The 65,782-nt window shown below is 37.4% G+C and overlaps 4 protein-coding genes and 1 long non-coding RNA gene across 30 annotated transcripts; 3 read left to right on the top strand and 2 right to left on the bottom strand.

Moving 5' to 3' along the window:
- Positions 1–10,580: 10,580 nt before the first annotated feature.
- Positions 10,581–15,224, top strand: LOC103408591 (uncharacterized). Its single transcript, XM_008347432.4, has 4 exons — positions 10,581–11,926; positions 12,030–13,301; positions 14,009–14,123; positions 14,610–15,224. The coding sequence occupies exons 1-4, from the start codon at positions 11,255–11,257 to the stop codon at positions 14,843–14,845; spliced, it is 2,295 nt and encodes a 764-aa protein (XP_008345654.2). The 5' UTR covers positions 10,581–11,254; the 3' UTR covers positions 14,846–15,224.
- An 11,223-nt stretch (positions 15,225–26,447) lies between these two features.
- On the top strand, positions 26,448–34,133 carry LOC103408565 (pleiotropic drug resistance protein 2-like). Its single transcript, XM_008347407.4, has 20 exons — positions 26,448–27,292; positions 27,405–27,525; positions 27,946–28,034; positions 28,242–28,326; positions 28,587–28,877; positions 28,961–29,051; positions 29,152–30,052; positions 30,175–30,335; positions 30,445–30,548; positions 30,639–30,804; positions 30,891–31,016; positions 31,113–31,219; positions 31,322–31,654; positions 31,787–32,077; positions 32,184–32,267; positions 32,362–32,495; positions 32,612–32,839; positions 32,947–33,118; positions 33,231–33,485; positions 33,622–34,133. The coding sequence occupies exons 1-20, from the start codon at positions 26,907–26,909 to the stop codon at positions 33,889–33,891; spliced, it is 4,395 nt and encodes a 1,464-aa protein (XP_008345629.2). The 5' UTR covers positions 26,448–26,906; the 3' UTR covers positions 33,892–34,133.
- A 413-nt stretch (positions 34,134–34,546) lies between these two features.
- Positions 34,547–51,583, top strand: LOC103418473 (long chain base biosynthesis protein 1-like). 26 transcript variants are annotated; one of them, XM_070809351.1, is made up of 26 exons: positions 34,547–35,121; positions 35,272–35,485; positions 38,032–38,101; positions 38,374–38,429; positions 38,537–38,722; positions 38,913–38,942; positions 39,383–39,458; positions 39,776–39,883; positions 40,115–40,158; positions 40,653–40,760; positions 40,908–41,043; positions 41,142–41,184; positions 41,358–41,404; positions 43,402–43,438; positions 43,631–43,693; positions 43,826–43,910; positions 44,037–44,120; positions 44,774–44,912; positions 45,000–45,095; positions 45,302–45,568; positions 45,646–45,770; positions 45,865–45,991; positions 46,338–46,415; positions 48,238–48,388; positions 50,011–50,062; positions 50,918–51,273. In XM_070809351.1, exons 18-21 carry the CDS (start codon positions 44,835–44,837, stop codon positions 45,730–45,732), a joined length of 528 nt encoding a protein of 175 aa, XP_070665452.1. In that variant the 5' UTR covers positions 34,547–35,121; positions 35,272–35,485; positions 38,032–38,101; positions 38,374–38,429; positions 38,537–38,722; positions 38,913–38,942; positions 39,383–39,458; positions 39,776–39,883; positions 40,115–40,158; positions 40,653–40,760; positions 40,908–41,043; positions 41,142–41,184; positions 41,358–41,404; positions 43,402–43,438; positions 43,631–43,693; positions 43,826–43,910; positions 44,037–44,120; positions 44,774–44,834; the 3' UTR covers positions 45,733–45,770; positions 45,865–45,991; positions 46,338–46,415; positions 48,238–48,388; positions 50,011–50,062; positions 50,918–51,273. The 26 variants fall into 26 exon arrangements, with proteins under 26 accessions (XP_070665452.1, XP_070665480.1, XP_070665476.1 ...); XM_070809379.1 differs by adding an exon at positions 35,698–35,784 and having other exon boundaries at positions 44,037–44,097; positions 44,774–44,888; positions 45,302–45,443; positions 45,646–45,991; XM_070809375.1 differs by adding an exon at positions 35,698–35,784 and having other exon boundaries at positions 44,774–44,888; positions 45,302–45,443; positions 45,646–45,991.
- Positions 51,584–52,780: 1,197 nt separating this feature from the next.
- On the bottom strand, positions 52,781–58,657 carry LOC103418471 (uncharacterized). Its single transcript, XM_008347416.4, has 3 exons — positions 55,840–58,657; positions 53,685–53,995; positions 52,781–53,475 (listed from the first exon to the last, which is right to left on the bottom strand). The coding sequence occupies exons 1-3, from the start codon at positions 58,122–58,124 to the stop codon at positions 53,114–53,116; spliced, it is 2,958 nt and encodes a 985-aa protein (XP_008345638.2). The 5' UTR covers positions 58,125–58,657; the 3' UTR covers positions 52,781–53,113.
- Positions 58,658–59,711: 1,054 nt separating this feature from the next.
- LOC139189962 (uncharacterized) lies at positions 59,712–62,112 on the bottom strand. The gene is made up of 5 exons (XR_011573814.1): positions 61,874–62,112; positions 61,631–61,790; positions 61,458–61,526; positions 60,709–60,767; positions 59,712–59,835 (listed from the first exon to the last, which is right to left on the bottom strand). It is a non-coding gene; the product is annotated as an uncharacterized lncRNA (long non-coding RNA).
- Positions 62,113–65,782: the final 3,670 nt, after the last annotated feature.

Here is a 65,782-nt window from a genome sequence, read left to right as displayed (position 1 = left end):
ATAAACCAGGCTCACTTGAGGAATGTCGCCTACAAGCAGCGCATCTCCAACTACTATGACTCAAGGGTCAAACCTCGTTCTTTCAAAGTGGGGGACTGGGTATTGAAGAAAAGATTACTCTGCGACAGAGTCCCGAGTGAAGGAACACTTAGTCCAAACTGGGATGGACCGTTTGAAGTTGTTGGCATCAGTCGTCCTGGCTCCTACAAGCTTAGAATCTCTGATGGCAAGACCCTTAGCCATCCATGGAACATTGATCACTCAAAGTACTATTACAAATAAACTCACATTGTACAAGTGTTAAGCTTCAGCCGTTCGACATCCTATGTAACGAAGACTATTTGGCATGAATTCAATAAAGAGGTGATTTAGACAACTCGGTCCTAATCCTCTTACATTCTTAGCAATGAAACACTCAGGTTTAAAGCTTCAACATGAATGCTTCCAATATGAAACAAAGTCTAAGTATATGTCAATAAGACTACAAATAAACGAACAGTTTCACAGTATATTCGTTCAATCATACATTCCAACACATTTATACATAAGCCAACTGTGCTTCGAAAGGGTTCAACATACTTTGTGTCATTCGACATTTGCTACAATGTGCCTCGACACCTTGCCCATATTCTCACCAACCAGGTGATGAAATGTGAAGAAGGAACGCATCTTCATGCCACCAACCAGGTGATGAAATGTACAACCCGTACTCTAATATCATTTGGCAACTTGCCATTCATGCCATCAACCAGGTGAAGAATGAACTCATCTTCGTGCCACCAACCAGGTGATGAAAAGTGATGAAAGGTGATGAAGGAACTCACCTTTGCACCACCAACCAAGTGATGAAAGCAACTCACCATTCATTCCACCTACTAGAAGATGAGTGGTACAACTTGTACATGTGAACTCCTAGCATTCACAAATAATCAAAAACCATCAAGCTTGATAACTCAACTAGGGGAGCACTTATGCCCAACAAAAGTTATAGTCATCAACAAAGTCTTATTGTAAGTCAACAACAACTTCAGTGCATGACATACGAAGATCAAGCTATTAACCCTCTTGTATCTGCTTCAGACATTTCTCCTCTGTAACAGTGCAAACTCTATAACTCGTAAAAAGCTTCACACACTTTTGATCAAGACAGTGTGAAGCAAAACCAATTTATATTGCCAACAAGAGCTTCATCAATGGAGGGCAACTACAATTCTCAAAAACTTCACACACTCTTGATCAAGACAGTGTGAAGCAAAACCAATTTATGGTGCCAACAAGAGCTTTATCAAAGGACTTCAACCACAATTCTCAAAAGCTTCACACACTCTTAATCAAGACAGTGTGAAGCAAAACCAATTTATGGTGACAACAAGAGCTTTATCAAAAGAGTCCCCAACGGTAAAATGACTAGTAGGGGATAAGAACGATGAGCGCCATATATTGTCTTCAGAAGGCATAGCTGCCTCTTCACCAAAGGTCAAGTCATAACGACGGTCGGATGAGCCAGACATTCTCAGAAATGATGAAGGAGAAATGAGGTGCAATAAATCTTTGAAGTACAAAAATAAGGGGAAAATTCATGCAAGTAATAACTCTCTGAACGTACTTCTTGCACACAATTGGTGCCTCTATAAAAGAAAGGGCAACATGGCCATTGGTTCACAAATCGAAGAGGTACCACTCTCCGGATTTCGAGAAGCAGATTTTCCTGAGTAAAATATGTCAACAATTTCCACACGCAACATCAACTCATCGGGTACCACAGATAACTTTACAAAAGATCTCTGACAAAGTTTAGACACATATATTTTGAAGGTCCAGCTACCCTACCATTACCCACAAAGGTAAAGGAACAGCACCACTGCTTGATAACTGGAAAGTCCATGTGTGTGTCAACCTCCATGCTTCGTGGCAAGGCAGACTGGCAAAAATGCCCAACCTTTACTCACATTCGAGAAAACATTCCCAACAAGATTGCTTGATCAAAAATCGAAGAGGCATCGCTCTTCGAATCTCGAGAGCCAGACTCCCAACATGATTACTTGCTCAAAAATCGAAGAGGCACCGCCCTCCGAATCTCGAGAGCCAGATTCCCAACATGATTACTTTCTCAAAAATCGAAGAGGCATCGCTATCCGAATCTCAAGAGTCAAACTCCCAACATGATTGCTTTCTCAAAAATTGAAGAGGCACCGTTCTCCAAATCTTAAGAGCCAGATCCCCGACAGGATTGCTTGTTCGAAAACCGAAGAGGCACACTTTCCGAACGTTGAGAGCCAGATTTCCTTGGATAAAGCTTGTCCACAATCTTCACACGTAACATCAGCTTTCCAGATACCACAGACCACTTTTTCAAAGTGCTTTGACAAAGTTAAAACACGTGAAACTTGCAGCTCCCACTACATTGCTATGACCAAGAAGGGTAAAGAAATAGCATTACTACTTGTTGTTAAGGAAACTCCTATATATGTCTACCTCTACCCTCCACGGACAGGCATATCTGCAAAAATGCTCAGCCATTCTTCACATCTGAGATGGCACTCCTAACGAAGCCTCTCGAAATACTTAGCTTCCTTTCCCCCAATAATACCTCTGCAAACAAGCCACACCAGAGCAAGAGTATCTCATATCATTAGGGTTAAAAGCAAGAGTATCCCATATCATGTTTTTCCCTGTCTTTTCCTTTGGGCTTTTTCTTACCTGCAAGATAAGGAGAAAGAGAGCAATCAATCAGCACTTGGAATTAAGTCAGGAACTGACTACCTGGAACTCATTGCCTGATTACTTAGCTGTCATTGCTCTCGAGTACTCATCTTCAACATCTTATGCTTCCAGAAAAAATACCACATCTGCCTGAGGAACAGATAGGGCAAGTGAGAAGGATACAAGGAAGCATGTGGAGACAAGCGCAGCATAACATGTGCCAATTCATTTATTACTCTGTCAACATAATAAATATCTCATATCATCAAGGTCGAACGCACTCTTGATTTGATGGACTTATTTTGACCCTCAAATTCTTGAGTCAGCCTTATACTCTAGAGGAAACCAGAAAACCCTCAAGTCCAGTTCAAGAATAAGCCTGTGGAAAGTTACTTCTTCAAAAGCAAAAGTATCTCATACCATCACTTCTTATTTTTCTTCTCTATATCCTTCCTGCTGCCTACGAGATAGGGAGAATGAAAACAATCAGCCGGAACTCAAAATCAAACTTTTGATCTGGGACTGATTGCTGGGAGCTCTGATTACTTACCTTATCTGTCACCTCTTTCGGCATATCTCCTAGCTCGGCGACTTGAGGGACTCCTACTACATGGTTTGTATCGCGCTTGACAAAGCTTGAAACTACAAGTAAGCTTCAAGTGAAATTGATACATTACTTCGTGCATCTCCACCGGTTAAAGATACCACCCATGGATGGAAGAAAAGTACTTCCAGAGAAGATGCCACATCTACCTATGAGACATATAAGGCAAGTGAAAACGATATCACAGTTCGGTACTTAGAAGTTTCGTGATTACTCAACGACTTGGATCTTGCAAGTCCCCAACCAAGGAGTTTCCCTCACTCGGGGAACTTAGGGGAGCACTATTTGTACCATACTTGACAAATCCCGAAACTACCGAGCACCAGTCAACATTATACCATCAAGGACCCATAAGAGTTTCTCTCCAACCAGGAGGCCAATCACAGCGCAACATGTGTCGACATCAGAAGCCAATCATAGCGCGACACATGTCAACATCAGAAGCCAATCACAACACGACATGTGTCAATGTCAAAACAAAGCTAGAAACTTTCTTATATAAAAGGAGATCATTCTCCCACAATATTTCCTAATGTCATTTGTACTAAATCATTCACTAGTACTCACTAAAGGAGAGCTTGAACCTATGTACTTGTGTAAACCCTTCACAATTAATGATAACTCCTCTACTCCGTGGACGTAGCCAATCTGGGTGAACCACGTACATCTTGTGTTTGCTTCCCTGTCCCTATCCATTTACAGATTTATCCACACTAGTGACTGGAGCAATCTAGCGAAGGTCACAAACTTAACACTTTCTATTGTACCAAAGTCCTCACTGATTTTGTGCATCAACAATATGAAATGTCTAGAGTACCCTTGGATGTTGAGTACGTTGAGTGTGATGTTGTGGTTTGAGTTGGGTTTTAGACTAACATAATTAGTTCCTAAGTTTTTGGAACTTAAAATTTATGGTTGTTATTTGTTGTGATTGGCTGCAAATTGGACCACACACACACACCAACCCATTCACTTACCTGTTGACATTCCTCTCTCATCCCTTTCTCAGTTTTTTCTCCATTTTTCGTACACTCGTACCGATAACACCCAAACCAGCCCCTATCTTCACGGATCGACATCGAAGAGGGTGTTTTTGTGTTCCTCGTGAGTCCAAGTGGTCATTTGTACCTTTAGTTTGGCGTGAAGACCCTGTTTTCCCGAGAACCAGAAATCTTAGTTTTAATGCACTGTTCATGTGATCGTGAATGTGAGGTTTTTAGGAGATTTTAAGCTGCTATGAAGCTGTTGAGCTATATATTTTGACAAACAAAATATATTAGCAATTCTTACTAAAAATGGGGAGACTTCAAGATAATAATAAATAAAGTCCAAAATGTGGACTGACCAGAAATAAGGCTCACATTATGTGTATGTGTGTATATATTCTTATATATACTATATTTATATAATATATATAAGAAATAAAGAGAGGAAAAGATAACTCTACACCCGCACACGTCGACCTCAACGTATGCCAAGTCTGAAGGAGTTTGTCATCCACATGGCAACTGAGTATAGAGAACGTGTGTATCTAGAACCCTCTAAAACTCCCACGTTCTCCACTCAAGAGAAAGTTTTCTCTCGGCATCTCCACACCCCAGGAAAATTGCATCCCACTAAACTTCAACTGCCATGTCCATTGTTCGCCTATAAAAAGCATCGAACCAAAGCAAAAGGGAGGACGGAAACAAGAGGAGAGACTCTGCAGAAATTGAGAGACGATGTTGAAGAACAAACGACAAAGAAGAACAAAGCAAGAAATCAAGGGGAAAACCAACAAAGCATTCAAAAGGTAAAAATCCAGTTTTCTTAAAAAAAATTCTTCGTTTGGTATCTCTCAGTCTCGCAGGGAATAAAGAAGCAATTTGCTTCTCCAACCTATCTCATTCCCCAACGTCTTCCCAAATTGTAGCCTAACAAACCGCAACGAAACCACCACATCTCTCTTCCGCTGCGGCGATATACAATGGAGATTTCAGCAAAATGCACTGATTGGATTCAACCCAATTTCAAAAAGAAAGAAACCAGTTGCATGGGTGCCCAAAGAAGTTTTTTTTACATGGAAGGATATCACTTACTCATCGTCCCCAGTGATGGTTCGAGGTTTGTCGATAATGCGAGGATGATTACAAATAAAGCAACAACATGGGTGCCCAAAGAAGTTTTTGCATGGAAAGACATCACCTCTTCCTCTCTGCCCAACGAGAGCGCCACTAAGAATCCCTGCTCAACTTGCCGTTACGACCCCGCCGGACACCACCACTTCAATAACACCGATGGCCATAGCGATCACGCCGTCCTCAAGCCTAGCGTTGCTGCTGCTCCGTTTCAGGAACGCAGTCCAAAGTTGAAACCGTTGTTGCTGCTCCATTTTAGAAGTGCAGTCCGAAGTTAAAATGATTGCTGCTACTCTGTTTTAAGAGCTCAGTTCGAAGAAACCGGTGTGCTGCTGTTGCTCTGTTTTAAGAGCTCAGTTCGAACAAAAAACTGGCATGTTGCTGCTGCTCCGTTTTAGGGGCGCAGTTTGAAGACATTGACGGTTGCTGCTGTTCCGTTTTAGGGACGCAGTTCAAAGACATTAGCAGATTGATGCTGCTTAGTTTTAGGGGCACAGTTTGAAGACATTAATGGTTGCTGCTGTTTCATTTTAGGGGCGCAGTTCAAAGACTTTAGCATTTTTGTTGCTGCTCCGTTTTAAGAGCACTCAAGGGATTTGGTAGAAAGTCGGGGAAAGAAGTTGTATAAAAAAGAATTATACTTCCAGCAAGGAAAAAGAAACAACAACAAACCCGCGTCGTCATCTTGAAGTTAAGAAGAAGAGGGATTGCTGACCAAGTTTCTTTTAAAATCTGTTTAAATTAGGAAGTGAAGGAAATGGTCTCCAGCAAGTAAATAAAAGGTGAAGAGGTGAAGTTTGTCGTAACACATCCCTCCAAGTTTGTCGTGAAGTTTGTCAAAACAATATGAAAGCAATGATATGGACACCACCAAGTTTTAAAGTTAAGAGAAGATCACGTGAAGAACAAAAGAAAGCCACCACTTCCCATTTAATTATGGTCTTTGTAAATTTTGCATTCAATCAAAAGCATGGAGACAAAATGACAAAAGTACAAAACCAAATTTTCCTCTTATGGAATACCCCTCACGTGGACATTATGAGCATGGCCCAATTGATCAAATATGGTGCATAAAACAAGCAAATGTGGAGACAAAATGATAGAAGTTGCAAGTCAGAAGTAAAGGAAAAGAGTTCAGAAGTGAAGGAAAAGAAAAGTGCCATAAGTATTTCTTTTTCACAATAATAAAAAAGGGAGGTAGGCTTTCATTCGTACAAAATCCTATTTCAAATAGGATGGAATTGCTATGAAACCGTATGAAAAAGTCAAGCAAAGATGAAGTCCCATTTCACAAGGATCTATTGGATATTACCAAAGGTCATGTATGGGTTTCAAACAAATCCAATTGACTACTTAAATGCCTTTTCAGTCCATATGGCATGAATCCCACCTTCTACCCAAGGAAAGGACAAAGTCCTATTTACTTTGTACTGTGCATCCCACGTGGGTTACTACTTGAAGAAAAATGTGAAGTCCCATTTCACAAGGATCTATTGGATATTACCAAAGGTCATGTATGGGTTTCAAACAAATCCAATTGACTACTCATTTTACCAAGACTGGACACAATTAGGCAAATCCCAAATAAAAAATATGAACTACGCCGGTTTGATTCCGTTAAGGATACGTAGGCAGTCTGATATCAAGTTTTAGACGCAACCGTGAAATAGAAACGAATCCCTGATTTATATAAACTAAATTCACTCCTACTACCAAATACCAAAATGGCATGAAGCCGAAGAAAAGTTTCGAAGGGCACGAAGCCACAACAAAACTCAAAGGCACGAAGCCGTATCAAGTATCAAAGAGGGCATGAAGCCATAATAAATTTCAATAGCATGAAGCCGTATCAAGTATCAAAAGGGCACGAAGCCGTAACAAGACTTAAATAGCATAAAGCCACATTATGCTCCTCGCCCGCATGAGCTAAAATTGCATAAGGCATCAAATCCAAATAAGTACCAAATACATGAACTACGAGTGACTTGATCCCTCAAGAGGGTACGTAGGCAATCTAGGATTCAACCTAGGTACAGTCACAAATCAAACAAATACCAAAATCCTCAAGTTACATTTTATTCGAATTGGAATCAAATGGTATTCCTTTCCCAAAAGAAGGGTTGTAATTAATAGGCGCGTAGCCTAGAATGGGTCGAACTCAAATTAATAAAACCCTCTTCGGAAAAATGAATGAGGGTGAAATTGTGTCGAGTGAATTATTTGTTTACATATTGTGTACAATTTTTGCTCAACAGAAGCTTTAGGACGTCTTCATGAAGCTTGGAGAAGAAAAATGAAATGTTTTGGACGTCGGGAAGCCCAGGTTTTGCGAGTTGCAGGTTTGGCCGGAATATCGAAGGTTTTTCAGGCGACTTTCCGTTGGTTTTAGGTCTCCAAAGTGAAACCAACGAGTGCAATGGCGACCGGCGCCGGACTCCTTTGAACCAAGAGATGAGAAATGAATATTCTGTCAAGTTTGACGGAATATTCTAACGGCGTCAGGTAACGCCGGTACATTCTATTAAGGTTTTAACGGAATATTCCTAACGGCAGTTAAGTTTCAATTAGGGTTTGGCTGTGCGTGGGGGCGTGTCTGGCCGTGCCTTGACCGGGGCATGAGTGGTCGGAAAATTTTTCTAAAAATATGGGGATGTTCATGAGGTTGTGTAGGTCATGGTGGTATATTCAAATACCTCATTTGAGCATTGTATGAGAAGTTAATCCCTAGTTTTGTGTATGTGCTTTAAATAACGTTTATTTAGTTATTTCGCATATATGTGAGATCTATCCTGAGGACGAGCGCCATCAATCGAAGCTCGGGGGCTACGACCCTTCGACATATCAGTGAATGGGTTTTTGGTTTTTCGTATATACATATTTACTTGATATTTTTCCCAAAAAATGAATTTGAATGATTATATGTTTTGAAATGCCATGCAAAGTATATGCCTATTTTATCTATGCATTAGTAGTTGCATATATTTATGATTGGTGTTGCGGACGCACAGGTAAGTGCTAGGTATGTTCATAAATTAAAGATATGAGATTGCTTCAGTTATGTGAGATATGATGTGATGTATTGAAAGCTTATAAGCCTGCACACCCCGGTGTTAGTGCTCCCGCCCAGAGTTAGGGCACAGTCCTTCACGTGATGTTCACCTCCCGCACCATATGCTCACCTTGGATACAAGTTAGGTGCACAGGCTTGTCGTACCTATCACTTTAGGTGGTTCCGACTCGTGGGTGACCCGCGATTATTCGCACAGCCTTCATATGATCGTAGCACTAGAGCATATTTATTTTACACCTAGTCTTGTCATAATGACCATTTTAGGTGGTTCCGACTCGTGTGTAGGATTTGATTTGATATGATTGAGATTGGTTATGAGCTTTAGACTCAGTCATGCAGGTCATGTTAGGTGGAGCCAGTTGTTATAATATCGGGCATTGATATATCTTAACTGGGTTACTTATGACATTTCATTAAGATACTTTGGCATGATATATTTTCTATGGATTTTCATCCCGAGCATGATTCTGAGATAGCATATATTATTATTTTTCTGGGAAATTATACAGGTTTTACGGTGGGGGGTTTGAACTTTTGAGAAATGAATTGATTTTGAAAAACTTTTGTTTTTGACCACTCACACTTTCTGTTTTGCACCCCTCCAGGTTTTAGGTAGAAGTGCTTGGGTGGCTCGCGGGGATTTCGTCGGTGGTTCTGACAGAACATCATAAATGTAGGATCACCCTCGAGTGTTGTATAATTAGTACTTATCTTGCTTGACTACACTTAGACTATTTATCCTCTAATTGTGTATTTCACACTTAATCTCGCACTCGTACCTTATCTTATCTAGTACACTAGTTGATTTGGTTTTTGTTTATTCGTAATTCTTTATATTGCTTCTGCACTGTGCACATGGCTACGTCACCCTCACGTGACGGCCAACATACCTCGATCTGGGTCGGGGTGTGTCAATTTAAATTTTCTAGTTCAATTCAGTTATTATTTTCATATGGGTTTTTCCCATAAATAGTCCTTGAAATTGACCCCTCCCATCAAGATGGTTCCTGAAATTGAAAATCGATAAATGCAGTCCCTTGAAAATGGGTGTCGTAAATCAATGTGGTCCTTCCATAATAATTTCGTTAAAAATTTAGTTAAGTACTGATGTGGTATATAAATGGATCCCACAAATCTATTAAATATTACCACGTGAATTAAAAAATATTTGAATAATAAAAAAAACCTTTTATTTTTACAAAAAAAAAAAAACAAAAGACTGTTCACCATCTTATTTCCTCTCCCACCAAGCAACCACTACAGCCCCACACCACCCTGTCGACTACACCTCCGGGTCGAGCAACACCGGAGAGGTTTCAGTTTGATTATTAGCGTTGGAGAGCATGATGACAGCGAGAATAAGGGTGCGACCAATTAGACTGGTTAGAGCTAACGACATCGGTACGAACGCATGATGAGAAATGTAGGTTGGGGAGGGCATGTGGTTGGGCTTGTAGTGATTAGACGGGTGAGGGTGGAGGTGGTGGTGGTTTCACTGGATGGCGGGGAGAGGTTGGGAGTGAAAGAGGTGGAAGAGGAAGACATTGGTGGTGAGAGGTGGTGGTTTGGTGGTCAATGCTGGGTGGGTGTGGGGGTATATATGCATATGGCAATTACATTGTGTGTTTTAAAAAAAAAACTTATTTAAATATTTTCTAATTCACATGGCAATATTTAATAAGATTTGTAGGACTCAATTATCTGTCATATCAGCACATAACAATTTTTTTAACACAATTGTGATGGAAGGATCATATTGATTTGTGACACCTATTTTCAACAATTACATTGATCGATTTTCAATTTTGAAAATCATCTTAATGTGATGAGTCAATTTTAAAGACTATTAATGATAAAAAGCGGAACTTTCAACATTAAAAAATTGTAAAATTTCCTCAAATTCTTTACCCGTTTAAGATTGATAACCGTAGCAAAATTTAAATCACGAACGGCGAAATCCCTACCGCCTCAAAAGGACCAAACCCACAAATATTTAAATTCCCCCACTATACCCACGTCACTTCAAAGCCCCTTTCAGTAATTCTCCACCCTCTTGACGTTAAAATATCAACCAACTCTCTCTCTCTCTCTCTACACATGACACACCCACTCTCCCTTTTTCTCATGGGAGCCATCGAATCCCTATAAAATCAACACGCAATCTCAACCGTTGATCTACCATCCAAAGGTTAACTCGAGTAGGCGATTGGTTCCTCCCCTCTTGCCCTTTGTGGTTTTTATCATAAACCCTAGCCGTCGTAGTCGATATCAGTCCCCCTCCCACTCTCTCTCTCTCCCCTCCTCAAAAACCCAATCGATCTCTCTTTACTTTCTCTCTCTAAGTTTTGGATCTGGTTTGTGAGTGTCTCCTGTAAATTACTCTCTCTCTCTCTCTCTCTGTGTATTTCTGTATTGTACTCTGTTAATTTTCTGTACTTGTTAATCTCTCTGGTTTTTCTCAACCGCCAAACACATTTTTTCTTTTTCTTTTTATTTTTTGTTATCAGTAACTTTCTCAAGAAAAATCTGTAAATTTTTTTTAATGAGTTGAATCCCAAGTCAGACTGACTGTATAGAATTCCGAGTTTTCCACAGCTCTGAGAGAATGGCGCCCCACCATGAGACCTCCGTCGCCGTCCCATTCTTTGGTTGAGAGGCCCCTCCCCGAGTTTGGGACTGAGTCAACTCGGAGATCGACTCAGCGAGTCGAGTAGGGGGAGTGCGCCAAGAGTGGTGCTGCTCCGGAATCTGAGCACGGAAATGCCATCGGTGGAGATGAGGCGGACCACGAGGGTTTTCGGGATGGCGATGGCCAAGGGCGGTGTGGACGGGGCTCGGGTTTTGCGGTCCGGCCGCCGCCTCTGGCCCGAATCGTCCGAGTCCAAGATGGTGAGGGCCCACCGTGGCGATGAGGACTGGCTTAAAGTCATGAAAAGCCATGCCAGTGATTCTGTTGTTTCTTTAAAGAACAAGAGATGGCCCGGGAACAACCACATTCGGAGTCCCAAGCAACACGCCGTGGTTTTGGAAGTTCCATTGGTGAAGAAGCTTGAAAGTAATGAGCTTTTGGCTGATGAAGTTAAAGAGAAGACGATGTATGGGATTGTGTATACCCGAAAGAGGAAGCGCGCCACCGCCAATGTGGAGAACGATGGTGGTTCCGATGATAGAATGTATGGGCGGAGATTTGTTCGGAGGCAGAGGAGGAAGGTGAACGGGGAGTTGGATTCCCATGTGGGTTTTGTGTCCCGGGAAGTGTTTTGTGTTTCGATTGAGTCTTTGTGCAGTAGGAGATACTGGGCTGCCCCTTTTTTGTATTCGGTTTTGGTGTACATGACGAGGGCCAGTCTGGGATTGACTGAGCTTTCTGATTTCCTTGCATCAGAGCCAATTGGTAGCTTTTTTTCATCCTGTGGCATTCAGTTCTCGCGGGTAAGTGACGGTTCTCTACCACATTTAAATTTGGTTGAGAAGATGTAGTATCTGGTTGGTCATTAGTTTGATCTAGTTTTCGATTTCTTAAAATGTGTTTCAGGTTCGATCTTGTACTAGGAGCTCTGGAATTTGCAAGTTATTTGGGTTGAAACAGTTTATCCCATTGTTTTCTGTGGACTTTTCTGCAGTTCCGTTTTGTTTTATGGACATGCATACAATCATCCATCTCAGATATAAATGTCAGCCAGCTATAAATAATCGGATTGATGGGCATGAAAGGGATGATGACTGTGACGAACAAGTTGATTGTATTGAGTGCACGCCGGTTTCGCATTCTAGTGCAAGAGTTCCCAATTTAGCTTATAGAAACACACAGTATAGGAATGGTTTAAATTCACGTGGTGTTCAGAAGAGGAGGAGTTCGTTGAGGGGAAGGCGATCTAGAAGTCCGTTGCTGGTTTCTTTACGAAAGCCCAATGGAACCTTAGTTTCTGAGCTAACCGATATTAGGAAGAACGGCCTCCCTTTTTCCTCTGTAGCAACTATTAATAAGCGTAGGAAGACATTTCCAACTTCTCCTGTAGGAAACCTGAAAGAAGACAGTTCAACCATGGAGAGATTTACACGGGATTTAGATTCTGCAAGCTGCTCGGCGAATATACTGATCACTGAAGGGGACAAATGTTTTAAAGAAGATGGAGCAACTGTCATGTTAGAAATCTCTTCATCTGGAGAATGGCTTCTTGTGGTCAAGAAAGAAGGATTAACCCGATACACCCACAAGGCAGAGAAGGTAATGAGGCCCTGCTCTAAAAACCGTCTTACGAATGTTATAATGTGGTCTGCGGATAATGGGGATAATTGGAAGCTAGAATTTCCCAATCGATGTGATTGGTATATATTCAAGGACCTTTACAAGGAGTGTTCTGATCGGTTTGTGCCATCTCCAGCTCTCAAGTTCATCCCTGTGCCCGGTGTGTATGAAGTCCCAGGATATGCGGATAGTCACTGCACTTCTTTCCACAGACCAGATTCATACATATCTCTGAATGATGACGAGTTGTCTAGAGCCATGGCAAAGAGAAATGCAAATTATGACATGGACTCTGATGATGAGGGGTGGCTGAAGAAGTTCAACAATGACCTTGCTGAGGATAAACTTGATGACCTAGTTTCCGAGGATAAGTTTGAATTAATTGTTGATGCGATTGAGAAGGCCTTTTATTGTAGACCATATGATTTCTCTGATGAGAATCCAGCTGCTAATCTTTGTCTGGATATGGGGAGGAGGGAAGTAATAGAGGCTGTATATAGTTATTGGATGGATAAACGGAAGCAGAAGCAATTATCATCGCTGCTTAGGGTGTTCCAGGTACATGTCACATTATGGTTCGGATTACGTGTTGTATTTTGGCAATACATCTATCTCAAGTTATGGTGTATATATGATAGGAATCTTAATGCCTTGCCAAATTCTTGTAGTTGAACTTGTTTCTTTGTTAGATAAGGGAATATTTCTGTTATTAGAATAACTAATCTGTGTTTCTGATTGTGCCAATTTATTGTCGTAGATAATTTTATTTGATGATTATTGCAAGCAAGATAAACCAATTTTTTACCATTGTTTTCAATGATAAGAAGTTTGGTGTGCTGAGTATCATCATTTTAATTCTCTATGCGATTTGCCATTAATGAGAAAAGTGGGAATGCAATTCTATTCAACTGGCTGTGAGTTTTAGATGGAACATGTGGTTCTTGAATTTTGATCTGCAAAATTGTATTTGAATGAACTCGGATATACTTTCTGACTTCTTTCATTGATATACAACCCCTTAAGTGCACTTAAATGTGACTAAGAACCTGGAATCAATAGAACACTTATCACAGTGCACTTAAATGTGATTTCTTTCATTGGAAGCATTGGTTCCTGTGTTCTGTAATCAGATCACTGTTTATGTCTGGAACTTGCAGATGAATGGTTTTCTTTTGCTAGAATAGTTTTCGGCGTAAATCTGGTCTGCATATGTAAGTTCTGATAATTAGGTTGGTTGTTCGTGTTAATGACCCCTTTTTTAACAGGCGAATCAATCGAAGAGATCTCTACTAGACCCAAAGCCTATTCTACGCAAGAGAAGATCATTCAAGAGGCAACCAAGTCAATCTGGTAGAGGAAAACAACCAATTTTCTTCCAAGGTAATTTAAATATCTTATTGCCCAATCCTAGTGGTACAGTGAATTTTACTATCCTTATTAATATAAAGTTACAGGGTAGCCTACTTGGCATTTGAATTTTAATTAATTTATCAGCATCCCAGTACCTGCAACAAACACTTGATATCATGTGAGGGCTCAAACTTCTGAAACCATTTGAAGTTTTTATACGTACGCACATAAACTTTTGTTGAGTGTTGCTCGGAGAATCCATCATTATGCGAAACCTGATGTCTGCTTGTTGTGCTGTTATTCTATATACCCGTGAATCAGAAGGTTTTTTTTATTTTTTTTTATTTTTTTGGGGAACCTGTTGAGTTTGTCTTATTAAAGGGCAATTGCAGAATGCATCTGTTGTGTTTCTGTAAAAGATCTGATTTCTCAGCTTGGCTTTTAATTATATGAGAACTGTATGTCTGAGCTTGTGCAATAAGAGAACTAGATATCTGAGCTTGTATTGATATACAGCTATGGCTGTGGAACAAGATGCGATGCAAGAGCAGAATGATGTGGTTAGAGTTGAAGAAGCGAAAGATGCAGCCGAGAGATCTGTGGAATTTGCTATCCGCAAACGGCAACGGGCTCAGTTAGTCATGCAGAACGCAGATCTAGTAACTTATAAAGCGACGATGGCATTCAGAATCGCTGAAGCTGCCCTGGTTCTCGGATCACCGGATGCCGCTGCTGATTATGTACTGGATTGACCAAATTAGGTGGGTTCTGAATCCTGATGATGACAGTTGGAAATAACCGTTTTCTAATCCATGGATGGTGGTTTAAGCCCTTGGAAGACAGGTGATGGATTAAAAGTGCTACAAGTTTGTATAGGTATTGATTGGATGTACATTTGTATTATTAGAACCTCACATGATCATCAAATTATCAAATCAAATAGTGTAGGAGTCGAAATGGTCGATTTTTTTTTTTTGTGGGGGGGGGGGGGGGGAGGGGTGGGGAGAAGAAGATATAGAAACAAAAATTTAACCAAGTTTTACTATTGCCCTGCGTGTTTGTTTAACTTGCTCTCTTCTGGAAATATAAAATTAGCGTCGTGGGGATCAGCTACATGCTCGTTCCAATCTCTTTGCTGTGGGTACACAATTATTTTGACGGTGGAAAATTAAGAGGTGTGTGTTAGAGGTAAAAATGTGAATGCGTACCATCGTCCTGTTTTTATTTTTATTTGCAGATATTTTGTTTTGTGGAGAAAAGGTTGCAAGCTTAGCCCAGGGTAGCTTTGCTGCTCTGCTAGCTCCATTAGAGCAGCTCCATCGTATTCAATAGCCCGGTGGACTGGCTGCTGCTCCAACCCAATTGCCCCAGCTAGCAGCTCCAGCCCATGCAGGTGATGGGGCTCGGGGGAGGCTTGAGCAAGAGGCCAGGTGGGAATCGATAGCCCAAGAGCCTGAGGGTTGTGTGACGTGTGGCTGATGTGCGGCATCGGTGCATGCGCTGACCTTGACATCTCCTCGTCCTCCTTTGACATGTTCATGTTGAAGCTGAGGCTTCCGGCGGAGTTCTGCACCACCAGCTGCTGCTGTGGCTGAGCTCACGAGAGCTTGATTTGTTGAAATTTGTGGTGGAGGTGCTCTGTTGAAATTTGTGGTGGAAGTGCTCTGTTGAAAATTTTGAGCTTGATTTGTTGAAGGTTTGGGGAGAGAGAGAGAGAGAGAGAGAGAGGGGAAAAAGGGAAATGGTGATGGGGATGTTTAATGGATTGGGGGAGGAAAAAATATTAATATTTTATTACCTAATGCTAAGATTTTTTAATTTTAGAGGTGAAGAGAGAGAGAGAGAGAGAGAGAACTGGTCAAATGAGATGGAAAAGGGAAAGGGTGATGGAGATGTCTAATGGATTGGGTGAGGAAAAAATACTAATATTTTATTACTTATTGTCATGGTTATTCAATTTTAGGGATGAAGATGAAAAAGAAAGTTACTGTTCATTGGGTGGATTAAATAGTTAATAGCCCTAGAGGGCCTTTGCAACAGTGGAATTGCTCTTAGTGTTTTTTTTTTAATTTTTATTTATTTTTATAACGTTACATTCTAGATAAAAGCATTTCAAATCCGATAATTTAGAAGAAAACAAAATTTTATTTTAGATAAAAGAAAATAAAACTGGTACTTGGGAACAAAACGTAGGTGAGACTGTAATACGAGAAAGACTAGACGGGTATGTTTGGGTCAAGAACTTTATTAGTCACACGTTTGGGTTTGGTGGTCCAGACGTGGTTGAAGCGGATATGTTAGGACTCTTGTCAACAGTTAGTTTATGCACAACACCTGGATCAGGATTGAAATGTGAACCACAAAAAATGTAATGGTAGGGAGAGTAAATTTTGGATTAAATATTGTAAAAAAATATTCGGATTAAATTTGTGTAAACACTTCTGAATTCAAATTGTGCAAATAGTTCGATATTGGAGTTGTAGAAACTGATTCATATTAAAGTGTTACAAATACAAAATTAATGAATATGTCCAGGTCCGTACCAACCTCTTTTCTTTCTGTCCAACCACTAATATTTCATTTGTATTTTTTTTACTGTTTTTTTTATAGTTTTCTTGTGAGATTTTCGAGCTATTTGATTTGAGTGTGTTATTGTTTGAGTTTTTCTTGCTTTTATTTTATCAATTTGTTAATTATTTGGTGTAAAAGAGGAGCATTATTATAGATAATACAATTTAGAGATTTTAGGTTTTGGCATCTTAGGTTTGCCAATTGGCCGCCGTCAATGGATATCGGTGGAATTTAGGATGTTTTTTCTTCATTATTATTTTATTGGTCATTTTATAGAAAATGGTTTCTGTCATCTGAAAATAGAAATTTATATGGAATTTAGGGAACTCTTATACATGAGGTTTTAGTTTGATGCCTCTACTTGCATTAGTACTTTGAATCTGTGTGTAGGAATCATATATGTTTTGTTGATTCTAGCTTTATATGTTGCTTAGTTTTGGTTTAAAAAGCGTTATGACCCTAGTTAGTCATACTGGAATTGGATCCTCTCCTGAGCACAAGCTTAGGATCTTGCTAACCAGCCCACGTGAGCTGTTGAATTTTGATCCAATAGCTACAATTATTATAATTTTTAGAGAGACCCATATTTGTAGTTGTTGGATCAAAATCCAACGGCTCACGTGTGCTGGTCAGGAGGATCCTAAGCTTGTGCTCAGGAGAGGATCCAATTCCAGTCATACTGATTGTGTCATATGTGATATAGGTAGTAATCTTATAAGTTGGGTTGATCGTGTAATAGATATTAATTACCCTAACTAATTATTTGTTAATAATTTTGTTAGTTTTGCAGTACCCAAATTTGGCATGCACTCAAAATGTTAACATTCAATTCCAGAGTGGTATCTAAAGTCATAATTTTGGGACACTTTCATACATCCGTTAAGGTTGCTGTTAAATAAGCCGTTAACTGATGATGCGGCGTTCCTGTGGACAATGACGAGGCACCACGTGTCAATATGGGTCCACATAAATATTAAAAAAAATTTGGTCGTCTTCTACCTCCCCCGACCTTCCTTTCCTCCATTACCCCTCAATTATCTCCTCTGCACCAACCCACCAAACCCTCATTTCCTATCCTTTTCGACTCGTCATACATCCACCATTCCCCCTCCACCTTCGACTCCACCCATCCACCCACCCAACCATCCTCTTCTCTTTAACGGCCTTCATGAGCTCGAACCTTCGATCCCCATCTACCTGATTTGACAACGGTGGAGAGCCATAGGGTGCTAACCAAAACTACAACCCCTTCGCCGCCGATCTTCTGGATCCTGGAGCTCATTCGATTGCAACTAGTTCTGGTGTCGCCTTCGATTCGGACCATGACATCAGTGCTTTGTCAACGATCTCTTCGACTGCCGCTGCTCGGAGCAGTAGCCCAAGATAGGCTACGTCATCTACCGGATCTGGTAGGAGGGTTTGGTGGGTTTGTGCAAATGAGAGAAGGGAGGGAGAAGAAGGGAGGGGCAGATGGACGAGGGAGGTAGAAGACAACAAATTTTTTTTTTTAATTTTTTTTAATTTTTTAATATTTATGTGGACCCATAATGATATGTGGTGCCTCGTCATTGTCCACATGGACGTTACGTCATCAGTTAACGGCTGATTTAACAGCAACTTTAACGGATGTATGAAAGTGTCCCAAAATTATGACTTTAGGTACCACTCTGGAATGAAAAAAACTTCATGTACCAAATGTTGAAAACCAAGAAACTTCATGGTAGTAAACTGAGATTAATCCTAAAATATAATTTGATGGGATATTGCTGCTATGTAATTTTAATTTCATGTGCAATTTTTGTTTTGTTGTTGAACTGTAAGATTTTAAAAATTTTGATTTTTATTCATGATGTCATATTATTAAGATGCATTAATATTTGATACATAGATAATAGGTAATATGATAATAATAGCTTGTTTTTGTATTTATTTAAAGTCAATTATGCTACAAACACATGGCCAGCGTAATAGAATTAATGGAAATATATATATATATATATATATATATATATTTTTTTTTTTTTCATTTCATATGATATTTAGGCTTTAATGAGGAAGTGGCATAGCTGTAAATAAAAGGAAGTTTACTTCTAACGGAATGCGTTTCTGTCAGGGGCATGGGTTGGAAAGATATTTTATTGCGTGTTGGACTTTTTATTCAGCCCATGTCTTTTTATGTTTGTAGGGCCTAGTGTATGTTAGGCTTCCATATAAACATGGAAGAACCAAAGAGACCCAATGACAACTGACAAGGGCATGCGCGCTAGGGTTTACGTGACATAAATTTTTAGAAAACAAAACCAGTCATCCCTTTCAGTAACTTGAAAATTGAAAGGAGAAAATGTCCAATCGAGAAAGTTGCTCTCAATACAAGGAAGTTGTGGGAGTAGGAGTGTATAAGAAAATGTCCTACAACTAATTTTTATTTTTATAAAAATAATAGAAATTCTTCCTTAAAGGCATGTCTACCATTAGACAATCTCAAACCTTAAAACTTAAAATTTTTAACCCAAACAATTTAGGTTTTAATCCAATAACAGTTTTTCTCCTCCAACTTTTATGGGTTAAATTTAGCTCAAGATTACTAAAGAATGAATTTAGGATTTTTTTTTCTTAAAGTAACTTAAAAAAAATTATATAGACTATCATAATTTAATTTTATGAATATTTTAACCTAAAAATATTTAGATTCCGATAAATATTGAAAAATTGCTAAAGCGACACCAAGAAACTCGTGAAATACTACGAAAGAATATGAAATACATAAAATAATTTTTTTAATTACTTTAGCCGTTAGATTTAAATTTAGACCGTTAGATCTTTTATTTTTCTACCATTGGATTTGATCATATTAGATCTTACCCGTTGGGTTCAATGAATTTATAAATATAAAACTAATATATATATATATATATATATATATATATATATATATATATATATATATATATATATATATAGTGGGCCAACCTCACTAACTTGAGAGGAATCTTGGGCTAAATTTGCTCAAGAAATGAGTTTTTGGTCAAAACTCATATTTATCTCAAGTTGGAGCAACTTTGGGTAAATTTAAAACCTAAAATTTGAGTTTTACTTCAAAGGTTGAAGATGACCTTAGGAATCAAAAAAAAAAAAACAAACATCACCGCATCGAGTTGAGAAAATCACAAAGAAGTGGATATAGAAAAAGATTCAATAACCTTTATTTGTCTAATTGTGCAAAATTGTGAATAAGATACCTCTTGACTTGCCAAGACCTTCAAATTGGGAGTTGAAACAATGTTAGCCAAAATGTAAAAGAAAATAAATCAACAACGTTTAAGGACAGGATTTGAAGTTTTCTAACAGTGGATGAACATAAAAGTGACTATATATAATTTGCTATGAATTTGACTCTAATAACGTCATCACAAAGGACTTGTCATTCGCAAAGACAAAATATGAAAAGACAAAGAGGAGTGGAGGAGACTGTGACTTGTTCTTCCTTCTCCAACACTATATCCAATGAAATTCAGATAATATGGAATTATGATAGCTTCAAATAAAAATCTGAGTGATTATATGGGAATTTATAAGAGAGAAAACGAAAACGAAATCTTTGTCACCGCTAGAATGTAAAGGCATATCAGTTCCTCAATTTTTTATAGCGCATTGGTCAGATAAGCATTTTTTCTACACATATTTATTGGGAGGGTAATCAAGTTGCTGATGCCCTAGCTTCTTTAGGCGCGGCTGGTAGTGCTTATTATTGATGGTCATGTTCCAGATTTTGCAGCTACCGCCCATGCTCGTGACCTTGAGTTCGTCCTGTTTTTCATTTTCGTTGATGTTTCTTTGTTTTACTCTTCCGGTTTTGGCTTCTTCTCCTGCTTGTATTATTTTATTTTCACCTTTTCTTTATTAATAATTTTCTGAGATAGGGGATGGGGGGTTGTTCTATCAGGGAGTTAGCACTTTCTAATTGCTATGAGCGGGAAGGAAGTAGCCTACTGGTAGTTAATGATTAATTTTGGGGTCTTGGTTCTTTCTTTCTGCCTTGTGCATGTTTAGACAGTACGGTCTAAATTGTAATCCAACAACCAAGCCTTATGTGTAGTCGACTTGTCTAATCCATTATCATCCTTTCAAACAAAAAAATTATATAAATTATAGATTTAAAAAAGTCTTAACAAATATGGAGGATAAACTTGTATGGCGTGAATATATCACTATAGTGATGTCTCGTGCTAATAATACAAGTATATTTGTTAGTTTCACAAAAAGGCTCTATATATAACGGTGTTCCCATGTCATTCAAGTCCCCTCATCCACTTATTGTACAATTATGGATGGGCAAATACCTATTGGTTATGGGTAACCGTGGTTATCCGTCCATTTAAATTTGACGGTTACGGTTATGGGTAACTGTTTAGATAAATAAACAGTTATGGGTACCCATGAAATTTAAATGGGCGGTTATGGGTATTACCCGCGGTTATAAACGGGTATTGTCACATCCTGGCCCGGGTCCACCACATCCCGGGCCCGTTCCACCACCGTAGCACGATATTGTCCGCTTTGGGCTTACCATTCCCTCACGGTTTTGTTTTTGGGAACTCACGAGCAACTTCTCAGTGGGTCACCCATCCTGATAGTGCTTTGGCCTCCTTCTTGCTTAACTTCAGAGTTCCTACGGAACCCGAAACCAGTGAGCTCCCAAAAGGCCTTATGTTAGGTAGGGATGAGAATATACATTTAAGGATCACTCATCTGGACGATGTGGGATGTTACAGGTACCCATTTAACCATTTATTTTAATATATGTAAAACTAAAAAAAAAAAAAAAATAGTTTCTAGCTAAGTTTAGTATCCCGAGATATATTTGGTTATAAAGGGCCATAATATATATATATATGCCTCACTTGAGAGAAAAATATAGTTGTTAGAACGGGCCAATGTTTAATATATGTGATTGAATGTGCTAAAGCATTAGAGTGTTCGACAGTTTTGTTTTGGAGTCTTTTGGAGCTTTGGCCAATTCAAGATAATGATTACCTTGAGATTTTAGAAACATGTTATTGTCGGCTGATGCGTACATATATACCTATATATATGTATATATATTTAATTGGCCTCGAGTTTTTAATATGTATTTGACCCAAAAATTAGAAATCAACTAAATGGCTTGGATCATATGTTTCTAAATAAAAATCCAAAGATTTATCAAATTAGCTTATTAGCAGACTGATGCGTACTTACATACATACATACATACACACACGCACACACACACACACGCACACACACACACATACAAGAACATTAATTAACCTACAACCATGCATGATTTTTGTAATAGATTGACCGTCAAATAATTGGGAGACATCGCATATATTCATAAATAATATTGCAGTTAATACAAAAAATTTATATTAAATGTATTTATAACGGTATTTAATTGTTAGAAAAAGAAAATTATGACAAATTTCATTTTAATTTTCAAGTTGTTAAAAAAAATAGGTAGACGGGTGAAAAAAGAGTAAACGGGTTAAAAATGGGTAAACGGGTACGCGGTTATGGTTAAATGGGTACGTGGTTATGGTTAAATGGGTATGCGGTTATGAGTGTGATTAACCGTTTATAAATGGTTATGGGTATGGGTATACCCGTTTATGTAAATACCCAACGGGTAAACGGTTATACGAGTAAAAGCTTAAATGGTTATGGCTAAATAACCGTAGTTACCCGTCCGCCATAACCGTCGTCCACTCCTATGTACAATATGGGATTAATTAAGATCATGAATGTACGGTGTTCAATGCCCAGAATTGACAGCAGCAAACAAGAACAAATCGAGTATAACTAATATTCGACTTATATTTTACATGGACTTGGGAGCCATGATATATGGTTAGTTGTCATTCTTAGTTGGTGAGACCCGTGAAACGAATCACTTGTTTTTCATAGTTAGGATTCATGCGTTCCGGATCAAAACTCCCCCTTAATAATAATAAATTAAAAAAAAAGTTTATTAAAAAGATTAATCACTCTCACTGCCTTGCCGATTAGAACTAACAGACACTTACTCTGAAACCTACGGTTTAAAAGTACGATGAACTAATTAATTAAGGAAATGAATAATTAACGGATGCTAAGGAGACTAAATTTTTAAATCAAATTTGCAAATTAAATGATGTGTCACCAATAAGAATAAGCAATTTAATCGACACTTAATTAATAAAACAATTATCTATAACCACATTATTGGGTTTGCAAATCTGATTTAAAAAATTTGATCCCTCTAACATTATCCTTAATTAATTATTCAAATGTTAAAGAGGCTTGAAAAATTGCAAGTGGGCCTCAGAAAGGGCTTTGAGATCAATTGGTCCAACTTAAGTCCATGAGATGATAGAAATATGGAAGAACCAAAGAGACCCAATGACAACTGACAAGGGCATGCCCGCCAGGCTTTGAGTGTTGAACATAAGTTTTTAGAAAACAAAACCAGTCATCGCTTTCAGTAACTTGAAAATTGAAAGGAGAAAATGTCAAATCGAGAAAGTTGCTCTCAATTAAAGGAAGTTGTGGGAGTGGGAGTGTATAAATAAATGTTTAATTGATTTGATATGGTGTGAGCCCTACAATTAATTATTATTTTTATAAAAATAATAGAAATTCTTCTTTAAAGGCATCCCTACCATTAGACAATCTCCAATCTTAAAATTTAAAATTTTTAACCTAGACAATTTAGGTTTTAACCTAAAAAGAGTTTTTCTCCTCCAATTTTTATGGGTCAAATTTAGCTTGAGATTACTAAATAATGAATTAATGATATTTTTTTTTTCTTAAAGTAACTTAAAAAAAAAATTATATAGACTATCATAATTTAATTTTATGAACATTTTAACCTAAAAATATTTAGATTCCGATAAATATTGAAAAATTACTAAAACGACGCCAAAAAACTCGTGAAACATTATGAAAGAATATGAAACACATAAAATATTTTTTTTAATTACTTTAGCCGTTAGTTTTAAATTTGGACCCTTAGATCTTTTTTCTTTCTACCGTTGGATTTGATCATGTTAGATCTTATTCGTTAGGTTCAATGAATTTATAAATATAAAACTAAAAAAATGTACATATATATGGTGGGCCAACTTCACTAATCCGAGAGGAATCCTGGGCTATATTTGCTCTAGAAATGAGTTTTTGGTCAAAAACTCATATTTATCTCATGTTGGAGCAAGTTTGGGTAAATTTAGAACCTAAAATTTGAGTTTTACTTCAAAGGTTGGAGATGGCCTTAGGAACCAAAAAAACATCACCGCATCTAGTTGAGAAAATCACAGAGAAGTGGATATAGAAAAAGATTCAATAACCTTTATTCGTCTAATTGTGCAAAATTGTGAATAAGATACCTCTTGACTTGCCAAGACCTTCAAATTGGGAATTGAAACAATGTTAGCCAAAATGTAAAAGAAAATAAATCAACAACGTTTAAGGACAGGATTTGAAGTTTTCTAACAGTGGATGAACATAAAAGTGACTATGTATAATTTGCTCTGAATGTGACTCAAATAACGTCATCACAAAGGACTTGTCATTCGCAAAGACAAAAATATGAAAACACAAAGAGGAGAGGAGGAGAATGTGACTTGTTCTTCCTTCTCCACCACTATATCCAATGAAATTCAGATAATATGTAATTCCCATAGTTTCAAATTAAAATCTGAGTGATTATATGGGGATTAATAATAGAGAAAACGAAAACGAAAACGAAATCTGTGTCACCACTAGAATGTAAAGGCATATCAGTTCCTCAATATCTCTTGGTCGATTGGAACAATTGTTTATAGCGCATTCATGAGATGAGCGTTTTTTCTACACACATTTATTGGGAGGGTAATCAAGTTGCTGATGCTCTAGCTTCTCGGCTGGTAGTACTTATTATTGGTGGGCCATTGTTCTAGATTTTGCAGCTGCCGCCAATGCTCATGACCTTGAGTTCATCCTATTTTTCATTTTCGTTGATGTTTCTTTGTTTAACTCTTCGCGGGTTTTGGCTTCTTCCCCCGCTTGTATTATTTTATTTTCACCTTTTCTTTATTAATAATTTTTTAGACAGGGGACGAGGGGTTGTTCTATCAAAGAGTTAGCCCTTTCTAATTGTTATGAACGAGAAGGAAGTAACCTACTTGTAGTTGATGGCTAATTATGGGGTCTTGGTTCTTTCTTTTCGCCTTGTGCGGGTTTAGACAATAAGGTCTAAAATTGTAATCTGACAACCAAGCCTTTTGCGTAGTCGACTAGCCTAATCCATTATCATTCTTTCAAACAAAAAAAATTATAGATTCAGAAAAGTCCTAACAAATACAGAGGAGAAACTTGTATGGCGTGAATACTTTACTATAGTGGCGTCTCGTGCTAATAATGCAAGTATATTGGTTAGTTTCTCTCCACAAAAAGGCACTATATATAACGGTGTTTCCATGCCATTCAAGTCCCCTCATCCACTTATTGTACAATATGGGATTAATTAAGATCATGAAGGTACGGTGTTCAATGCCAAGAATTGACAGCAGCAGACAAGAACAAATCGAGTAGAATAAACAGCAAAATATCATTTACCTTTGATTTGCTGGGAAAGGGAGGTCCATAAATGGTACAGTGGATTATGCGAGGGAGTGGGGCAACAACTGAACTTTCTTCCCGGACCAAACTTTAAATTTATTAATGGTTTCTTGGTGCCGTTTATCTTGGTTGTTTTCTCTAAAACCCACCGACATCATCAATTTCTGTGGACAAAACTCATTACTTGTTTTTCGTACTTTTTTTTTTGTGGTTGACAATTATATATATATTTTTTCTTAGAAGAACTCGATTTTCGCTATCTTAAGCTGTTGCTATCTTAAGCTGTTATTGGCATCCACAAAAATAAATAAATCGTTATTGACACTTTAAAATAGTAGTCATGCACTCCTTCGTTATTAAAAACGCAAAAACGATAAAACCGGCTGAAAATGTGAGAATAGAGTTCAAGGAGAGATGAAAGAGGTGTTGATTGATACTATAGATGGTGTGAGGTTTTTGTTCAGTGGATTGTTCTGAGGAATAAAGCTTTCCTCTTTGATGCACTACGATAAGTTCAAACTCTATCATTTTTAGTTTAATTTAAATAACAATATCATTTGTAATAGAAAATGTATGCTACTTTACTTCTCTCCTCCATATTTCTTTGAAGACTTCTTGTGTTATTAATATTATTGGAAGGTATTCCTCTTCACTGATAAGTGAGAAGTCTTAGGTTCAAATCTCGCTAAAGGCGAATTTGCACCAATTTATTGCTAGTCCATTGTGAGGTTAAGCACACCCCCTCTCCTTAGTGTAGATAATATCGATTGTTCAAAAAAAAAAAAAAACCGGATTGAAAAAAATGGCAAAATATGCTCGCCCTATTATATAATATCTAGTATATATTATTGTCGGTATTACGTTGTCACAAATCTTAGAAAATTTTGATGAGAGTATGAATATGCTTATAAGTTGGACTACTTCTCATATTATCAATCGGTTTTATGGTAAAATTCCTTTATGATACCAGAGCAAGATATCTCGTGTGTGAAGCTAATGACCACAAGTACTCACATCATCCGTTTGTGTTGTCCACGTACGTGCTAGACTTGAAAACTTGTCACAAGTGAGGGCCCGTGTTAAGAGAATGAATCCCACATCTAAAATACAAAGAAACCTTGCATGTGCTTATAATTATCTAATTATTAAAACCTTAACTTTTTAAAAAAAAAAAAACTACGTCTCCATGAAACCTGAACTTTAACTTTCTTCATGAACCACGTCTACATTCATGGAGAAAGCTTTCCAAAAAGTGAGGAAGTAAAGATAAAGTATCCTCCAAGGATCTCCCTTTCAACTGTCCCCCAAACTCTGAAAATACTCATCTATCTCTCTCTCTCTCTCTCTCCCCCCCCCCCCCCCCCTCTCTCTCACAAGCCATGCAACTAGTCATTCAAGATTTTCATGCATTATTTGCTTCAATTTTTGTTCTTTGAAACAAAAGCTATATGATTTGAAAGTTGTTCGCACCCCCACCAGGTTTTTTTTTTTTTTTTTTTTTCCAATGCATGCATCTCCACGGCCATAGCTTCGGTCCATTTGAGGTCTTCGACAGAGCATCCGGCAACTTACTAGCAACATATACAGCATTGAATACACCATTGTATAAAGAAAATAAAGTAAAAAATGGCGTCGGAATTGGCCCGAGATCATGGATCAGCTGTGAGCAGCGGGAGGAGGAGCCATGGATCAGTGAGCAGGAGAAGTTGGGCGTCCACGAGTTTTCGCGAAGTGTGGAGCAATCAGGGGGATGTGTTCCACCGCAGCGGGAGAGCAGACCAGGAGGACGAGGAGGAGTTGAAATGGGCAGCGATAGAGAGGCTTCCAACAATTGATAGGTTAAGAAGAGGGATGCTTAAGCATGTGTTGGATAATGGAAATGTTGGTTATGAAGAGATCGACGTTACCAATCTCGGAAGGCTGGACAAGAAGAAAATCATGGAGAATATACTCAAGATTGCTGAACAGGATAATGAGAAGTTCCTTCAAAGGCTGAGAGATAGGACTAATAGGTGGATGATTCATACTTTTATATGGTTTTTTCTTTACAGATATTTGTGGTGATAAATACTTTTTATCTGGTGATTTAGAAGTTGGAAACTGTGTTTGATTTTGTATTGACAGGGTTGGGATTGAGATTCCGAAGGTTGAAGTTCGGTTCGAGCATTTATCAGTTGAAGGGGATGCATATGTTGGAACCAGAGCACTTCCTACTCTGCTGAATTCCTCCATGAATGCCATAGAGGTACTTTGTTCTGTTTTCTGCTTTTCTGTACTTTTTTTTCTTTGCATTTTTCTCTGTTCTTTCCCCTTTTTCTGTAAGATTGCAAATCCACGATTATATTTATTTGTAATCATATGTGCAAGGATAAAGCTGTATATAATTTCATCTTCAGTTTTTGAGTTCTTTGATCTGAAAAGGGTGAATCGTTTCTACCTTTTTTTCTCGATTAGTGTAATATGGAATTTTTCGAGCAAATTTTTTCTGTGGTAATATGATTGTATACAATAGTGAATTGTAGTAACAGTTCGTACTTCTAAAGATTGTGTTTATTTATACCTAATAGAAACTGGTAAGTATGTGTGTGCATACGTAGTATGTATGCGTCTACTGAGAGAGAATATTTTGTTCTGCTATTCTTAAGTTTGTGTTTTGTATGAATAGGGGATTCTTGGACTCATTAAGCTCTTCCCGTCAAAGAAAAGAGTAGTCAAGATACTTCGTGACGTGAGTGGAATAGTTAAGCCATCACGGTAATGTCTAATTCTTTTCAAATTTACATGTTGAAATTGGTTGTTCTTTGATTCCTAGACTGACATTGTCAATCAGACACCCAGATGTTCTCTAATAGGCAAACTTTTGTCGTTCTTCTGATTTAATATGACCGATGTACTAAATGGATTGACTGTATTTGTTTAACTCGTGCTACGTACTATGCTGATTTTGTTAGCGTTTTCCAGAATGACACTACTTCTGGGACCTCCAGGATCAGGGAAGACAACTTTCCTGCAGGCACTTGCTGGCAGGACGGATAAGGATCTAAGGGTGCGGCATCCTCCTTCCTTTGCACACTAACAATGTCTTTCATATGTTAGGCAACATCGCCCCTCAGTCTTATTGTTCATCATGAAGCATGCAAATGCTGAAATATTACAATAAGTAAATGTTTATGATTCTTGTTAGTTCGACCGGTTTTGGAAATTTTTATCATGAAGATTGCACAAACTATTTCTGTGAAGTTCAGTATCTCACAAATAATAGTTCTAAATATTAGAAATGTTAACTTGATCCCCATCATATAACAGGTATCCGGAAGGATCACTTACTGTGGTCATGAATTTTCAGAGTTTTTTCCTCAAAGAACATGCGCGTATATCAGCCAGCATAATCTGCACAATGGTGAGATGACAGTAAGAGAAACGTTGGATTTTTCAGGAAGATGCTTAGGGGTTGGAACCAGATACGAGCTACTGGCGGAATTGTCCAGACGAGAAAAAGAATCAGGAATTACACCTGATCCTGAGATTGATACGTTCATGAAAGCCACAGCTCTGGCAGGACAAGAAACCAGTTTATTTACGGACTATATTCTGAAGGTTAGCTTGTTCTTGTTGGTTACTTATTTTTTGGATCACACACATGGAGTCTAAAATTGGTACTAACTAAGAAACTTTAACAGCTACTTGGATTAGATATTTGTGCTGATATTTTAGTGGGTGACGAGATGCGAAGGGGCATATCTGGTGGACAGAAGAAGCGTCTTACTACAGGTTTGTATACAATACACAAAAATGCAAGAGAAAAACACTTAACGGACAGTTCATAACACAACCCTGTTTTCTAATAAGAAGCTGGTGCGGATGAATGCAGGAGAAATGTTGGTTGGACCAGCAAAAGTTTTTTTCATGGATGAAATATCAACTGGTTTAGACAGTTCGACAACATTCGAAATTGTCCAGTTTATGAGGCAGATGGTTCATACAATGGATATCACCATGACAATCTCTCTTCTGCAACCTGCACCTGAAACCTTTGACCTTTTTGACGACATTATCTTACTTTCAGATGGTCGGATTGTTTACCAAGGTCCACGAGAGAATGCACTCGAATTTTTTGAGAGTGTAGGTTTCAAGTGTCCGGAAAGGAAAGGAGTGGCAGACTTCCTGCAGGAGGTTATTTCCGGAAAGGACCAAGAACAATACTGGTTTAGGCAGAATGAAAATTACCGATATATTAGCGCATCGGAATTTTCAGATTATTTTAGAAGTTACCAAATTGGTCAAAATCTGTCTGAAGAACTCCGGATTCCTTATGATAGATCTAAAACTCATGCAGCTGCATTAGTGAAAAAAAAGTACGGAATCTCAAACTGGGAACTCTTCAACGCGTGCTTTGCAAGAGAGTGGCTCCTGATGAAGCGGAACTCTGCTCTATACATATTCAAGACTAGTCAGCTCACAATCATGTCAATAATTGCCATGACAATTTTTTTGAGAACAGAAATGAAGCACGGTCGATTACAGGATGGGGGGAAGTTTTATGGTGCACTATTTTTCAGTCTCATAAATGTAATGTTCAACGGGATGACAGAGCTAGCAATGACTATATTCAGGCTTCCTGTATTTTTTAAACAGAGAGATGCATTGTTACACCCGGCATGGGCTTTTAGCTTACCAATTTGGGTCCTCAGGATCCCCGTATCACTGATTGAATCAGGATTATGGATCATTCTTACATATTACACCATCGGTTTTGCTCCTGCAGCTAGTAGGTATGTGCCCAAAAGCGTAACTAACGTGTGTGTACAATGCTATCTTTATTGTTTAGATACGATCCACAGATGATAACGACTTCTTTAAACTATTCTCAGCAGTACATTTGAAATTGATGCAGGTTTTTCCGCCAACTATTGGCATTATTCAGCGTGCATCAGATGGCCCTATCACTCTTCCGCTTCATTGCAGCTCTTGGCAGAACACAAATTGTTGCAAGCACACTTGGCACCTTCACACTGCTATTGGTTTTTGTCCTCGGCGGATTCATTGTTGCCAAAGGTTCACTGCGCTTTTAGTTGTCCCATCTATAGAATAATGACTCAAGTTTCTGTATTAGTTTGTTATATTCCTGTATGAATGAAAATGTTGTCTTCTCCGTTTCATACAGATGACATCGAACCATGGATGATATGGGGCTACTATATTTCTCCTATGATGTATGGGCAAAATGCCATAGCCATCAATGAATTTCTTGACGAAAGATGGAGTGCAGTGAGATCTCCTTCCTATTGTCATTTTATGTCCGAGGCCACGTCTATTCTCATATCTGACTGACATTATTATACTTTTTCTCTGTTACAGCCGAATATTGACCCGCGAATCCCAGAACCAACAGTTGGAAAGGCTCTCCTAAAGGCCAGAGGCATGTTTACAGAAGAGTACTGGTACTGGATATGCATAGGAGCACTCCTCGGGTTTTCCCTACTTTTCAACATCTTGTTTATTGCAGCACTGACTTTTCTGAACCGTAAGCGATCATTTCTCATGACAAGCATTATTTCAGTTATGTGAATAAGATTTTGAGTTCAATACTGCTTTCAAAACCGTTTGCAGCTTTCGGAGATTCTAAATCTATTATTTTGGAGGACGATGACAAGCAGGGAAGTAAAAAGCAGCCAATCTTGGATACAATGGGATCCACAGAATTGAGTTCAGCATTTACTACCCCAATGCTTAAAGGTTCAAAAGATACAGAGTTATGCATACTGCAAATGTTTCTTTTAAAAAGAAGATAAAGAAAGCATGCTAATGATGATACGATGTGAATAACTACAGGTATTGATATGGAAGTGATGAAATCTACAAAGCGAGGAATGGTGCTGAAGTTTCAGCCTTTGTCACTTGCATTTGATCATGTGAACTACTATGTCGATATGCCTGCTGTAAGTCTTCTATGTATCTTTTTCGGTACGCAGCATCACATTATGGTGAAATTGTTTAAGTCCATCCCCCATGAATGCTGAGAGCTGTTAGTTGTTCATCAGGAAATGAAACGCCAAGGAATTGAAGAGGATCGCCTCCAATTGTTGCGAGATGTTAGTGGTGCTTTTAGGCCTGGTGTTCTAACAGCATTGGTTGGCGTCAGCGGTGCAGGAAAGACTACCTTGATGGATGTGCTAGCAGGAAGGAAAACTGGTGGTTATATTGAAGGAAGTATCAGCATTTCCGGTTACCCAAAGAACCAAGAAACCTTTGCTCGAGTTAGCGGTTATTGTGAACAAAATGATATCCACTCTCCAAATGTAACTGTTTATGAATCTCTCGTTTACTCTGCTTGGTTGCGTCTTGCAAAGGAAATTACGAAGGAAACACGACAGGTATCTTCTTCGACACATAACTCATTGTTGATTTTATCATTTTTTTGTGACATTCAAATTTGTCAATACAGGTTTTTAATTTCTTCCCCCACAATATATATTTATCGTAGTTTTCTCCTTTCTGACATGTAGATGTTTGTGGAGGAAGTCATGGATTTGGTTGAGCTAAAACCTCTGAGGAATTCCTTAGTAGGCCTTCCTGGAATAGATGGTCTGTCAACAGAACAGAGAAAGAGATTAACCGTAGCTGTAGAGTTGGTGGCGAATCCCTCCATAATCTTCATGGATGAGCCGACATCAGGTCTTGATGCAAGAGCTGCTGCAATTGTAATGCGTACAGTGAGAAACACTGTGGATACAGGTCGGACGCTTGTCTGCACTATTCATCAGCCAAGCATAGACATTTTTGAAGCCTTTGATGAGGTATTCGACAATCTCATTGTCCGAAACTAGTGGCCCGAGTCTTGCAATTTGTAGTTTTTGTTTGCTACTTGCTTTAATTCAATTTGTTTTCCTTTTTTCCTCACAGCTTCTGTTGATGAAGAGAGGTGGACAAGTGATTTATGCCGGACCCCTTGGCCGCTGTTCTCAAAAGCTCATAGAATATTTTGAAGTGAGTATTACTTGTGACATGGTCGTTAGAAATTGTTGAATTATAAACCCCACGCTACTTTCATTGTCAAACTAATGTCTATAACGTCTTGCAGGCTATTCCCGGAATTACAAAGATCAGAGATGGCTACAATCCTGCAACATGGATGCTGGAAATCACTTCTCCTGCAGTTGAGTCCCGACTCAATGTGGATTTTGGGGATATATACGCGAACTCTGAACTTTATAGGTAAGTGGAACATTTAGGACCGCAATTGTAACTTGCATCGTTGTGCATCCTTTTGCTAAAAGTTCTTCAGTAATACGCTAACACGATGTTTATATCATTTGATTTCTCCTTTCCAGGAAGAATCAAGAACTTATAACAGAGCTAAGCACTCCAGTCCCGGGATCCAAAGACCTTTATTTCCCAACCAAATACTCTCAGTCTTTTCTTACTCAATGCAAAGCTTGCTTCTGGAAACAACATTGGTCATACTGGAGGAACCCGCCATACAACGCCATCCGGCTCTTTCTGACTATAATTGTTGGTATTATTTTTGGACTAATTTTCTGGAACAAAGGAGATCAAACGTAAGACATAAGGTTTCTCATTTTTTTGTTAGAATCAAGTACAATAGACTTTGCTTTCGTATTTGTTGCATATTTCTAAAGTTTATTGCAAAATGTTATCCGAATAGACATAAGGAACAAGACCTACTAAATCTAGTGGGAGCCATGTATTCTGCCGTTCTCTTCCTTGGAGCAACCAACACCGCCTCAGTGCAGCCTATTGTGGCAGTTGAAAGAACAGTATTTTACCGCGAAAGAGCAGCAGGGATGTACTCTGCGCTGCCTTATGCTTTTGCTCAGGTAAAAGAAGCCGAAACCTTTATATCAAGTTAGGAAAGTTGATGCATGAGTTCAATCAAAAGAAAACTTCATCTTCCATAGAGATATACAGTAAATTTCGTATCCCCTGCAGGTGGCGATTGAAACAATTTACGTTGCAATCCAAACTCTGGCGTATAGTCTCATCCTCTTTTCAATGATGGGGTTCACTTGGCACGTTGACAAGTTCTTCTTGTTCTACTACTTTATATTGATGTGCTTTATCTACTTCACATTGTACGGCATGATGCTTGTAGCTCTCACGCCAGGCCACCAAATTGCGGCCATTGTGATGTCCTTTTTCCTGAGCTTCTGGAACCTCTTCTCTGGTTTCCTCCTCCCTAGGATGGTAAGTGTCCCGCGCAAGCTTATAATATGTTAAACATTTTCTCATCACAAGTTATACACATGAATGCTAATCACTTTTGTGTGACATATATGAAAGAAATCATTGCATTTTATTTATATATATGCTGATGTTGCAGCAAATCCCGATATGGTGGCGATGGTACTACTGGGGTTCACCGGTGGCTTGGACAATCTACGGACTAGTGACATCCCAAGTGGGAGACAGAACTTCATTAGTTGAAGTTCCAGGAGAAGCTCATATGTCAGTGCAGATGTACCTCAAGACAAGATTAGGGTTTGAATATGACTTCCTCGGAGCCGTCGTCGTGGCTCATATTGGTTTCGTGCTCCTGTTCTTGTTCGTCTTTGCCTACGGTATCAAGTGTCTCAACTTCCAAACGAGATGAGCAAGTATATCGAAGTTTTTACCGCTCCATATTTATTTGTTCTTGAAAAGTTGATGAAACAGCAGTGAAAAGTTTAACTGAGAGTTGCATTAATACTTGAGAGAGACGCCGCATTGCTGGGTGGTATATATTAAAGCTAAGGATTGAGTACACTACAAGGCACGATATCCACCAGAGACATTCAACCATACAAGTAAAATAGATTAAGACATCCAACCATAAAAGTTGCATGTTTTTATATACGCTTTTAAGTCTCATTTTGTCGAGAAATTTTTATGTGTACCCGGGACACAAGGTAGTAAATCATGCGTTATAATATAAGTGGACGACATGGTTATTATGTTATGATACATTTCTCAATATCCCTCCACTATTATGACACATGATATACCACATTGTGTTCTAATTACACTAAAAAAATCAAATGTAATAATGTAAGCACATTTTAGACTCTATATTTGAATATGATGACGGTTTGTGACTGCATATTTTTGGACTTATTAACAATTACTTATTCTAAAGTAGGGGGGAGGGCAGGCACTGTTCACGTTTGTTTTGATTTTGCTTTATTTACAACAATACCAGCCGAATGGGAGTGGGTTGGGAGGGTAATTCTCAAAATTTCAGAGGGTAATTTTGTCCATATGGTTTAGCAGGGAGCCACTCGATTTCACGCTATTTACAACAAAACCGTGAGGTTTGGGCTGGTATTGGGGCTGGGGTGGAAGGGCAATTTTGTCCTCTGCGTTTGAGACGGATTGGGGTGGGTTTGGGTTTGCTGTCATTCAGTGAGGGTTTCGGGGATGGGAGGCCATGCCTCCGATAGAGAGAGAGAGAGACAGAGCGAGAGAGAGAGACAGAGAGGGAGGAGTGGGGATCTCAGTGCCATTGCTGCAGATCCTCGATTTCATGAGTGGGAGAGGGGGGACAGTCAGAGAAAAGTATGGGGGTACTCCGATCTCTCTCTCTCCCCTTCGTTTCTCTCTCTTAATTTCCTTTTGGTTTTGGAAATCTCTGACCTTTTGGGTGATCTCACTCTTCCTCTCTCTCCTACGCGAGCCCTTTCTCATCTCTCACTCTTCCTGTTTCTGTCCTCCTCAAACCCTAGCAGCCACAGCTCCATCTCTTCCGTTTCTCTCATCCTAGAACGGAAGAAATATGGAACATCAGGGCTCTTCCATTTGCTTCCACATATTTCTCGAGCTCCGGATCGCTAGCCTCCGTATGAAGGTTCGTCTCTCTCTCTCACTTTTTTTTTTTCAATTCGTGATCGAATTTTCTTTCCAAGAATGTTAGATATGTTGCTGCCTTCGGGAAGAATACCCTGCATTTTTCTGCCTTTTTCTTTTTAGTGATTTTTTTTTCCTGATGAGACTGCAGGTTTTGGATTTACTGGTCTTCGATTCCGCCTCCCCTCTCCTCTACCTGACCCTCCTTTAGGGACGGATGGACAGGGAGGGAGAGAGAGAGGGCAGAGAGCATGCTCTGCGTTTTTTGGGGTTAACGGGTTACCCCACGGGGTTGCTGAGCAGAGGATGTCTGAGGGAGGTATGGGAGAGGGGAGGGTTTTCAGTTTTGTCCTCTGATTCAACAGGTAAAACACTGTTCAGAAATCATTGTTTATTGTTTGGTTTTCCATTTGCTTTGTTAAAACTGTGATTGACATTTTTTTGTGTCAATAAAATTGTAATGGATGTTTATAGCCTGTTTAGTTGGGATTTTATTTGGATTAATCCCATCAGTAAAGTGGCAGTCTTTAAGTGAAACAGTGATTTTTTCACACTATGCTGATGGGTTTTTGTTCAGTGGGTGAAATTCTGAAAGGGACAGTATAATGAAAGGGACAGAGTTGGTTTAAGCTATTGCGAATAGTCTTTTCAAAAAACATCGCAGGTACTTCCAGATTCAGAGAACAACTAAACCTCTATTTGTTTCCTATAATTGTAAACTCAATTTGCAATTTGAAATCTTGATACTCATAGGTGGTCTGATGTCCCCAAGTTGATTATAAGCTGTCTTTTAAAATGTATCGTTTTTGGAATAAAAAGTAATTAAATTCTCTGTCGGTCATAAAAAAGTCTACTAAGTTCATGAAGAATATTGTTAATTCGAACTGATTCGGTATTGAATTTGATGGTATAGTTTTTCTGGTGGATCAATATTCATGGTTATGTATTCAATTTTGTTGTCGGTGGCTGTTTGTGAGATTTGGTTTTGTCTTTTTTTTTCCCCTATGTACAACTTTTGTAAAAATGAAGTGTTCGTTTTCAATGTTGAGATTAAATTCAAGTGTTTAGACTTCAATTGAAGCAGATTTGGTTTGGTTTCATGACATTTGAGTGTTTGCATTTTACTGCTACAATATTAGATTAAATCAAAATTTAGTTTAGAGATTGGAGTGATGGATCTTTAGAATTTTAAGAGTGAGAGATTTCAGAGGACTTGAAATTTCCTGTAAATTAGATGTGGATTTATGGATTTCTGTAAGATTTTTGAGAATTTTTTTTCTGAATTTGATTTATTTTTTTGATAGACTTATAATGGAATGGGACAATAGAGTTAGTATCAAAACCTTGCTGAGATTTTTCATCAAGAGAGGATCAGCTTCTCTGGGTGGCTTTTTTGTTTTGTGATTAACGTGTTTTTAAAACTTGGTTCCATGGTATAACCTATAAAACTAAAACTTGGTTCCATGACATAACTTCTCTGAGAACCAGGTCGTGCTTGCAAGTTTGCATATTCTGGCCACCCTTAATTCTCATTCATGCTAAATTACTGATCACAAATGACTGTTGTACTGAATTAACGTAGTTGTGATGAAATGTTACTTTCATTGTTCTGTCCAATGAAAGAAAACCTTTTCAAAAGGGTTTTCTTTTGTTATTCTCACACACCAAATGCTGCATTTGTGTATGTAATGAAGACATAAATGGTCATATGAGATTCTTATTCATCTTTTTATTTTATTAGGATATTTTGATTAATTTCAGTGGTTGTAAGGTAATGATAATACTTAAGTACTGAAGCAAGACCTTCTTTATGTGAAAATTCAAAGTAGCTCAGTAATAATTTCCACTGTTAACCATATATGATCATCCTTTGCTAATAATTTGTTAAATCTTTACGTCTACATATATACATATATATATATATATATATATATGTATATATGAAGAGATATGCACCACCTACCAGTAATCAATTGAATTATTTACAATTTTGTTTACCTTCTGTTTCATATCTTTATTCCTTATTATCTTGGCTGTTCTGCAACGGGTTAACGATTTCGGTCATGCGGCCTTCACTGCACGTTGCAGTCACTTCCATCTCTGTTTTGTGATTCCTTTGATCTCTGCTTCCTCATGTTTTTTATCTCTGCTTTTTGATGTCCTCACTCATGCTGCTCCCAATTTCTCTAACCTTCCACAAGTAATTAAATCTCACTTTTTCTCAACTACCCAGAAGCCAAATATTTGAGTTTTCGTTGTGGTTTGTTACTTTACCGAATTTGGTTGTTAATTTTTTGGCTTTCAGTTTTCGAACCAGAGGAGAAAATCAAGTACATGGTTTGTCAAAAATTGACAATCAAAGAGTCTTTCAGGGGTTTTAGACTGTATTTCTTAATCACTATGTCATTAAGTCTGAATCGGCAACATCAGCCATGATTGCTTCCTACAACTTTTCAGAAAGTTAGACAGAGTTTGGGTTATTCTGTTATGGGGTCGAAGGAAATGAGGGACTATGAAATAGGTAATAAGTAATCCAAAAGATGAGAGTTTGTGTTTTTGTGTTTGATTTTGCTATTGCCAGGTCGTCTTTGTGTGTTGTCTTTCAAGACAACTATTAAATAGGTCATGAACAGGTTGGATGAGTATAAGAAGTAAACAAACATATTGAATTTAATTACAATTATAGTATAACCAAAATTATGAACAATGATTGATACATATTTCGTATTTTTTATGGTCCATTTGTGTTCTATTTGGTTGTATTTTGCTGGAATTTCATATAATTTGATTTGGCTGTGTAACTGATTAGCTTTTTTTTGTAAAGCTTCACATTTTAAACATAATTGTAGTGTTTGCATATTAGATCCTATGCAATGTAGTTGATGATAAATAGTGATTTTCTTTTTTGCAGGGTTTGAAAACCTTTTCTTCTTGGTATTTGGTGCATCTATGTTTGTCTTCCAAGATCTTCTGTATGAAAGGTAACTGATTTAAGGTTTTTGAATAATTAACTTTGATTTTTTGCTGGCTGTTTTGCTTGCGTTTTCTTAGATCGGACTAAATGTTAATACTAGGTTTATATATAGTTCTGTTCAAATTGAAATTTCAATATGGTTGATTTGTTTATATTAAATATTTATTGCATTATTTTATTATGTGTGTTATATATTTATTCTTTTGTTTTTTTTTTCCTTCTTCTTTGCATTTTTTGGGGTTAATTAATGGGTAATGGGCTTCTCAATCCGTTGTCTAGACTAAAGAAAAGGAGGAAGGGGCTCTCAAAAATTTCAGATCCGAGAAAATAAAAAGGTATAGATCTTCACCTTTATCTTTATTAAGTCCAAATAGGATGGATCCGTGAAACTGTGAAAGATAATATGTGAATAACAATTTTTGTGTCTTTGTTCTTGGTGTAGGTCTTGAGCAGCAACCAATATCAAAGGAGAAGAAAAATCAGAAGGGAAGAGGAAGACGATGGAGAAAAGAGATGGGGAAGCTGCAAAGAATTGGGGGATGGGGTGCGGAGTGAGCTTCACGAGAAACAAAAACCAATTGGGGGTGGGGAAGAAGAAATGAAAAAGGAAGCATACCTAGCCGCTGGGGTCAGTTTGTTTTTTTATCTTTTGGTTCTATGGTTTTTAGTTTCGTCTGCTGCAAATTTTGATTGTATAAATTGGGTTTGGGTTTTTGTTGTTGTGAATACATATGTGAACATATAATCTACCCCCAGGCTCCTCCTGGGTATTTTCTTAATCTTTATTTTCCTCCATCTGACTTCTGTTTTGTTTGCAGGTTTGATGCTCCCAGAAAAGCTGATTCCAAGTGAGTTTCTGTTTTCATTTTCCGTTTTGCTGTGAATTTTCTTCGATTTGATTGAACATCTCGATACGAATAGTTGATTTTCAATTTATCCTTAATTTTCTGGAGACCTGTTGGTTGCATGTACAAGAAATACTTTTATATCACGTTTCAATTTCAAAGTTGTTTTGAGTTAATAGTAGATTATCTCCTGTTGCAATTTCAACGATGAGGAGATCACCAAGTAACCCTATTCTAATTAGTATGTTTTGTGATATGGGACCATTCATCCCACTGAATTGATTTCCTTGCCGTTTAGTAAACATATTAGTAGCCCTAAAGTTACATTTTCACTGACAGTGCCATCAAATTTAATGAACACAAGTAGCGATAGCATATCAAAGTTAGAATTTTCCAAATTTTGAATTTTAGATTTTATTTGATTCGTCTTAATGTATGTTTAGAATTGTGTTTGTGGAGGTGATTTGAGACGGATTTCAAGCTGGGTTGCTGAGATTCGATTCAAATTGGTGGATTTGGGTGAGAAACTAAGAAACCCTACTATGTTCTTTCGTTTTTATGAGCTGAGATGGACATGCATATGATTCTCTTTGTGAGATACAAGAGATTGAGGAATTTTTATAGTATGGTGGCTAGCTAAGGAAATAAACAAAGGGATAATTATTTTGTTCTGGGATCCACAATTTATTGCAAAGTTGAATTCTCTTGAATTTTTGTTGTTTAATATTTTGTTCATGTATTTGAATGCATTTTTAATTTCAGCCGATCTATTTGAAGCCCAGTTCAATTTGATGGAAATTCATCAGATAGCATTGGGTCTAATTATTTCCTTTTAGTATTTCAGGTGGTGGTTTTTTTTATTTTTTAATTTCTATAGGGGAGTTGCATGTGTCCATGTCAGGTTCATAAGCCAAAGGAACCATTTTTCTGGATATATTGAAATAGTAAGAAATTTTTCCTATTTTAACATATTAGTTTTTGCTCAGTGGGATTGAAAATTGGGATTTTGATGCGGTTTTGTTATTTTTGTGGTCAATTTGCAAATACTTAATCTTCAATCCTTTGTAGTAGCAGCGATCACCACCTGTTTGATGAAAGATACCAGTGAAACAATTGTTAATGTTTGGGAACCAACATAGCTCCTTATTTAGGGTGTTTGTTTTTGTTTTTGGTAGGAGAACGATTTGGAGCAATCGACTCAAACTTCTGATCAAATAAGGTGAGTTCGTTTGTTAGTTGGTTCTGTGAAATGCAAACGTGTTCCATCTTCAAATAAGGTTTAATTTCCTCAGTTTTTTAGTCTTTCAGTATAAAAAAGTGTATAGTAGTGCTATGCACTTTTTTTTTGTTATTATCAATGCAGCTGTTGAGCTGCTTATTCTCAAATTTTTTAAAGAGGGCCATTAATATAGTACAAGTATTTTTTATTTCCATAGAAGCCAAGGATATATGTAATTGTATGTTGGTTATATGAGTTTGTTTGATAAATGACTTTTAGTTTGTATACTTACATGGAATTGTGCAAGGTTGCCGCTCTTTGCCCCCTTTCGATTGTGATCGAATTTATTGTTTTGTTCTTTCTTATTGTAAATGTCATTTTGTTTGTAAAGTATAGTTTATAAACTACTTCTATTTACTTTTTGAATTTCTTTTTTGTTTATGTTGTCATTTCTTGATTTTAGTTTCTGTGGATTTATATGGTTTTGATTACAGAAAGTATTGTCAATGGATGAGAACTCTTACAAGCAAGCTGCAAATCTGTTCAAAGAAACCAAGATCTGTTAATATCAAATGCATCAGCCATTGGCAACGGAATAGTAGGTATTGTTGTTTCTCCATTCTATAGTCATATTAATAATGGTACAATGAAATAATGTTTGAGGTGTTCTTTTAGAATCCTTTTGCTGGAACACTTGCTTTAATATGGATTTGGTCTAATTTAAATGCATTTCTATGTGCTGCTTGAAGAAGCAAAACAATTCTGGTTTGCTTTTGTTCTGTACTCTGTAAAATCTTTGAGCGACAAGAATTCGGATAATTCACAGAAGAGTTCTGATGATAATGGATTTTCTCTCTTCCAAATTTTGAGAGCTGCAAAGCTGAAGTATGTTTCCCAGTCTCCTTTCTTTCCTTTAGCTTATAATTATCTGCTCATGAATTCTTGGCATCTTATTTTCTTCTACTTATTGGGGTGTTTTACAGCATCATAGATTTTTCCAAGGAGTTTTCTTAGTTTGTGTTCAAGGTTGGTTCAATTTTGAGAAATATTTATGGTGTAGATTGGGAAAACAAACTTGATGTATTAATTTTTCATTGATAGTTTATGCTTGAATTAGCCGTGTTTTTATGTATTCCAGCGTTCTTTTTTCTTGGAGTTACTCAATCCTATACTCATGATTTGAGTTCTTAATTTTTCAGGCAAAAGAGTTGCAGGAAAATTTTGTGTGCTTGAGCCTGTTAAGCAAGTGAGTTCTTTCTTTTGCGAATTGTGAATACATTTTTGCAATTCTATTGGGTCCAGTCAGTGTGCCCCTCCTTCCATCCCCAATGGTATTCTCTTTTTTTAGTCAATCAGAGCAGACCACACATATTTCATCTAATTATGACGCTCCTAATAACGTAATCATCCATCGTCAAAACATTCCCAATTTATTTACTAATTTTAATTTTGGCTTTTAAGTTTGGGATTTGGTTTTTAATATTTATATTTTTGTACAAACTTGATGGTATGAAGGGGTTTGATGATTTATGATTGTATGAAAGTTGTATGGTTCAAAAGATGATAGCATTTTGTTCTAAGAATTGGGAAACAGTTGCTATTTGAAAAAGGTTGGTTTTTCAATTTTTTTATTTGTGCCCTTTTAGTTGTTTGAATGAACTTTTGATGATGTAAATCAAGCTAAATTGAATAGATGTGTTTGTATATTGTATTTGGTTTGTTTAAGTGGTCTTTTTTGCTGAAAAATGTAATTTGGTTTTGTGGATCAAAGTTTTCAGAGTAAGAAAATTACCTTGGAGACAGAATTTATATATGAGAACTTACATTTATTTAGAGTTTTGAATTCATCTTTATTCTATGTCGGTTATGGGATTGACAATTTTCGGCTTAGTTTTGGCTAAGAAAGAATTAGACTGTTACTTATTAAGTTGAGTTAGGAGGATTGCGGTGTCGAAAATTAAGAAGGGTTAGTGCTATTGTAATGGCATTTGCATTTGTTTTGAACCTAAAAAATATTTGGCCCTTTTCTGTACTGAGATCCGATGACCTGAGATTATCGAAAAGGATCCATTTATTAAAGTAACAATGCAGTGGTGGTGGGAATAAGCGTTCTCATGTATCTATGGATGTGATATGAATCGGGTGGATGATGTTGAAGCATCAGTAAAAAAAAAACAAATAGGATCTTAGATATTTTACATTAATCCATACATTAGTGCTTGAAAGATTGGCTTATGAAACAAGAACAACACACTTTTTAAGCTTTTTTGTTTAACTGTTAAAACACGTGTCTGGCTTGCATGACATATATTTTGCCATCTTAACTTGAAGAGCAATATAAGTGTTAAATGCATGTTGCTTCTGTTTCTCAAGAAACAGAGCATTTTTTTGCAACTGTATCTTTTATAATCAGCTTGGTTGAATGTATATAAAAGTTGAATTGCTCATCTTACCGACATCTTTCACTCATCTATCCCTTTTGTTCGTTCATGATTATGTTGAATTTTTTTTTTTAGGTTAAATGTCTTATTCATGTGGTTAAGGCTGGTGCATTGAAGTCCCGCAGCAACGCGCGGGCATTTATGCTATTACTTATTCTAAAGTAGGGGGGAGGGCAGGCACTATTCACGTTTGTTTTGATTTTGCTTTATTTACAACAATGCCAGCCGAATGTGGCTGGGTTGGGGGGTAATTCTCCAAAATTCAGAGGGTGATTTTGTCTTTTGAGGTCAATTCCTCCCCCCTCGATTTTGCTTTATTTACAACAAAACCGTGGGATTTGGGGCTGGGTTGGAACGTAGTTATTAAAAGTTAGGAGGGTAATTTTGTCCTGTGCATTTGAGACGGATTGGGGTGGGTTTGGGTTTGCTGTCATTCAGTGAGGGTTTTGGGGATGGGAGGCCATGCCTCCGATAGAGAGGGAGAGAGAGAGACAGAGCGAGAGAGAGGTGTGGGGATCTCAGCGCCATTGCTGCAGATCCTCGATTTCATGAGTGGGAGAGGGGGGACAGTCAGAGAAAAGTATGGGGCCTGTAGTTAACGGGACACGAGTCTCAGGAGTAGAACCCAACCAGCTCTCATCTCTCACTCTTCCTCTCTCTCCTACGCGAGCCCTCTCATCTCTCACTCTTCCTGTTTCTGTCCTCCTCAAACCATAGCAGCCACAGCTCCATCTCTTCCGTTTCTCTCATCCTAGAACAGAAGAAATATGGAAAATCAGGGCTTTTTCATTTGCTTCCACAGATTTCTCGAGCTCCGGATCGCTAGCCTCCGTATGAAGGTTCGTCTCTCTCTCTCTCTCACTTTTTAATCTTATATATATATAACCTAATATTATTAGGACAAATAGAACATTTCATCTGGAGAGATTTTTTTAATTGATTGTTGTAAAATTCGATTCTTGCTAAATGCTTTCTTTATTTTTTGCTGATTTGTGTGTGGATTTTTTGTTTGATTTCATTTTTGGTTGCAGGAAACGTTTATCTTCTAATTTTAGGGTTTTGTTTTGGGAGTTTGCAAACGCTTTCTGGGTCAGGTGTGTAACCTATCATTAACAATTTTTTTTTTTTTTTATAATTAAAATTGAAAGATTGCTGAGGAATGGATTTGCCTGCGGTTATATAACTTATCTTTAACCATTTTCCAATATTTTTTGTGTTTTAATTAGAATTCAAAGATTGTTGAGGAATGGATATGGCTACGGCTTAGTTGTGAATTAGTGGTGCAGCGGCAACTCCTAAGTTGCTATTTAGGTAAAATATCAGAGCTCCCCCAATTTGAATTTTCAATTCTGAATTTCAATTTCTAGGGTTCATTTCGATTTGGGTTTTTTTTGGAATCTGATCTTTCTTTGGTATTTTTGTTTATTCCGTCGTCAGTCATGGCCTCCTGAGATGAAAGAGCCATGGGCGTGCATGGCTGCTACTGTGTTTGCTTAGTGTGAGAGGCTGATTTGCTTTTGGGTTTGTGTTTCTCTTGCTAATTTTGGATATGTTTGGATTTTTTTTTTTTTTTTGCTGGGGTTGTCATTCTTTTAAATTTTCTATGAAGAGTTGAATATTTGTGCCTGTCCAGGGTTTAGGTTTCGCTGAAATGTTCATATCTAGGATTAGATTTAGAAAAAAAATTGGGTTTTGAGCTGGGGCTTTTTTGCTTTTTGCTAATTCCATTGTTCCAATCTGCTTCTTACTTATGAAGATAATGTATTTTCCTGTATATTGTTTTCCCTTTTTTTCGTTGGTATTTTTGGTTATTTTCCTGTATGTTGCTTTCCTGTATATCAAATTTTATTTATTCATTTTTTATATGTTGTGAGCTGTTTTATGATTCAATCCAGCATCATCCACTTTCACAAAATAGGTTGCTCATACTTCAGTGGACACAATTTTTTAAGGTTTTTCTTAAAGTCTTGGTGTCATGTTACATTTTGAGGAAAGCTTCCATCTCTACGTGAATCACTGGCAAATAGAAAAACAAACTGTCTTTTCAACATTCAACGTTGTCATTTGCATCTTGACAAATTGTCTTCAGTTTTTCTGAGAACTTCAATAGCTGAATGCAATTAGATGTAGGTTGATTTTATTTGAATTTTGTTTCCTTTTAATAAAATTTGCAGAATTCTGGCCAAATAGCCCCTTTAGACAAGATAGTTGAATTGAAGGAGAAATATAAGTTTCATGTGTTATTGGATGAGAGTAACTCATTTGGTGTGCTTGGAAAATCTGGAAGAGGTAACTGAATACTGTAGGATTCCGGTATTTTTAGAAACCCGTCTTTTTTTGTATCTCTCATAACTATTGATCCATTACCTGTTTGTGATTTCTGGTGGTGTGATTTTGCAGGTTGAAAAAATAGATATTATTACTGGTGCAATGGGACACGCATTAGCCACAGAAGGAGGATTTTGCACTGGAAGTGCTAGAGTCACCAATCACCAAGTATGTTTACCGAATACACACTTTTAACCATTTATATGATGTCTCTGTTGATAGATGAAATTTTTAACAAGCAAATGACTTTCTTATCTTTCTATTTTAGTGAATGCTTAATTATGTGCTCACAATCACTTATGTGCATGCATATATTAAACAAAAAGCGTCAAAAGTTTCTAAATGATAAAATTTTGGGATATGGTATTTGGCAGCGATTGAGTAGCTCTGGGTACGTCTTTTCTGCTTCTTTGCCCCCATATCTTGCGAGTGCTGCCATTACTGCCATTGATATCCTCGAGGAAAACCCTGGTCTGATAACAAAGCTGAAGAAAAATATTGCCATATTATGGAAAGGTATGTTCTTGATCTCTTATTCACTTGCATGTAGTTTGATGTTCTTTATTCTGTATCTGGACAGTTGTCAGCGCCGTGGTGTGTACTCATCACTTGATCAATTTCCTTGGCATCCCCTTTGCTTTGTGAGATCACTTACTGCCTGCCTTGCATTATGATGCTCTTGATTGAGAAATGTGACGTGATGTGATGTGGTGTGCAGGATTGTCAGCTATACAGGGCCTCTCATTCGCTAGCAGTCCAGAATCCTGAATTGTCTTCCTCAGACTACAGAAAGCAGATTCTGTGAATCCTTTTCTGTCCTTTTCTGCCTCTCTACTTTTAATTGTAATGGTTGTGGTTATGCAGTTGTTGAAAGAGCATTCCATCTTTGTGGTTGCCTCCAAAAAGTCATCGCTTGATAAATGTCGTCTTCCATTAGGAATTAGATTGTTCATCTCCGCTGGCCATATGTAATCCGATCTGTTCAAGGCAGCTGCATCCATGAAAGGTGTTGCAGAATTGGTGCTAGATTATATAACCAAGCAGATTGTCATTTTCTGAAGGCGGTATGTCTTTTTAACCAAGCAGAATTGGTGAAAAATTGAACCCAATAGAATATAGAAAATGAAGTGTTTAGAAAAGAATTTTTTTCAATTCAAGTTGTCTTTTTCTTTCTGTTTATTTAACTTCGGATTGGCTGCTTTATTTGTTTTTCTAGATTATATATTTTGATATTCTCTAAAAACTTATGTATCGTCTACCGTCACCTGCTTCTGCTCCTCAACTTGCTTCATTTTTAATTTTCAAACTTTATTTTTTACATGTGAAAGCAATTGATTGCCTTCTTTTGGAAAAATGCTAATGGAAAACTTTTTCCCCGTTTCTAAATGATTCTCATCTGTTTTTTTGCAGTTTTCTATAGAGGTTTAGTTGAACATGGAGACAATAACCGATTGCTTGAAGGCAGGAATGTCTGGTATTGCTCACCTGGTATGTTTAATTTTCATTGTTCATCTGTCTGATTACGCTTTTTATTTTTGCTATCTCCCTTCATCTATAAACCGTCTGAGACTTATGTATCTCCATTTTGGCGATACAATTTCTTCATTGTGGAGATAATACTGTGTGATTGTTTTGCTTCTGGTAAATCTTTTATCTATTTTCCGTCTGTTCCAATTTGAATTCCCTTTTTGGATTTTATATGCCGTTGATTTTACTAATTAAAGTATATAATTCCTTTGACACCCTCCGTGTATATATAGTGGCAATTTTACTTAAAATTGTCTTAAACCTAGACATGGATGATCATAACCTTGATGTACATGTGATTTGCAATTAGATGCGTTGTCTTCTATAGTTATTTGTTTGCCCTAAGGTTTTATACGATATACTTAGTTTCTTTTCTCTACTTCAGACCAAGCAGTACAGTGCACGGTAGATATGACAGATTATATAGTGTGATGAATTGCTTGCTACTACAGATCTTTTTATCGACAGATATACATTGTATTAATCGTGAATTCCTTCGTGTGACAATAGTTGTGCTTTTGTGTCTGCATTATTTATTTTGGTTATGGTTTAATTTAATAAGATTATTATTAGAGGTTGAGCTGTCTTTAAGGTTTAATACATTACATAAGTGGGTTAGGTTTTTCAACTTTAAAATTGTTTTGTTGTAAACATGCAGCGCCCATGCTCACAAAGTCCTAAACTAATTTTATTAAATTAAGGAGTTGGCAAACCACTTACAAAATTATGGACTCAAGGAATTAAAAAAACTGGTCCATTTCCTACTATCCTAACCCGTCTCCCCCAACCATTTTCTGCCATCCATTAGGTCCTTTAAATAATTAATGTCTTAAGTCTTGCATGACCAAACTTTCCACTTCCCATTTTGGGGAGAGGGAGAGAGAGAGAGAGAGAGAGGGAGAGAGAGAACCATATGGGGTATTCAGGATTTCAGGGAGAGGGGTAGGGGTCATGAGCAGAGGCTACTGAGGATGATGTGTGCCGGATTTTGTGATCATTTCCTAAGATAAGTTCATTTTTTAAATTGGATTCTTTAATGTTAGATTGGATTTTCAAATTTTTTAGTACATTAGGTCCGGTTTTGGCGGATTCATCTCTCTCTTTATTCCCTTATTTGTTTCATTTTCTCTAATTTTGGGGATTCCCTTTCTGTTCAGTATGTTCTTTGTTTTAAGGTCAGTTGGTTTTTTTTTTTTTGGGTTTTTTTTGTGGGTTTTCAGTTCTTTAATTTGTTTAGTTGTTGTTAATTTTCCGTAATTGTTTCCCCTAATCTGGATTGTTAAGTTTTCAACGGTTTTTTTTTCCCAAAATCCACATGAACAGAGCTTCGGTGCTAAAGGACACCTGGGTTTTATTTTGTGCTGGAGTATATAATGTATTTAGATTGGGAACACAATCTTTGTTGAGTTCTTTTTTTCCACTTTTGCTTTTTTCCCCTTCAATCGTTTCAATTAATTGTTGTTTTAGTATAACTATTGCTCTCTAAGCTGCGAAATTAGGTGTAAGAAAATCTTTTGTATACTTATATGGAACTGTTGATTTCCATAGCAGCTAAGGATATGTATAATTGTATTCTGGCCTTTTGAGTCTGTTGGCTTTTCTGTTTTGATCAAAATTGTTGATTTCTTTTGTGGAATTGGGTTTTAGCCTCGAATTGGAGACATGGGTGCTTGAGAACGTTTAATTTTTACACGCATTGTAAAGTGTTTGTAATTGTAAACATGTTTGAATCTTATACTTTCTATTTTTTTCCTTTTTTTTGTTTGCTTTTTTTTTTTGGTAGCAAAATGATGTAAACTCGCGATTTATGGTGGTTTTGAATGGGTGACTTGCTCTTATAAAGTTCTGGAACATAAACTGCTTTGGAGCCAGCAGCACTCAGTAGCCAGAACAACGGCCTTTCTCTCCCTTATCGGAAAAGAGGTGCTTTCAGGGTGAGCCACAATGCTCTTAATTTTGAGTAATGAGTTTGTGTTACTTTGCAGATCTGCCCAACTTCCCATTTAGTTTCTTGGAATTGTTATTTTTATATTTCCAATTATATATTTTAGTGCTTTTATGTTTGTCGTTCCGTGCTGGCAATTTGGAAAGCTCTAGAAACAATATAATTCTTGGGCTAATGTGAAGATTTTGTGTTCAATACTTTGTTTCTGTTTTTCTATTTGCACTTAGAAAAACAGAGGATTGTGGTTAATTATTGTGCTGTGAAGCTTCTATGTTTTCTTTTTATGCCCAAGATTGACCTCTGCTGTTGAAAAGTACTTCCAACTCTCTCTTTCTCTAAAAAATATGATCCAGTGTAAAGTTTGGTTGTTTCTCTCTCCAGAAACTTATATTCCATATTGCACCCATCAATTGTAATCATCCTTGATGTTGATGGTTTTGTTCATTTATTTTGTTTCAGAAATAAATGCCTAAAATTTTGATCTCTGTATTTCAAAAATAAATGCCTGATGTTTTGATCTTTGTGTTTCTCTCTCTAGATTAAGCTTAATCATTCTTATTCTTACTAATGTAGAAGTGGGTTGAGTTCTAATCTTTGCTTTCTATTTTACTGAAATTATTTTCTGATTTCTGCTATTAATTGCTGCTGAAATGTGACTTTTGTTATTACTTTTTTATCCTTCATATTTATACCGCTTTTGGATTCCATTCGAATTAAATAATGAAGTTAATCTTGATATGAATTCTCTCGCAACAATAGGAGAAGATATTGTAGCAAATAATCAATATTGAATTGAACTTGGACTGAGAGATCTAAGGATATGGGAAAACTAACTAACCATACCAAACAGCATAAAAAGAGAGACAAATTTCAAACAAGAGAGCGTACCTGAACAAGCCATATGTTTCAGATTGATGTCTGTTGAGTAGTAGAACGATGATTTAAGAACTCCCAGGAGAAACACGTATAAACGATCGAGCAAATTTATCAAACTCCATGAGGGACAAAAATAGTGTCATTTTAATTCTTAAAAAGAAGTTGGCATTGGATTGGTTGTTTACTAATTAAGATACAGATTGAAAACCAACCAGCAAAGATTATGGTAATTCACTAATTTGAACATAAACCAACTTTGAGAGTGTCATTAACCTGTTCATTTTATTTTTCTGGATAAGAAACAAACTGTCATTGAATGAGATCTTTGCTTTTGTAGTTTTTACTTGCTATATATACTGGGTCATAGTGGATAGCTGGGATAACCTCACAATAAGTTTGTATTCTTCTTCTATATAATCAATTCTATAGCTGTTGTTTTTCGTGATCCATATTTGCATTCTACATGTTATCTTTGTGACTGACTTATCAAGTCACTAAGCAGCAAGCGGATGTGCTGTTTTTTATTTTAGTCAAAGGGAACAAACTAATGGTCTAAGAGATTGCCTAAATGGATCCTAGAATAGTCAAAAATGCATAAAAGTTTGAAATAAATTGAGATCCAATATTATGAGTTGATTATCGGTACCATACATAAAACAAAGGAGTTCTTCTTGATTCAAGGGTGAACCATTTCATGAAATTATGATATTCTAAATAGTGAATTTGTGTTTTCAGGTAGACAAGAAGCTAAAGCGTAATCAAAGCATTTGTCGACCTATTGTGGAAGGTGAGATGCCAATTTTGTTTCCCAATACTTGATCTTTTATGGAAATTGTAATATTTTATATTTTGAAATTCTAAACTGATTGTCCTTCACATGTTTTATGTAAATAGTTACACATCTATGCACAAATACTCACAATCAGTTCATCCAAATCTTGGTTATTTAAATTCTTAAGAGATGCCTTTGTTGATTTGTGATTTTGTTGGATTTATTCTGGTAAAATGTGTTTATTTGCATTGGTGCATTTAAGGGTGTGATTTCATTCTTGCCGCCTTTTTAGTTCATCTTTCTGTGCAAATTATTTATGTCGGTTGTCGATTATAGTTTGAAAGCGTAGGCCTCCCCGAAATTACTTAATTTAACAAAATTCAAATAAAAAATTAAAAAAATTGCATCATTACAAAGCGTAGGCATGGGACTTACAAATGACTCCTTTCAAGTGGTCTGGGCATTACATAGAGAAAGGCAGCTAAAGCTTGCATGGGTTATCACTGGTGTCCTCGAAGCATGCCATTCTTTGGGTGTCATGCATTGGGACTTAAAGCCAGAGAATTTTCTATTTGTCAACCAGAAAGAGGATGCACCACTTAAGACAATAGATTTTGGGCTCTCTGTGTTCTTTAGACCAGGTATAATATCACATATATGGATTAGATTTGTATCTGGAGCCCATATGGAGCTAATTAGGTGCAAAGATTATTGACCCTAAATTGTCATAAACCTATGAAATAAGATATATGCTTTCGATTCATTCTTGAGCTGGTATTTAGTTGGTTTTTGGTAGAATTCTCTTACTATTTCTTCCCATGCCGTTAGTTTACTTTGATGAGTGTAGGGTTTTTTATTTTATACTTCTAGATTAAAATGGTACGATTCTGCTTGATGATCGTGGAAGCCAGCGATTCTGCTTCTACGAAAACTGCACCGATGTCGTTCCAGATCACTACTCCAAACCTCCCGCAAACTCCAAAGCAGGTTTATGATTTTTATTTTTTTTTAATATTTCATTTCCTCCTTTTTTTAATTTTTGAATTACAAGAAAAGTTTGAATTTGAGGTTCGGATTTGAAGATTACTGCTGCTTATAGTTTTTATTTGGTATTTCATTGTTTAGCTTACGATTGTCATCAGTTTTCTTAGATTGATGGAATGTTTTTATAAGATATTGCTTTTAGAAGGTTATTATGTTATACATAAATATACTTTATACTGTAATGAAATTTTATATGAATAATATTTCAATCAGAGAGATACACGAAGATAAAGACAGGTTGAGCAATAATAGCTATAAGCCACAAGCGATCAAGTAGTGTATTTTGTGTTTCCCTTCCTCCATTGGTATGGGTATGCTCTCTGTCTCAGTGTTGTGGGGTGAAAAGTTATTTGAAAATAATGGAAAGAACATTTTCTGCATCGTGATTCTTTAATTGTATGATAATGTTTCCAATGTTTTAGATTACATTGATCTGTATTATTTTAAAGTATATATGAAGATTAGTTTATAGGTGTATGCACTTAAATTGGATATATGGTATTTTTCAGATTATTTGACATACAATTGCATATAATCTCAATATTTCTCATGCAATTTTTGTCTGAGCTTCAGAATTGTTGAATAGGATAATTCATACTTGGATAGCTACATCAGCATAATTGGAGTTGAATTTGTAAGCATTTTGTCAGTTTTACACTACTGATTCCTTTGATTCAACTCTCATCTTACCAACATCTTTCACTCATCTATCCCTTTTGTTTGTTCCTGATTATGATGAATTTTTTTGCAGATTAAATGTCTTATTCATGTGGTTAAGGCTGGTGCATTCAAGTCCCGCAGCAACGCGCGGGCATTTTTGCTAGTTATTACTATGTGAAGTTTACATAACTAGCTCAAGTTGGGACCAAAATTTTTGTAACGGTAAGAAGTTTATTCCTTTATAGAATATCACTAGAGAGAGACTTTACTGTAATTGGGTGCCTTTTGTGGATTTTGACACAATCGCAGTTTTTGTGAACCCTAACACTGAACTCTTACCCCAAAACCCTAAAAACAAAGATGTGAGTGTCTGTGAAGATCCCCATCTGTCCCAAAAGGGAGAAAATTGTAATAATGGTCCTTCAACGTTAACTCAAATGGAGCAATAATCCCTAAACTAAATATCCATTAACATTAGTCTCTTAACTCATCAAAATGTGCAGCTATGATCATTTTTGTTAACTCTGTCAAAATTCCGTCAAAATGAGTCGTGTTGGAAAGACCATTGCTACAATTGAGTTAAAGTTGAGGGACAATTGCTCCAATTGGGTTAAAGTTGAGAGAGAATTTCTTTAGTTGGGTTAAAATTGAAAGACCATTGCTACAATTTTTCTCATTTGGTTTTTCATATTCACTCCTCAATTCAGCCTCATGTGCATGACACAAGACTCATTTTAACGGAATCTCTAACAGAGTTGATGAAAAAATCTATAGCTGCACATTTTGAGAAGATCAATAGTCATGGATTTTTAATTGAGAGACTACTACTCCAATTGAGTTAAAGTTGTGGGACCATTACTACAATTCCCTCGTCCCAAAATTAAATACGTTAATCTACTTCCAAAACATAAAACACCCAGAATTTAAATTTAACAAAATGTCAAGCTTCTCGGGTCACCAGTGTCTTCATCGTGTGCGATCTTTTATTCGCATTTCCTTCTCACTTGAATCATAATTTCTTTCATTCTGTTTGTCGAAACCAAATGGCATTTTATTCATGAAACTAATCCAAATCCAACACAGGAAATTTGGCCTCAAGTGGAATTTACGCCACTCGGCCTTATAAACATGGCTACAGATTGAAGCATAAACGGTACATTAGTTTATGTAATGGAAGCCACTATAAATTACAAGCAAAACATTCCGGATTCCATGAGTTCAGAGTATTGCACAAATAACAAAAGCTAGCGGTGACTTCGAGTTTTTTACATGATATTTTCTTTTCGGCTCACTTCCGGGTATGTTCTACGAGAGGGAAACCAAAGCGTAATCCTTAAATTAGTATTTGTGCACAACTATGAGTTACCTCTCATCAGGTTTGACGGGAGCATTGGCCAGGTCCTGAATCTCCTTCTTGCTCTTTATCACAGTCCAGCTCCTGGTATGGAAATCCACCTTATCCAAGTCCTCTACAATGCCCATGTACCCATATAGAAATCGCTCCTCTGCGTTGTCTCCCTGCATTGCTGCTTCCACAATTTTTCCATTTGAGGACGTCGCTCGCTCAAAATCCACTCTGCCACGCTGATGCTCTGCAAAATGCTTCTGAATCCTCTCTGCGTCCCCAAGCCCAGTAAAAGTTCCCAAGAACTTCACCACCAAAACACTTTGGTCAGCAGGCTTCCCTAGGCAAATCTTGATTCTTCCCTTGATTAAACCATTACCTGCCATGCCATGTAGAACCCAAAAGATTAAAAACAAATAATTGTTATCCTAACTTCAAAAGGCATCTTGCCATCATATCCTCCGCTCACCCTGAATAATACATGATGCACTATATTCTTATTTTCTAGTTTACTCAATATTTTTAATAAAACTATGCTCAAGCATAAGTATTGTACAACTAAATAATAAAAACAACAAAGTCGCTCACTTCTTAGAAAAGCCTCGAGCGCCTCCATGGAAACAACCTTCCAACTTTGAGGATTGTTGTCTGACATAGAAATATTGTGAACAACAATCACAGGAGGCCAGAGAATCAAATCTTCCTTCTGAGCCAAAGCTTCAGCCTTGGGCAAGACCTGGGGAGCCCATGTGACTGTGTCAGGGGGGACAACAGTACTCCACCCCAACAGAACACAAACTGCTTTTAGAAGACCCAAGTGCTGTGCCCTCAGCCCAACTCTGTGAGACATATATGCGTGTCTTACCAAGCGTTGAGTGTCCATGAACTCCTTCGACAAACTGCAACACAGCATAGATAAATAAACAATTGAAAAAGATAAAAAAAAAAACACAATGAAAGGACACAGTATTTGCGAGTACCACTTCTACTCGAAAAAAAAAAGGCAGAAACATCTACGATATCTCATCAAGTATCATATACATTAATAAGTATCATATATAAAAATTCAAAAATGAAAGTCAAAAATCCAACTTTGATATCTTCATAAAAGAACCAGTGAAAACAAAACCAAATGCTATTTGACGAATTACCAAAAAAAAAAAAAAAAAAAAAGCTATTTGACAACCCTCAACTGCTACAGTTGTTTGATTCAAATTAATCATCCTGCCTCTCATTTGCTGCAGGGCTTCATTCATTTGTATCAAGTAATACACATTCATAAGGTGTGATGGCTTATACCTGCAACAAACTACCACAACCTCCTTTTATCAGACTTGGGGCAGACTTGCATCAATTTAAGACACGTCTCTGACACAGTGATATCCTCATAAAAGTAAGTACGGTTCAACCTTGGAGAAGTAACAAGACAAATCAATGCACATCTAACTCTCGATAATACTTTGTCTAATGATTGCTTTTTTAATTTCACCCCTTGAAGTTTTATGACATTTTACTTATTTATTTCTAATTCGGGTTCTAATCATCTTCTCTAAAAGCCATATAGGAAATAGCCCGCATATTCAACCTCACGACCAAGTAAATATTTGGGCTTCCCATGATAACGACATGAAAAATCATATTACTATGCATCGTTAGCAAACCAAATGATTGATCTCATTGTCACTGACTTCATAGATAACTCCATGCGCTCTTGTGAGGGAACTTTAAACCTACTCACACACATGTTACCACAGAATCTATTACTCCAATTTTCACTACAAATCCTTCTTTCCCATTTCTTACCAACTATAACTGACTAACTTCTACTTAACTGGCCAGTTTCTACACTCCATCTAGAAAATACAATGGACTCCAGAGCCTCAAAGATAAACTTACCCCAAGTGAGAAGCTATGGAACTTAACACTGCATCATAGGCTACAGATATGCTTTATGATCACATTTTTGCAGGCATTATAAAAAATAATGTACTTTCACGAATGAATAAGCCTCCAAAGCTCCTTCAAAGTCCTAAGTATTTTTTTTTTAAAGTATTCACGCAGAATAAGTGCATGTATGAGTAATGAAACACTATGCATTTCGACCTGGATGCCAATAACAGGATACCAAAATGACTTCAGCAATTAAGTTCGTATCAGAGTGTGGACTGAGAAATTGATTTCCGCCTATTTGAATCAATGAATCATTTCAAGCCAAGAACCTCATTTCACTCTTGTTCACAATCCATCCTATGTACATCCTATCCCTCCACCTCAAACAATAAACCAATTTGCATAATCTCTTTGCATCACCAAAGCCTAAAACTATGCAGAATGTCCACATTTACTTTCGCTAGTCAACAAGGAACTAAAAACACACTTAAGAGGCCCTGTATCATTTTCTGCTGGACTATGACGATCCTTGTTGTGTCAAATGGTGTCTGTCTTTCCCACTACAAAAGCCATGTTACTTGGAAATTTCACCCATGATTGGTAACGAACAACTCCGCAAACACCATTTCGTATTAGAAGATGTTCACCCAATGAACAACAAGGAAATACTTAAAAGACCACATAACTTTCAGAAATTTAAGGTCATAGCAAGTGACTTGAGTAGTACTAAACAAACCTAAGTAACAAAAGCTCAAAATAACTGAATCAATATGACTAATACTAAAAACCTCCTGAATGAAAGATGAAAACTGGAGTCCCACTTAAAAAGAACATGACAGAGAAGAAAACGGACCTTCGGCCACATACGATGCAGAACAAAGTACCAGCCTTCCCTTGTTCCTTGTATCTTCTCCGAACAGCCGAGTTCATATTTAGCTTTTTAGAAAATGTTAAAAAGGCTTCATTTACCATTTGCATAAACTCCTCAGAGTCCTCGGACGGCTCAGGACGTGCAGAGCTCAGCCCATTTTCTGATTGATCAACATCAGTACCATCACTTGCGTGGACATCTTCTAAATAATTATAATGTCTTTTCCAAACTCGGTGCTGTTTGTGAACACTGCTTTTTATATCAGCGTGATGCGCCTTATGCCTACTTAATGGACCAGAATTTCGATGACCCTTTATATATCGATCACCGTGTTTATAGAATCTGACTGAATGCATTTGTGCATGTTCAAAAGAGTGTTGAGATGGCAACCAATCATCATATTCATATTCACCATGACGGTGCCCAACATATACCCTCTCAGCCTTACTGTATCTATCATGGTCAAATCCAGCTGATGCAGATGAATAACTGCCTAAATCTCCATCATTCCACTCTTCACCGCTTTCATATGAAACTTGGAATTCTCTAGATGTCCACTTACTAGACCCAATAGTTCTAGGATTATGTGTACTCATACCTTCTTCAGTAGCATAGTTTCTTTTAAGCATCCTATCTGATGGTTCATATATTCCAAGCTCCTCTCTCATAATCTGCATTCCAGCAGGATGCCCACTCATCTCTGAGTCATATTTTGACACAGAAGACGGCCTGTCCTGATACTTCATATTAACATCTCTTTCAAAACCATAATCTTCTTTCTGATGTGCGACCTGAAAATCTTGTGATGCCCTGAAATGGGATAGTTCATAATCTTGTGACATTCTCCTTCCTAAACTGACATGTGTGCGTCCTGAACCTGAATATTCCACACCATGCTTTGATGTCTCTGATATTCTTCTTGAATCAGGGTAGTCTAATAAAGATTGCCTTTGCAAAGTAGGATTATTCAGCATAATGCCCTTTCTTGAATTTCCAGAAAATTCCTCAGTATCATCCATTCTATCCATAACAGGGTTCATAATACTAGGTCTTGACAAATTTTGATGGTTATAAACCATTTGAGTACTATCATAGTCAAGTTGTGTTCGTGGAGGCATGATTTTATTTAAGTCATCAGATGGATATCTGCGATCATCAACTGGCATTCCCCTTGATTTGGGGTAAAAATAATCTGCATGCTCACCTCTGTTAGGACTATAACTCTGGTAAGTTGACAGGTTCCTCTTGCCAGAACCAGGATCTCTAGGATAATCTGCTAGTGGCCTTTGTCTATATGCATTAATGAACCGTCTACTACTTGAAAATTCATCCATTGAAGGTAAGTGTGGGCCACCCATATAAGAATCCTGAAATTCACTCCTTACGTCTGTGGAGGAGCTAGGACGAAAGTCCGTATAATGAGCACTTGACACCATGGGGTACAAACCATCCCTTGAAGTAAGAATGGGTTTCTCTCCTTTGTAGGATTCTGTCACTGGTAATCTATCCAAAGCAACAGGATCCGTATACCGAGGCCTTCCATGCTCAAAACGGGGTAAGTTCATACTCCGTGATGATGATGGTAGGTGTTCACTATCTTTTGCAGGAGCTATCACAGGATGCAGGTCTGGAGGTGGCCAATATATTCCTAGTGCAGTATTATCTTGAATTAGTGTGGATTTTAATCCTCTTACCGCACCATCTTCCACATGCATTGATTTCTGACTCAATGTCCCATGTGTACCGCCAACTGACAATCTGCTTCCATTCATTTCCTCATTGATGATTTTAGAATCATTGTTCTCAGACCCGTAAACTCGTCTACTATTTGAATCATCATTCACACTATATTTTGCAGGCTCTACAAGTTCAGGTCTGTGTTGTAACTCCAAAGGAACAGGTGCAAGTGGAGTTGGCGAATAATTCCTATGCATAACCCCAACTCCTTCATCAAAATGTGACCTTTTCTGAATGCCGCCAAAAGGCAGTGGCGGTGACGTTGACCTTGATCTCCGCCTCACCCGATCAGTCCTTCTACCACCCAAATGCCAACCATGGTCACTCCTTCCAATAGAATCAGTCCTTTGACTCAAACCCACATCCCCTGGCAATCCGCGAGGGCTTAAACTCCTCTCACTAGACTGATCAGCAGCCTCGAGTTGCATATTACTCCTCCTACCACTATTACTATACGGGTCGGGACCCACCGCATGTAATCTAGAAGCTGGGGATTGCTTATTGAAATTCTCATGCTTTCGAGAATGCATTTTGAGATTCACAGCTCAAAACCCCCAAATTTCTATTTCATATAATTGAATAAATATGATAGTAAGACCTCGAAAACCCTAACCCTAGCAACACAAATCCAATCACAGTGCAATTGGGAAAACCCTAACCATAAAAGCATTCATATTATTCGATAACAATCAGAGATCACCGAACGGAAATTGAATTCCATGAAAAGTAAGAATTTCAAACCTTTCTCTGGGAATCCATTAAATTTCGGTACATAAATACGATCGATCTTTCTCAGACTCTTTCAGTTCTCGATCATAAACCAGAAAGCTGCTTTATCATCTCAGATTCTGTGATTGGAGCCAACGGGCGAGAGAAACTGATGCGTTGTTCTTCCACTGGGAATTTGAATTTCTTGGTTTTTCTGGGTTGGTCGCTAAGAGAGTTTTCTCAGAAATCGATGCGGTTGGATGGAAAGTGGAAGATGATGACGCGGTTTTGTTAGTGGGGTGCACTTTTAATCGCATTTTAATTACGCGGTTTAGAACGACTTTTTGGCTACATCACAACCGTTGCTTAAGAGCATTTTCGATGAAAATTTCAAATATAATGTAGTAATCTCAGATTTTCTCTTCCTCACTCATATATATTTTTTTTGTTATAAATAATATTTGTATGATTTATTTTAAAAAATAAAATTAATTAAAATAAGTTTTCAAAATTTATAATTTGTGCATTAATAAGACTCACATAATAACATAATTAAAAAAATTATTTGACATCAACTTTTCTCGTATTCAAATTTGACATATGAGTTCATATGGATTGAAGCTTATTCTTGCTTTCAAATTTGATTAAATGACATTCCATTTCCAAGAAAAAAAATGTCTTTTCAATTAATGGGTTTTTATTCCCACTAGTTTTTTTGGCTTGAGCTATTAGTGACACACCCCGTCCCGAAGGAGGGCATGCTGGCCGTCACGTGAGAGTGACGTAACCATTTGCACAGTACGGAAGCTTTAAGATACAATTTATAAGTTGATACACCCGAAGGTGAGTCCTAATTTTGTCCAATCTGTCAGAACACCGTCGAATTCCTCGTAGTCACCACACCTTTGTGATTCTTGAACCTGGAGGGGCGCAAAACCAAAATTGAGTGGGTCAGTAAAACAATTCTTTTCAAAATCCAAACATTTCTCAAAACGTTGTAACCCCTCTCCGTAAAACCTGTATACTTTCCCAGAAATGTAAAATATAAATATACATATATATTCTCAAAACTTCATTTTTACTATCTCAACATTTTTCTTTATCAATCATGCCATGCCATGTCTAATTCAATAGTTAAGTATGGATGCATCAACAATAATCATATCAGGTGCAAGAAAGTAATCAACCGTAGGCCCTCTAATAGCCCTGTACGGTTGAACCTAGAGCTCAAAATCTATCACTATCACTCTACCGGAGTCACCTCTGTGACCCGTCCGGCCTTCTGCACACAAGTTACGCTCTAGTGCTTCTCATAAATCATCTGTGCACATAATCTAAGGTCGACTGACACACCCCGTCCCGAAGGAGGGCATGCTGGCCGTCACGTGAGAGTGACGTAACCATTTACACAGTACGGAAGCTTTAAGATACAATTTATAAGTTGATACACCCGAAGGTGAGTCCTAATTTTGTCCAATCTGTCAGAACACCGTCGAATTCCTCGTAGTCACCACACCTTTGTGATTCTTGAACCTGGAGGGGCGCAAAACCAAAATTGAGTGGGTCAGTAAAACAATTCTTTTCAAAATCCAAACATTTCTCAAAACGTTGTAACCCCTCTCCGTAAAACCTGTATACTTTCCCAGAAATGTAAAATATAAATATACATATATATTCTCAAAACTTCATTTTTACTATCTCAACATTTTTCTTTATCAATCATGCCATGCCATGTCTAATTCAATAGTTAAGTATGGATGCATCAACAATAATCATATCAGGTGCAAGAAAGTAATCAACCGTAGGCCCTCTAATAGCCCTGTACGGTTGAACCTAGAGCTCAAAATCTATCACTATCACTCTACCGGAGTCACCTCTGTGACCCGTCCGGCCTTCTGCACACAAGTTACGCTCTAGTGCTTCTCATAAATCATCTGTGCACATAATCTAAGGTCACCCACCAGTCGGAATCTCACTAACACTCTCGCGACTGGCCTGTCGTACCCACTCCGCGTGGACTGTACGACTAGCATCTACTTGGATCCAAGGCGAGCGTGCGATGCGGTGAATACTATAAGCACTAAACCATGGTGCAGGATTTGAGCTCAATATATATCAACATCATCATAACAGTAATTAAATACTCACCTGATACTCACCTGTGCGTCCGCCGCACCATTCATTCATATGCATCATATCTCAATTCATACTTTTCATATCATTTCATGCATGGCAATTCGATTCACATTTCTATATACTTTTCATATCAATTCTATGCATGGTATTTCACTTCCCGTTTTTCCACATAACTCATATACATTTCATTTTAAACATATTTTCATTTCAATTCAATTTCTGGGAAACGTCAAGTATATATATATACGGAAAACAAAATTGTCCACTCACCTGGAGTTCGTCCAACAACTCCCTAGCACCACACATCAAGGCGTCATGACGATCGCCGCCTAGAATAGTAATCAATTCCAGGCTCAGAATTCATATCGATAGAATATATAACTTATATAAAATACGTCACTACGTTGATCGATCCGGAAGATCTGCCACTCAGATTTTAAATCCATAACTTCCAGAGGTCCACATTATACCTCTAGTACAACATCCTAAAATTTCATTACCATCCAACGGTCGGATCTCCGTCAATTTCCAAAACTAAGTGACGGTTAACATTTTATTTTATGAACTTACAATTCCAATTCCGAAAGATCCGTAACTCGGATTCCCAATCCGTAAGTTCCAATAATCCTCAAATATTACGTATTACAACGTATCAAAGTTTGGTGATGATCCAACGGTCGGATCATCAATTCACATTTTCACCTAATGTGAAAACTATAAAACGTTATTCGAACACCTAACCAACAATCCTCAATAACTTTCTCATACGGTGTTCAATTTAGGTATATGAATATACCACAGTGATCTACTCGACGTCACGGACGTCGACATATTTTTAAAATAATTTTATTTTTATTTTTACTGTAGCACCTTCTTCTTCCTTGGGTCGCCGGACTGGTTTTTCCGGCGGCCGTTTTCTGGGCAGTTTTTCAAATTGCCATAACTTTGTCATTTCTCAACGAAATCAAGTGATTCAAAAACGAAAGTTGTAGCCCTTGAAGAGACAAAGAGAATGGTACCTTGCACAACACCTAGTTCGCCGTGGTTTGGCCGGAAACTGCCTCGAAAGCCTCGGAGGTCGCCGGAAACTGGTATTTTTCAAATGAGTATAACTTCTTCAATACTCAACGAAATTGAGTGAAACAAAAAGAAAAGTTGTAGTACTTGACGAGACGAAGAGATTGATACCTACCTTGACTCCTAACTCGCCGGGGATTCGCCGGAAAACGCCTCGAAAGCTTCGGCCAAACTTTGAACTTATCGATCTCCGTGTTCTTACGTCCAAAAACTTCCAACGAAGCACTCCGAGCTTCCTTGGGACCTCACTAAGCTCGCTGTGATCTTGTTTTAGCCTAAAACGTAGTCATTTAGAAGATTATGAACAGTACCATTTCACGGGAACTTTGAAACTAGGATTTTCCGAAGCAAAACTTACCTGAAATGGATACCATCGTGATCGTGGAGGTTCCAGGAGTTTGATGGTGGTCTTAACTCCGTCGTTGGTATAGATTTAGGGTGGTTTTGGAGCTCGTCTGTGTGAGTTCGAAGGAGAGGGAGAGAGACAGAGAATGAGAGATTGTGAGGGAGGAGAGAGAGACAGGGTACGCGAAATAGGGAGGGATATGAGGTGTGTGGTCCTACCTAACCCCAAATCACAAAATTCCATCTCCAAATAACTTAGGAACATATATTTCACCAATATATGATTCACATATCTTAATCACGTTTAAGGGAAATTCCGTCAATTTACAATCACGAGTGTAAAACTTTGGGACGGGCTGTGACAATTAGGCATGTGAAAGAAATTTTTTTTATCAATAATTTTTTATATGTTTGATTAATGAGTAAACAAAAATGATGTTAATGTTAAATTTATGACATGAGATAAAGTTTTTGATGATGACATATGACCAAATGATGTTATGTCTTGATACATTGACCCAAAATGAAAAAAAAAATTACACTTATAAGACAAATTACAAACACAGAAGGGAGGAGATCATCATGTCACATAAAGTTCTAAAATTTCAAAAAATTGCATCCATAAATTAGATGCAGCAAAATCTCTTTATACAACATTTCTTGCAATCCAATGTTATTTTTGCAATCCTTACATAATGAAGTATATAGTGTAAATATGTAAACGAATTGCACCTAGGATGCACTGATTTTATTGATTAATTATTGCCTTCATTTATGTCACATCCCCGCCCGGTCCACCACCACATCTCGGGCTCGACTCCACCGTAGCACGATATTGTTCGCTTTGGGCCCCGACCACGCCCTCACGGTTTTGTTTCTGGGAACTCACACGAGAACTTTTCAGTGGGTCACCCATCCTGAGATTGCTCTCACGCGAACTCGCTTAACTTCGGAGTTCCGATGGAACCCAAAACCAGTGAGCTCCCAAAAGGTCTCTTGCTAGGTAGAGATGAGAATATACATATAAGGCTTAGAGGATCCACTCCCCTGGACGATGTGGATGTTACAATTTATGTTGCGATCCGTTCCTAAATATAAGATATTTCAAATCCTCAACTTGGAAAATCACCAAAATGCCCCTAATATGTATGTGTTGGCTTTCGTTGACTTTTTGGTACACGCGTGACATATTAATTATTATATTCTTATATTCTTATAATACTCGTTATTACGAACACGTGACACAAACATAATAATGAAAATTTGGATAGGGATTCTCTCTGGATCCCTTTCCACCTAATTCACCAAGTCCGTGATCTAGGCCATTGAAATTTGATCAAACGACTACAAACAGAGAGCCCCTTTAAAGTTATAATAACTGTAATCGTTGGATCAAATTTCAATGGTCTGGATCACAGATTTGGTAGATTAGGTGGAAAGGGATACGGCTAAAAATTTGACTTAAAATGAAGCTTTTGCGGGACTTTAAATGCATGGGCATTTTTGTAATTTTAAATTTCTAGAGAATTTTAATTGGATGATTGGTTTGTAGTGGGACTGGCGAGGAATTCTTTTCCTCTGCTTTTCTCTTTTCCCCGAGGCACCAGGATCCTCGCCGGATCCATTCCCTAGGGATCCCGCAATCCTATCCGTTCATTATGTATCGTTCGGTCAGTTTTCGTTAGGTACTATTTACTTTTGAATTTTAAAATTGAAAATTTAAATGATTTCTGACCGCGATATACGATGAACGGATAGGATTGTGGGATCCTTAGGATCCCTAGGGAATGATCCGGCGAGGATCTGGTCCTTCCCCGAGTTCTTTCCATAGTCTCTTTATCAACGCCTTTTCATTGGCCGCCGTTCCGTACCGCGAAACTATGCCGTCGCAAAGTATGGATATCCAAAGCCCACAGAATCAGAGAGCTTACAGCTGCAAGTTCCTCTTCTGCTTTTTTTTTTTTTTTTTACGAGAGTGATAGTGTTAGTAAGTTAGATGTTAGATAGCAACCGACGGGATCAAATCCAAGTCATCATGCAAAGGCACAACACATTTCCACCACTGTGATAAATGATCATTTACTATTCTGCTTTTTATTTATTTTAGTTGCATTAATTCTATATTTCATCTAAAAGGTTTACACTCGAAATGGATATGCAGAATTTAACTTCGTAGAATTTTATGGAACTCCACGGATAAAAAACTAATGGTTTTATTTTTAGTCTAAGAAGTAGAAAGTTCTATGAAGTCAAGGAAAATGTAATTCTATAAAGCCATCAGATAAGAAGGAGCTCCTCATCGTAGCAAAAAAATAGGAAATACCTTTCATGCTTCCTTGTCTGCAACCGGACTAGGAGAAAGAGACGGAGGTTGATCCAAACCATCGGACAAAAGCGTGAATTCATGTGTCAAACCTGCAACCGGATTCTCATACTTCCTTTAGTCTTTCCAAAGCTACTACATGTATACAAACACTAAGGGCTCGTTTGGATGTGCTACTCTATAAAGCGCTTTTACTCACTAGCGCTTTTTGTTTGTAGCACTTTTCAATAGCGCTTCTATGAGGAAGTAGTTTGTTGTTTGGCATGCAACCAACTAAGCGTTTTTGTATTGGATAGAAGCGTTTTTGATATTAAATAGAGTGTTTGGTTGTCAAATGAAAAATCGCTTTCATTAATAATTCTCAATAATTTTTGCATAAGTATTTTTTGTATATAATTAGCATACAATATATGTTGCTAGAAATCGAACAAAAAAATTATAACAAACTGTAGCACATGCATCCTCTGTAAACATCTCGATCAATGATAGGAAACTGGAGATGGTTTTACTTGTGTTAGTTTGATCATGAGCGTTTTAATAAGTTGCTGTTAGAGTTAATTAACTGGATAGGCAACATATATAATTTGCTCATCAGAGAATGAATCAGGAAAATTAGAAATATCATGAAAAAAATGCAGAAAATACCATTGGAATATCAATGAACGATCAATAAACCCTAAAATTATTTTCGTGTAGTTCAAAAATCACAACAATTTTGATAAAAATAACATATCAACAATCAAATTCACACACTACATACAAATTTTAAGATAAGAAATAGCAAACATACCTCCACAAGAATTTTAGGTGATGGAGATTTGGGGAAGATGGAGAGGAAGAGATGGAGACCAAGATGACTTCTCCAGCCACCAAAATATTATGAAAATAAAAGACTTCTAGGTTTTTAACGTGCAAACCTATAAAAAATTGGTGATGTCAATTTTGATGTTTTTTCAAGTGTAATGGCATTTTAGACTTTGCAAATTAAAAAATAGGGATAATTCGGGAATTGAAAAAAATTCATTAAAGGGAGCAAAGTGCTTCCCTTGTTTTCTCTGCATAGCACTTTTAGGAGGAAGCACCTCCTAGGTGCTTCTTAGAAAATGCTTATTAGTGCTTCTATTTCTAACTAAAAGCACTTTTAAAATATTTGCCAAACGACCATTTTTTAAAACTAAAGCGCTTTTACTCATTAGGAAGCGCTTTTGACTCTTTCAAAAGCACAACCAAACAAACCCTAAGCTTCTGGTGGTTTATATTTACATATTAGCAAAGATGCATGGCTACTAGATTTTCAATTAGAGAGCAGCTCGATTGCATTTGTTACAAGACTAAAGCTATACAATTGTTACTTACTAAATATTACTTCTGATATTTAATAGAGGTTCCTGTATAAGAGGACTCAAGCATGTTGTTAGTATATATTTATATTTCTTATTACTTTCATGCAGTATTAGATTATACTAGAAAAAATGCCCGCCCTTCGCTGCGGGTTTTGAAACTATTAGCCATAATAGGCGTGAATAATTTGCACAGAAAGATGCATTACAAAGGCGACACGAATGGAGTCACGTCCTAATCAGAGTAAATCCAACAAAA

This window comes from Malus domestica, chromosome 02, assembly GCF_042453785.1.
Source record: "Malus domestica chromosome 02, GDT2T_hap1".
NCBI lineage: Eukaryota > Viridiplantae > Streptophyta > Magnoliopsida > Rosales > Rosaceae > Malus > Malus domestica.
This window is presented reverse-complemented; position numbering and strand designations above follow the sequence as displayed.

What these genes read in the sequence shown, in the direction of transcription:
- LOC103408591 (XM_008347432.4), top strand. Translation starts at nt 11,255, where the DNA reads ATGCCATCGGTGGAGATGAGGCGGACCACGAGGGTTTTCGGGATGGCG. An exon ending in GTGGCATTCAGTTCTCGCGG is followed by an intron (nt 11,927 to 12,029) that starts GTAAGTGACGGT and finishes AATGTGTTTCAG; the next exon opens with GTTCGATCTTGTACTAGGAG. An exon ending in ACAACCAATTTTCTTCCAAG is followed by an intron (nt 14,124 to 14,609) that starts GTAATTTAAATA and finishes ATTGATATACAG; the next exon opens with CTATGGCTGTGGAACAAGAT.
- LOC103408565 (XM_008347407.4), top strand. Translation starts at nt 26,907, where the DNA reads ATGGCGTCGGAATTGGCCCGAGATCATGGATCAGCTGTGAGCAGCGGG. An exon ending in GGAATAGTTAAGCCATCACG is followed by an intron (nt 28,035 to 28,241) that starts GTAATGTCTAAT and finishes AGCGTTTTCCAG; the next exon opens with AATGACACTACTTCTGGGAC. An exon ending in TGGAACAAAGGAGATCAAAC is followed by an intron (nt 32,840 to 32,946) that starts GTAAGACATAAG and finishes TTATCCGAATAG; the next exon opens with ACATAAGGAACAAGACCTAC.
- LOC103418473 (XM_070809354.1), top strand. Translation starts at nt 44,835, where the DNA reads ATGTGTTATTGGATGAGAGTAACTCATTTGGTGTGCTTGGAAAATCTG. An exon ending in CTAGAGTCACCAATCACCAA is followed by an intron (nt 45,096 to 45,301) that starts GTATGTTTACCG and finishes GGTATTTGGCAG; the next exon opens with CGATTGAGTAGCTCTGGGTA. An exon ending in CTTGGCATCCCCTTTGCTTT is followed by an intron (nt 45,569 to 45,645) that starts GTGAGATCACTT and finishes TGTGGTGTGCAG; the next exon opens with GATTGTCAGCTATACAGGGC.
- LOC103418471 (XM_008347416.4), bottom strand. Translation starts at nt 58,124, where the DNA reads ATGCATTCTCGAAAGCATGAGAATTTCAATAAGCAATCCCCAGCTTCT. An exon ending in TGCATCGTATGTGGCCGAAG is followed by an intron (nt 53,996 to 55,839) that starts GTCCGTTTTCTT and finishes GCTGTGTTGCAG; the next exon opens with TTTGTCGAAGGAGTTCATGG. An exon ending in GCTCGAGGCTTTTCTAAGAA is followed by an intron (nt 53,476 to 53,684) that starts GTGAGCGACTTT and finishes ATGGCATGGCAG; the next exon opens with GTAATGGTTTAATCAAGGGA.